Source organism: Helianthus annuus, chromosome 7 (genome assembly GCF_002127325.2).
Source record: "Helianthus annuus cultivar XRQ/B chromosome 7, HanXRQr2.0-SUNRISE, whole genome shotgun sequence".
NCBI classification, from domain to species: Eukaryota; Viridiplantae; Streptophyta; class Magnoliopsida; order Asterales; family Asteraceae; genus Helianthus; species Helianthus annuus.
In genome coordinates this window covers 21,049,375-21,121,463 of record NC_035439.2, presented here as the reverse complement: position 1 = coordinate 21,121,463, position 72,089 = coordinate 21,049,375, and the positions used below count along the sequence as shown (strand labels likewise).

The 72,089-nt window shown below is 36.5% G+C and overlaps 1 protein-coding gene and 1 long non-coding RNA gene across 39 annotated transcripts; both read left to right on the top strand.

The window, feature by feature from the left end:
• The first annotated feature begins 6,912 nt into the window (after window positions 1-6,912).
• LOC110868084 (NAC domain-containing protein 43) lies at window positions 6,913-8,864 on the top strand. Its single transcript, XM_022117170.2, has 3 exons — window positions 6,913-7,170; window positions 7,266-7,543; window positions 7,994-8,864. The coding sequence occupies exons 1-3, from the start codon at window positions 6,924-6,926 to the stop codon at window positions 8,654-8,656; spliced, it is 1,188 nt and encodes a 395-aa protein (XP_021972862.2). The 5' UTR covers window positions 6,913-6,923; the 3' UTR covers window positions 8,657-8,864.
• A 27,510-nt stretch (window positions 8,865-36,374) lies between these two features.
• On the top strand, window positions 36,375-56,690 carry LOC110868086. 38 transcript variants are annotated; one of them, XR_004862017.1, is made up of 17 exons: window positions 36,383-36,626; window positions 37,260-37,354; window positions 38,078-38,169; window positions 38,267-38,422; window positions 38,651-38,793; window positions 38,897-39,123; window positions 39,266-39,386; window positions 39,567-39,875; window positions 39,959-40,021; window positions 40,122-40,205; window positions 40,301-40,347; window positions 41,868-42,848; window positions 43,216-43,324; window positions 44,373-44,534; window positions 44,627-44,690; window positions 55,539-55,628; window positions 55,827-56,690. It is a non-coding gene; the product is annotated as an uncharacterized LOC110868086 (long non-coding RNA). The 38 variants fall into 38 exon arrangements; XR_004862022.1 differs by adding an exon at window positions 41,439-41,562 and having other exon boundaries at window positions 36,386-36,626; window positions 39,266-39,487; window positions 39,567-40,021; window positions 41,868-42,010; XR_004862004.1 differs by adding an exon at window positions 41,439-41,562 and having other exon boundaries at window positions 36,388-36,626; window positions 39,567-40,021; window positions 41,868-42,010.
• The last annotated feature ends 15,399 nt before the right edge of the window (window positions 56,691-72,089 follow it).

Here is a 72,089-nt window from a genome sequence, read left to right as displayed (position 1 = left end):
CTGTCAATCAGTCTTTAAGAAAATACGTTAGTTTACACTGGTAAATACAATTAACTGACTCTTTTGAAAACACTTATGAAAATAGATTTAAGTGCACAAAGCACAAATCATTTATAACTTGGGACAATTATTTAAAGATAATCTTGTGTACAGATTTACATGTTTGTCATACAATTGGGACCGGTTGGAAGGCGGTCGTGATTAACCGACTCACCACTTATAGAACCCACAAAGGAGTTATTCCCAACATGTCGGTTTATATTTTAGCATTTGCATCTGTAAGGTGTATGCCTACACCCCGTGCATAGGTCGTGGCCATTTTCAAATGAAATGAGCCGAGGATATCCAGAACTCAGTCGAATTAACCCCCAATGTTTATATTATCAAACAAGACAGATTAAAACGGGTTATGTAAATTTGTTAATCACAATCCGATTAAATGATTTCATACCCGACCAAGTGGTATTATTATAATACCATATCCCAAGCCCTAATAAGGGAAAATAAGTTAAAAGTATTTACCTGAGCTAATATGAAAGGTAACTCAGCAGTATAATCCTAAAGATTTACGATGGTACCTTCTACTGGATGCTACTTAATCTGTATAGAAGCTTTAATAACCTATTAGGATGCTAATGAGTCTTTAGTTAAGTCAAAGACTTAGACCGGCTAGCTAGATAAAAACTTTACGGTTCTAAACGCTAGATTAAGCGGAGACCGGAATAGAATGTGGTTTAGATCCGACAAGCTTGGATACTTGTATAATATGGGTAAGCTAATCACATTCTGGAATTTCAGGATTTAATGATAAGGTTAAACCCGTTTCGGCTATTTTACGTAAACTAGTCACAAAAACCGATCCGAACGCATAAACGCGTAATGGGTAACCAAATGAATTATATACAGGTCTTAAATGTTATTATGCTTAAAATATGTTAATACATTAGTAGGATGTTAACATATATGCCCAAAATGTATTTAAAACCAATTTAAGTCCCGTAAGGGCATTTTGGTAATTTTAATGCTTATTTAAAAGAGATTTTATGACAAACTGAAGTTCTGGTCTTTTGTAATCAGTAAAAATATTTAATTTATTTCATTACATCAGTAACATATTACATATGTGTGAGGTTTTCCATTTATGGCCAAACTATGCCTCGAAAGGGCATTTTGGTCATTTCACATAAGCTTATAAGGGCATTTTTGGAAACCTAAGTTCATAACGTATACCTACAGTAATAATATTTAAATTTGTTTAAAAATTCAGTAGGTAACAAGTCTTAGATGTTAAATATGGTTTTAAACCATACTATGCACCTAATTAGTGTAAAACTCGCTAATTGACGATAATCAAGATGTTTATACAAATCTGAGATTTTGATCAGTTTTAAATGCTCAAAATAATTTATTTAATATTATGAAATCAGTAGGAAAAGGTTTGGCATTCAAATTATTTGTTAATCTCATTTTATACCTAAAAAGGGTATTATCGTCATTAACCGAATTACACAAGAACTCTATGTTTTAAACAGATTATAATCTGACCAAATATCTTAAAATTCCTTAAAAATAATATCTTAACAGTAGGTAATGAGTTTTGGTTCAAAATCCAAGTTTAAACATGCATTATGCAAGATATCACAAATTAATTAATAAAAAGCTTCTAATTACGATATCGAGCATAACTTCTTTTTGGAATCAAGAACTGATGTCAAATTTTCAGGACAAGTTTAAATATCAGTAGCAAAGGTTTTTGTCCTCTCACATTTCTAAAAATCTCATTTATGTGTCAAAAGGGCATTTACAGCATTTATAAGCATATTAACAAACAAATGCATATAAATCAAACTACTAAGTACCAAGCAATATAACTACAGGGGGTTATACTACTGAATAATGTGGTCCTAATGGAAGCTTAAAACATGGGAGAATTAAGCTTAAACGGGTCAGAACTGAAAATCAAAGCAAAAGTCAAGCTTTTGCGACTTTCGGTTATAAACTGACCTTAGACTGATAATTGCCGGGTTAGGACTGATTAAACATGTTCTAATACTAATTACCAAGTCATTAGAATGTTAACATATAATTTAGAACCTCTGTTTTATTAATTTAAATCATTTTTAAACTTTCTGTCTAGTTTGACCCGACAATTAACTAGTCAAACAAAATAATTAAGAGGTGCCCTTTTAAGGGTTAATCACCTACCTTAATATGGTTCCATAATCACTTTCATTTCGGTCAGTGGCTAGACCATTTGTGATTAAACCGAAATTCAAAGATAAATTACGATATGCTTGACTTTTCGGTTTTAAGCTAATTAAAAGGACTAAGCAGGGATTAAAACTCTTACTAATGGTCCTTGCTATCTTTTCTACCCTTGAAAGTCTTCTCCTAATGCTTGCTAACTCCAGAAATGCCCAGATCTCAAGCTGCACCTGGCCATAGCAGACTGTCAAAACAGTGCCATCGCGTCGCGCGACGGCAGATGGACTTCATGGTCGTGCAGTGCGACCTCCCTGGTTATCAGCCAACAAGTTTCATTCTTGACAATTTCAGTCCCTGCACCTTTTTAAGCCTTATAACTTTCATTTTAAACACCTTTGGCCCTTGAAGTTAGATTGTAGAGGTTCAAGGGAGTATAACCAAACTCCGTTAGGCCCGGTTTCGTTAATTGATCACCGAAAACATAAGTTTCGCCTTGTTGACACTTTAAACCCTAATTCTTGGGAATTTGCATAAACAACGTATAACTATCTCGAAACCTCGTGAAATTTATACCACTTATTCTTGAGAGTATATTTGAATATTTCGAAGCTTCGGGTTTGTTAAAAGGTCACTCAGATGTAAGAATTAATATGTTGACACGTTTAACCCCTGTAGTTTTATAATCTTCCGATTATTTTCACAAACGGCTTCTTATATCCAATTAATCACTCGTTTAAGAATATATATTCTTCACGTATGGTCATTCAGAGGCTCAATTTTGGCATGTTGACACTTTTAGTCCCTTCGCATACATATTTTCACCATTTGTCAACTTTAGTCCTTCAAACTCAATCTTTTACATATTTAGAGTTTAGGACACGTGTCCTTATATTATTAGACACGTTTTTACATGGTGTTACAATATCACCTTTCCACTGTCGTGGAAACTGCTAGGTGTTCACACATCTTTGCTTCACAACACTAAGCTTGATCCCACCTCCTCCCACGCCACAATTGCAACATATCTACGCCATGGCTCAAGGCTACGTTGGACCATCCGTCCCCTTTCCACTCGCCACACAATGGCGTACCTACTCTATGCACCGTGGGCGGTCGCCATCTACGCCATGACTCAAGGCTACGTTGGACCATCCGTCCCCTTTCCACTCGCCACACAATGGCGTACCTACTCTATGCACCGTGGGCGGTCGCCATCGTAAAATAAAGTTCGTGTAAATTTTAGGCAGAAATCGCAATCGCCACCATCAAAAGTTCAATTAAACTCTCGATTGCCTCTCGAGAAATAAATTTTGTTTCTGCCACTGACACTACACCCGACACTCTTGCCAGTCCCATTAATTATGATCTTTACAATATTATTAGCTGAATATTGTTCTTTACTTATTTAGTTGTGCAACTGTAGTGTATTTTCCTTCTACACAATTCAATATTTTCATGACATCTCTGCTTGGACTTTTCTTATTCAACTAAATAATAAATATCATAGTTCGGAAAAGGAAAAATAATTACGACGAGATTGTACTATAAAAGTCTGTATTCATGTCAAAGGAAGTAGGCAGAAATTTTGGATGACTGATTGGATCTATGTGATATGCGGAATTCATGGATTAAACGTTTAGAGAACTGAAAGCAACTCAGTAGTCGTTCTATAATGGTGCATATATACTATATATGACTCATACGTGTGGATCAAGTGTATAGAAAACGACCATGCATGTATGTCAAATGAGTAGTTCTACTCATACGCTAAAGAGGCTTTTAAGTTGATCTGTCAATGTGTACTGCTACTTTGGCGGTGAGTATATTAAATGAGTGTATCTATAATGTGTGTGTATAGTGCTTATAGGTTAAAAATAGAATGTTTACACCGGCTGTGCCATAAAGCAATGGCTATAAGCCTATAATGTTTCTGATATCTTAGGGATTTTAGAGTTATTAAGAAGTTAATCATGTACATATGTCGATTGAACTAATTGTATCATGGTTAAAAAAAATAAAACATGTCGAAGTTATACATAGCTAACCTAAAACTTTGTGGAGCCTTATTTCTTACATGGACCAACTAAATAGAAGGAAACATACAAGTAAAATACTTAAAAGGGCATAACTTGGGTTATGAATTGACTTAACGGGCCTATAAGTAGCCTACACAAATGTGTCGACGAGCCTGATCATTTGGCCAACGCGGTTTTGGCATAGATGTGAAATCCGAGCTCGACAAATAAAGGTTCAATTTCTTCACAGATGATTTTCCCCAAAAACTGACGATTTTTTATTTTTCTTATTTAGTCTAAAACACGTTAATCACTAATTAACATAATTTACGGTTTTTTTAAGGTTTTACTATTAATATTTAATTGTCATTTTATAATTTGAAAATTGGCAACATGTGTCAGGTTTAGGAGCTATAAAAAGACAACTTATGTAATTATTTGATTTTTTTAACGACGAATTTTATTAATCTTATGAGTTGTCAGCTGTGAGATTTGAACTTGTACCCTCCAAACCTTAGGTGCTTTTAGAGGTTTTGCGTCTGCCGTTTGGGCCACTTATCAATTTCCTTTTCGAATTTCTCTCGGTTTAATTTGTTGTTTCGCTCTGCGTTATCAAGTGCTAGTAACCTAAAGCTGTCATAACTCAGAAACCATGTTTATGTAGCCAAGTATTTGCTACCATTAATTATAAAGCTTGAAACTGTACATTTCAGCCGACTCGCCAAATTAGAACAAAGGAGCTGCAACCTTTGTATTTGAAAATAATCTTTTATTGACTAGTATATAAAGTATAATAAAGTATGTGTATACCTAATGTTAAACCTATGACTGTGAAACATCTGCTTATTCATAAATTGTTCCAAAAAGGTGTAATATCTACCTAATATTGACGTGATATTGGTGTAATAACATATTCCAGATTATTCATTCGTGGCAGTGGTTGCTGTAAACAGATGGTCAATCGTCATGGCCAAGGTTTGACCATGGTTGTGTTGCACGAGTAAAATGAGAGAGAAAGATATTGAAGATAGCGGTGGTTTCAAATGTGGTTTTCAAAGAGATATTAAGGTCGAGTGTCGTAATTACGATGGAGGCATGCCTCCCGCTGCATTAGCCAATGGACCCACCGGTTGGGACCCTCCTTGGTTTGTCCTAACACCACCCTCTATCTCCCTTTGGTGTTTAGGTAGTTAGTTGTTTTCAAAGTTGAAGACCCTACACTAAAAGTAGCAAACACAATGCACACAAGTCCAAATCTGGTACCTCAATATATCTTACCCTACTCTCATACCCCTCTGTTGTAATTTATTTCATATATGTTCTGGTTAGTGTGTCTAGACTACGAACGTAAAGCAGTAAATAAAATGGTATCATTAATGATTGGTATTTTCGTATCGGGAGATTTATTACTATTTTAGTTTTACTCACATCAATATTTTATAACAAATAGATAGTTGCAAGTAAACCAATATAGTTGCAAGTAAGCAATTACCTAAATTAGTATTCAAGTAATTATATTGACGCACTGCGGAAGCATGAAAATTATAGAGATAGAATTGTTCAGAAAAATGTTGTATTATCGAATGTTTGATTAGTTACAACTTACATGAGTGTCTTTTAGTTGAAATTATTATTTGTCTTAAATACCAAAACTAAGGACGCAAAGAAACTCGTAACCTAAGACAATCAGGTATTGATGCGTTTTAGACTTAAACAAAAAAACGTGCTTAGTTAGCTAACACATCAAAAAAACACTTATTTTTAAAAACATAAAAAAAACATCCATTAAGAAAACCTAAAAACATTACTATACCACCACCACATTTTTTTGAACAACTCATAGCTTTGTCTAAAGTGTATTTTATTCAAAACAACTATACTACACATAAAACTATCCGTTTGTTCTAGTTCTTGACCAAGAACTACCCTCCAAATGCATGTGTCAAAAACAACCTTCATCATATGAAAACGTCCAATGTAGGGTTTGAAGTCCTTGGCTTATTGGGCTTAATGATGAGTTAACATTGGAAGACTGAGGTGCCATTTTCTATTAGAGATTGAAGCCCCGTTTCGGTTTTTTGTTCCCCAAGTTAATTCACCTACTTATGCATTGTATTTTTTGTATCATGCTTAAGGGGGGACGGGGCGTCCCGTGATAGCCCCTCCACCACACGTGGAAGACAATTCAACACCGCCGCCACCCCTCTTGATCACGCGTGAACTATATAACGCGTTGAATCTATCACGCGTTGTTTGTGTTTGTGTGGTGAGTTGTTTTTCAATGGAGATGAGTGTGTGGTGAGTGATGGACATTTCTACTAAAATCTATCACTAGTGATGGAATAATTTTTGATGACATGACGGAACTTAATTGGAAGTTGTGAGTGATGAGTGAGTGATGAGTGATGGACGACCCTACCCCCAAATAAATATCTAATTGCAACTTGTGGACTTAGGATTCACATCGAATCCGAACCACATAAAATTGTCGTGTTATACTTGCTTAGATTGTTTATGCATTGTATGATCAGTCGGCTAACTCTTTATGATCATTTAATCATATGTGAGATCATTATATATGTGTTAGGGGCCCTTGGGTTGGTCATGCCATCATGTACACCAAAAGGTTAAATGAGTTGAGTTTGCTTGGGCCCGTCTCACTTAACTTCCCATATAAATAATCATGTCCTTGCAACTATTTTTATGCACACCTCCCCTATCTTTTCTTATAATCATTCTCTTCTTTTCACTCTCTTCATGTCTGAAGAGGAAATGAGTTTGTCTGTAAATGTTAATGGTCAGTCTAAAGTGCCTCCAGGGTTTCGGTTTCACCCCACCGAAGAAGAGCTTCTTCACTATTACTTGAGGAAGAAAGTGGCCTATGAAAAGATCGATCTTGATGTTATTCGAGATGTTGATCTTAACAAACTTGAACCTTGGGATATTCAAGGTTTGTAGATGTACTTTTTGTTCATGTTTCATGTGTTTATTATTAAAATTAAAGATTTGCATAAGCTTACATGATAAGCATTTGGGTATTCGCAGAGAAGTGCAAAATAGGATCAACTCCTCAAAATGATTGGTATTTCTTTAGTCATAAAGATAAGAAGTACCCAACCGGTACTAGAACAAATCGTGCAACCGCTGTGGGTTTTTGGAAAGCCACCGGGCGGGATAAGGTCATCTACAGTAGCGTAACCCGAATCGGTATGAGGAAGACACTTGTTTTCTACAAAGGGAGGGCACCTCATGGCCAAAAATCTGACTGGATAATGCATGAATATAGGCTTGATGATAATACAATCACCAACCAAGAGGCATGTGTAAGTTTCTCTAATTTTCCAATAATAAATTATATTCTTGTGATTAAATTTGCTTGAACATGAAGCTTTCTGTTTGGTGGAAACTTACTCAATTTACATCAAATCACATGCGAACTAGTTTCACGGAATAAAGTTTACTGGTTTGAATTAAAGTTTTGACTTATAAACCCAACAAAACATCAAGAATCATGATATGATCTACATAGAATTTAAGAATATAAAGGGTCCCATGTATAGTATCGGTGTCATGTGATACAGAAAAACATCTTTTATGTACTACATAGTGTCAAATACTAATGTTTATGTGTCATTTGTGTCTAGATAATTTAGTAATACGGATTTACTTAACATTCTCAAAACATCAACAGTCAATAATTACTGTTCATCCATGACTTCATGCTTACGAAGTACTACCAAAACATTTTATTGATAAAGTGTTTTCTAACTCAGGGTCCTAACTTTTGTGATTCAACTCAAGAAGACGGGTGGGTGGTATGCCGTGTTTTCAAGAAGAAAAACTACCATAAGGCGCTAGAGAGCCCGCAGAGATCGCTCTCGTGCTCCATGGATTCAAGAACACAGTTGCCATCGTTAAATAAAGATGGTGTTCTTGATCAATTACTTGTGTACATGAATAGTAGTAGGTCTTGCAAACAAGAAATCGAGTCGTTAAACTCGAACCATAACACCATGCACCAACCTGTTAGCCCCATTAATGGCAGATATTATAACCTTCCGAGGCTCGAAAATCCCAACATGACCAACTTCGATCAAGGATTAACATACAAACCACATGTTAACGACTTCCTGACTGAACCATCCGATCAAACAAGGAACACTGACAATGACTCACGCGAGCGTCTTGATAATTGGGCAGATCTTGAACGGCTTGTAGCCACTCAACTCAACGGTCAAGTCGGCTATGGTGAACCGAACCAAGACTTCTATTTTCCACTTGACCATGATGAGCAAGAGTCATCTCAGTACTGTGATTCAACCACAACTGCTAGACCGAACCAAGGAGTGTACACAAGCGAGATAGATCTATGGAGCTTTGCTCGACCATCTTCATCTTCGACATCGGTGGATCCCTTATGTCACTTGTCAGTGTAATATTATACGTACGTAGAAGATATAATATAATCACGTTGCATAAACTAGAAGAAATACGAAAATAGGGGATTAGGATGGTGCATGAATTGACCAAATGTAAGGTGATTGATGGCACATGTAGCATGTGGTTGGGAAAAGACATTCTACACACATATTATATAGAAAAGGAATGAATAAGAATTAGTGAATAAAGGTAAATGTTTGTATTTACGAATTGGTGATGGATTTGTAGGGTGTACCATGTCCTCCATGCATGTCATATAATTACTTTGTCATACATCACACATCATATAATAATATTTTATTATCATCGTTTACATGTATATAATTATACATATATGAATTAGCAATGATGGGTGGAGGCGCATATATTCCTAAGTATTACTTGTAGTAATATAACGTATATACCCGCTATACTAATACTATAACTACCGCATCTCGCAAATAGCAAAATTAAATAGACAAATTTTATCGATATCCCTGAAATTAATAAAAGTGCTTCTAAAAAGACCATCAGCATAAAAATAAACATTAAATAAACAACCATAACTAAAGATATAGAAAAAGGAGATAACAATAACAAGATATAAATGGTTGATATTAACATCGTAAACAAGAAGAGATATAACATCATACAATAACATCTATACATAAATACAGAAAGTAAGTTACATGCAAATTCTATATAAAGTAAAATATAGGAAAATCTAAGCCCGTAACCTCTCTACCCTTCTCCTAAGAGTACTTAACCTTAAAGTTAAGTATGCACGAATTCTTATCCTAGACATTATCCGTTGAGAGGTGCCACTCATTCAAAATTTGCATAATCCTCTCATCGCAAGTTAACTTGGGTCTGCCTCTACTTCTACTCCCTTCCACAATGAAGGTTTCCGCTACTAAAATTGGGTTCGTCTACAGTTTCTTCACATGCTCAAACAATCTTAATCTCTCATCCTTTATCTTATCCAATGTACTAGCTATCCTTATATGTTGGAAATTTGGTGAATAGATATTTAGTAAATTTATAATTTAGTGAAATTATAAATATTATGTAAACTCTTCATGTGGTGTATTGATAACAACTCTTGAGTAGAATTTTTTTTATGGCAATTGATTAGAGATTTTATGGTAAAATTAAGTCTCTAATTATGTTGGACTTTTCACCACCCATGGCTCTTGCATACTTAGTAGGCTATATGTCTCTTTTGATGGGGTTAAAGGAAAGAAAAAATATAAGTAAAGATACAAGAAAGAGAGATGTATGCATGAAAAGTCCTTGGAGAAGATGTACATGATGATTCCTATGTTGGGAACATATAGAGATAAGTTTCTCTACGCGATTCAAATACATTTCTATTCTTAGTTTTCAAAACGTCTAACACTATGATTTTACCCAGTGTAACCTCGGGCGTGTGACCTCCGACAGTACAGATTGCTTCGGCTGTTGTACCCTGCGAGACAGACGTGTCGTCTTAGGTAGAGGCGCGAAATCTGTTTTAAGGGAAGCGTGTTGAACACGTGACTCAGCCACAACCGTCAACATTTGTTTGTTAATTTTTTATGAAATTAACGTACAAGAAGACGGTTCAAGACCTCGTTGAAGCATGTACAAAGGACTGAAAACACAACGGACTATACAAGAAGACGAGGTTAAAGCTTTTGTTGAAGACAATAGTTTGAATCAATTTATTACATATGTTTTACTATACGTTATATTCATAAGGATTTTTACACGGTACATGTACTATAATTTCCCAAATATGTAAATAGAGTATTTTTACTATTTTTATTTATATAATCGGTTTTAAAATGGTGACCCATGTCCTACATTATATGGTCCCTAAAAACCTCAATTCTTATCCGCTCTAGCTTTGTGCGCCCACGTATCTACCATAGCATCCTTATTGTTGCTACCTCCATCTTGTGTATTTGTATATTCTTGATGAATAACAATCTGTCTCATATAGCATCAGAAGTCTAACGGCAACCCTATAAAATACTGCATGCAATTAAAATACACTAAAATACTAAATGATTTCCGACAACGGGCCCTCAAACTTTTTTTTCCAAAAAAAACGGGTTTTTGACGACTTTCCAATAGGATAGCTCGTTTCGAACAACTGAAAGAGTTGTACAATGTATTTGTACCTTGAATGTAATTTCTGAGACGGTTATATAATCGTCTTTCTTTCAGTATTCTACTATTTTTTATTATAATTTATGCTCTGTGATTAGAACGAAACAATTATTAATTCTTAAAAAAAAATATAAGTACGATACGCGGTTCTCCAATTATCAATATATAATTATTTCCAAAAGTTATATGTGTGTGATTAATGGTTGATTTAATGACATGGGGTTGGTCCAACAGAAAAGGTTACACCATCAAAAGTAGTATAAAAAAGTTGAATGAAAAGTTGAGTACCTATTTTTTTCCAATTGAAAATGCATATACCACTAAAAAAATCAAATTATCCCCTCAGGCCAGTAATTATGTGTGTGAAAAACATATATGTTTTCTATCTAAGCATGATTAGATTTCTGTTAGACAACTAACCCACCACACCCAACTCCACTACGACGTACTTATTAATCATCGCTTTTGTCACGGGTTCCCGTAATTTTTTACTGTCACACGTTAAGTTAAACAATGTATATGTTAGATATTTGGTGATTTTTTACGAATGCGTTGCTTTATAATTACAAGATGACAACTAGGAATATTTTTTGTCTTTGAAATATGAGGTAGATGCCATCTCTTAAAAGACTTAAATAGTGATTTTAGGGTTTTGAACCTTGCAACATGCAACAATTAAACGAGAGTTTTATTTGTCATTTTGTCGTTGAAGTCATTATCTCATATACCAACCTTCGTTTTATTGAAATCTCTTGTGAGTTAAAGTACTAACTTCTACTTCACATGATTTTATTTTCTTCAACTATTGAGACTCATTGTAATTCCAGAAAAAAGTTTGCCTCTTTTAATATTCTAAATCATTTAACAAACTTTGGTTATGTACCAATAACCTATTAATTGTACCTGTTAATTCAGTGCAAGTATGACAGACATGACTTACAAATTCTAGTTGTACAGTACATCTTCTCTAACCTCATCTGCATCTCTGACTTCCACAGTCTTCTCAGCAATTTACTTATTTTCTTCCACTTCAGTAGCTGCTTTAACAATCTTCATAGCTGAAATCTCAGCACAAATGCTTGTCCAATTGACTTAATACTTGAGCTGATGCTTCTTACAGAAGCATGATCGCTTGTACTATGTCCTGAAGAACTCTAATAACATTTTTTTTAAAGTTTCCCACAGCTCTCTAGATGTAGCACACCTCCTAAAGGTGTGTTTGATCCCATCAGGAAGAGACATTTTTATTGTTGCTAAAGCTTGCTTTTTTGCATCAAGCATCCGTTTTTCAGATTCTGTCATCTTTCCATACGAAATCACCTTAATTCTCCCTTCATTTTTTCGTGTAGAAGAAATGTCACCATCAATCATACAACTCCACATTCTAGTATCTTCATTTTTAGGAAAGCCCTCAAAACTTTCTCTTCATTTAGTATATTGTGAGACTTCGATCAGCTGTGGCGGATTATTAACAATCCCAGCCTCATGTTCCAGTTTACCCATTCTAAACACGCAACTAAAAAGTATCAAATGGATTTTGGTAAACTTGATTCAAAATCCAAATCAAACCTTTCAACAGGCCCTTTCATAATATAATATTTAAAACCCCTAAAACGATAAAAAAATGTCCGAAAAATGTAATCGCCAAATTATACGGACAAAATCGCCTCATTACTACAAACAAAAAAATGCGTTGCAACTGAGCAAAGTGCTGAACTCTTGAAATTCGAAACAAGGTTATAAATCCTGAACAACTGAAAGTTACAAACCCTAAATGGTATGAACCCTAAACACTTAAATTCAGAATGAAGTTATAAACCTTGAACACGTAAATTCGGAATGACCTTATAAACCCTGAACACTTAAATTCAGAACTTATATTTCATGAACAACTTAAAATCGGTATAGTCCTGAACCACTTAAATTTGTAACTTGTAGTCTTGAACAACTTAAATTCAGAACATGTAGTCATGAACAACTTAACATCGGATCGGTAGTTCGGAATGGTGGATTCAGGTATTTTGGAACACTAGAAATTTCGGAACTAGGACTTCAGAAATAGGTAATTCAGAACAAGGGTAGTTCGGAACTAGTGTTACTCCAGAACTAGCTAAACTTCAGACTAAGGTTTATAATTCAGAACCCTTAGTATAGAAGTAACTCGGCATAAAGTTAATACTTCGGAATATTCTTATAATTGGGAACTACAAAATATTCAGAACTTTTGAGAAAGCTCGGAACGCTTAAGTAGTCCGGATTATGTCTTTCCGAGCACAACTTCAGAACTCCTAAAATTTGTGTTAGCTTGGTTAGCTTTAATATTATGAACTACACAATACAAAGATTCACCTACAAATTTTAGGAAACCCTAGAACAAAACTATAACTCCTCCGACGGCTGAAAACTTCCAATAGATCTGAAAATACTTGTTTTTTCTACAAAATCAATCTCGAACCATAGAATGAAGAGCCGATTGCTCTTATACCAATTGTAGCCCCCCTTAACTGTGGATCGATAAGGAGATTGACAATCAAATAAGGGTGTGGAACCCCCTTAGTAGATCTAGCGAATATAGAAACAAGTTTGTAAGATGAAGAACACGAACAATCACTTTCAAATTGCCTTATATTGATTACCGGACTAGAATGTTCACAATCAATTTAGGACCAACAAGAAATCTCTCAGCCACTTTCTGCAGAGTTCTCTCACACTAACTCTCTATAACTCACTCTAAGAATGTCTCACAATGTTTACAACCACTTTCTGTGTAATCCAACCACTAACACAAACCCTAATGTATAATGTCTGTTTATATATTACACACACATGCAGAGCTGACTAGGCTAGGACCACATTACAATTAATAAAACTCAGAACAACATTAAAGACCATAACTCGGAACTAAACAATTTTATAATCTGGACTATCTTGGATAACTCAGAATCTTGAAACTTTGACCAACTTGTTTCAATAACTTGAAACATACGGTCTTCAGTACTTCTTGGATCAACTTAGAAGTTGTCACATAAAATGCAGACTAGGCCAAGACCACTTTTTTTCTTTGGAAGCTTGGTGCAGTTCCTTGCCAAGTACCCTGGCTCATGACAGTTGAAGCATCGAATTTTGGACTTGTCAATTCCCACCTTTCGTTCTCTAGAATTAGTATAGTTGTTCTTTCCAGTTCTCTTCACAAAGTTCTTGGCTTTGAAAGTTGCCATAGCCATTTACCATGTAATATTTCTTCTACATCACCTGGATGCATCTGATCCAAATCAGACATGACAAAGTTGGGAGGAGTAAGATCACCTGCAATAAAGGAATTCAAACAATTTATAACAAATGCTGCAATTTCAAGATTCTCCTTTGGTCTGTTATGAGAAAAATGCTATGAATTCATTCTTGACACTTGAGGCTGCAGCAGCGTTGAATGATGACGAAACAGGTGTTGTTGGATAGATCACATTTGCTGATGCTAGTTCTGGTGCGGCTTTAGCTGATGTCGAACTTTTGAACATCTGGAATCCAGCTTGTGACACGAGTGCATCATTATTGGAAGCATAGGGTGTGGTAGTAAAACCTGCAACAAACAAACTATTTTTATGATTTGTTTCCCACTACTTTTCATCTAATTCACAAGCCTTGGTGTGAGAGATCATTTCAGACAGCCTCCATTGAGCAAGATCCTTAGTTTTCTGATCATAGTCACATGATGATCCCAGGTCTTCGGTAAAGCATTTAGAAGTTTTCTGTTCACCGGACCGTTCGAAAGTGGTAATTCAGCAATTGTCATCTGAGTGATTAAGTTCACGAACCTCTGAATCTGGTTGTCTACTGTCTCTCCATAAATGTGATTGAAATTATTTAAGTTTTGACTCAACAAATTTCGTCTGCTTTCCTTCATATCTTCATTTCCTTCAAACACATCATGCAGCGACTCCCACAACTCTTTTGCAGATTTTACAGTTCTAAAACCAATAGCAATATCAGGGCCCAATGCCATAGCTAAGTATGATAGTGCCTTGTCATCCTCTTCAACAATAGCAAAATCTTCATCAGTGTATAAATCAAATGGCTTTTTAATCTTAATTCCAGGAGCGTCTTCTCTTTCAAAAGTAATTTCTTTTGGACCGCGCATGATACTTCTCCAAATTTTAGCATCCTTTACCTTGACATGTTGCTCAAAACGCCACTTCCATTCGGGAAAATCTACTCCATCAAGCAGTCTAGGAACTCTAGTGGTAGTTCCTATGATGGAATCAAGTTCTTGATGTTTTTTCACAGCGACCAAGTTTGGGTCAACGGTCAAATTGGTAGAGTTCATTATTAATGAATTTCTTAATCTTTTAAGTCCAAGGATTAACAAATCAGTGTCCCTTTCGAGTCTCTTTTCGAGTCGAGATCAGTAGTCAAATACAACTCAGAAGAGATTGTTTCGAGTCAAAATCAGTAACACCAGTCGGAATCAATAGAAACAACTTTCTCAGTTGTATTCACACTTGAGATCTCAAGATTTCGAGTGATTATAACCAGCAACAACTTCAGTCGGAACCACTTGATTGCGAGTAAATAAGACCAATATGAATCTCATTCGCAACCACTTGATTATGAGTCAATTAACACTAGTAGAAAACTAAGTCGTAACCTCCAATAGAAATCTTTAAATTTCGAGTCGAAATCACAGTAGCAATCTTCTTCAGTCGAAATCACCAATAGCAATCACGAGTCGGAACCTTTTTGAAGCTTCAAGAACTCGAGACCTGCAAAACAACTTTGTTAGAGATAATATCGAGATCCTGATAAATCAGGATTTCAAAATTCAAAAGATTTCGAGAAATTTTCTGAAAAAATCTTCAACAATTCTATGGGATTCTCGCAAACACTTTATGTGAAATCACCAAACCAAATCAACTCCAATTTCTTGAATAATATAATGAACAGATGATAACCGCAGATGAACAGGACTCGAAATCTTCAAAATTTAACCCAGAACAGTACACGAAATCTCCAAAACACACCAACAAACCAATAACAACAGCTGATAACTTCAATCAGTAACCTTTTTTCAGCCGTTTTCTTGAATCTGATGATATCAACCGAGCCTAGAAGTAGGCTCTTGCCTCTGATACCAATTGTAAGTCCCATGACAGGATCTTTCAATGATATCAAACAAGAGTTTTGTATTCGTGCAGAAACCAAACACAAAACTGTTTCAAGAACAGTAAACACAACGAGATGTGAATGAAAAGCTTATCTTGCATCCACTAAGAAGATGTCGAATACAAGATGTCAAGTGTGTTTCGGCAGGCTCTAAACTTCTCACAAGCTGATTAACCCCAAAATGTTACAAGGATTGTCTATATATATGAAACTAACCGGGCCTAAAGCCCCTAACTAGCCCAGCTGAAACCTATCTACTAACCCACTATATCGACCCAAAATAAACCAACTAATTACATAACACGCCCAACCCAATTAACTACTTAACCCATTATGCATAAACCTTCAGGTTCCCTTCAGGTTCCAACACTAAAACATAATTAATAAGTTATTAATGCAAAAAGTGGCATGTCCCTCTTTTGGAGGCAATGCTACCCTCGGACATATTGGTCTGAGTCAGCATGGATACAGTCCCACAAGACCGGTTTAAAGTTTTAATAGTAGTTAATTTGTAAGGGATTACAAAACGTTCTTACTTCCCAGGATTTGATGTTATCTACCTCAAGGGAAGTCCTACTAAACTTGAATCAGGTCCTCGCAGGATCTATACATTGAACGAGGCAACAACTTTAACTAACTACCCTTATAACCCCCTTCCAGGAAGATAACGCGCTTTATATAGACCGTAAAGATACGAATGAGTGAATCAACAAAACATGAAGAAATGACTAAGTAAATTTCACCTTCAGTATAAAAAACTAGTTATTAAAGTCATTAATACAAACCCAAATTAGAAGTTACCAAAGCTAGGAAATCAAAAGTAATACATAAATGATTTTGTCTTCGCCAAGTGATGTAAGAGATTAGCCAAGCATGGCCTTTGTTTGACAAAAACTCTTACAATGGATCTTGGATCCTGAGAATACACACACTCTCTAAGGATGGATGATGGATGAAAGTGGCGGATGGTGGTGGTATTGTGGTGGTGGAGTGGTGGCAAGAGTGAGAGAAGTGGTTTGCCAAGCGATGGTTTGCAAATGAGCCAAACACTTCCTTTTAAAGCTGAAAATAGTAGCTTCGCACGGCCCCGTGCTTGGTTGGCATGGCCCCATGTCCTTCCCTTCTCTGTCTTCATTTAATGCTGGTGTCAGTTCTTCTGCACACATGGCCCCGTGTGTCAACGGCACGGCCCCGTGTCTTCTATACTTGTTGTACGAACCGAGATTTGTGAATCTAAGAATTGGCCACGGCTCGTGCTTAGGGGACACGGCCCTGTATCCCTTGTCTTTTTTTTGTTTGTCTATATTCTCTGAGAATCTTGAGTAGGGGCACGACCCATGCCCCGTGCTTGGTTGGCACGGCCTCGTGTCCTTCCCTTCTCTGTCTTCATTTAATGTTGTGTCAAATCTTCTGCACACACGGCCCAGTGTGTTAACGATACGGCCCCGTGTCTTCTGTACTTGTTGTACGAACTGAGATTTGTGAATCTGAGAGTTGACCACGACCTGTGCTTAGGGGACACGACCCTGTGTGCCTTGTCTTTTTTTGTTTGTCTATATTCTATGGGAATCTTGAGTAGGGGCACGGCCCATGCCCGGCTGGCACGGCCCCGTGCTTAGGTTTTGGTCTTGTTATTTTGTTTTTGGGGTGAAGCTTGGACGATCAGTATAGCATGCCAACTTCTTTTCTTTGTATTTATGCTAGTTTTTTACGTTAATTTGTTCCTTTTGTCTGTTTAAGCTCTTTTAATCCAGAAAATCAAAAGTAAACAAAGAAACACACTTTTTCCAACATTAGTACTAAAAAGGGTTGTTTTTATACCTCATTTGATATGATTTATATGTTGTATTTTGTGCATATCATCTACCATCGGCTCAACATAATGGTTGAGCCTACAAAGGAGGAGATGATCTTTCCTATTGGACTTATCATCCCATGATGAGAACTACTCGGGGAGCCAACCGGCTAGGATGTTGACTTGCCACCACTCCCGTGTGTAAGTGCAGTTCCTGCCGGGTAACTGTCGCTTATCAGTTCTGGTCAACCAAAGCAGAAGTCCAAGTTAAAGTCAACCATAACGAAGAATTCAAGACCACATGAAGACCATGCATTGATCAAGGGGGAGTTGTTAATGCACTTTGGGTGAAAAGTGCATGCCTTCCAATTGTTAGGGTCTTTATTTTACATGTCTTGAAAGTTAGTCCAAGGTTTATCCTTGGACAACTTGTCCAAGTTTTAGGAGAACTTTTGTCTGAGTTTTATGTTTAGGGCAAAAATCAGAGTTTTTGGTGTAGAATTGGTTTGTCCGAGGTTTAGTCCCTAGCCTATATATATGTGTGTATTGTGTAGATTAGGGCAACTCTTGTAGCTTGGTGCACCTCTCCCACTCATTCAGCCTCCTGGTGTGAATTCTAGAGAGAGAGAGACTATGTGTTAGTGAGAGAAAGCTAGGGTTTAGATCTTGGTGATCTAAACCAGCTTGTAGATGATGTATACTCCTTTGGTTTGTGTAATATGTGATGACTGATTCATCAATAAAGAGATTCATCTTCTACATATTTCTATCTTATTCTTCATATTTTGTTCTTCATGTCTTGAATCAAGTGCAATGTTTGATGTTCGTCATCGATCCGGTGCTTTCACAGTGGTATCAGAGCATGGTTACCGATTCGGAATGGTCTAACCGCCATCCGAATCATCATTGCTCTTGATTTGATGTTTGTTTCCGCCAACATCTTGAAGACTTGAAGATTTTGCAGAAAAGTTGAAGAAAATGAAGCTGTTCGTGGTTGTTTTGTTCTCCAAGTTGTTGCAGATGTGAGGTTTGATCCAAAAATTGCTCTGTCCGAGTTTTTTTTTTAGTGTTAAACTTGTCTGAGTTTTAAAACTCTGTGTTTGTTGTTTCCGGGGTTTTGGTGAACTAGTGTGAAGTCACACTAGGGAGAAAGTCCGGAGACTTGTTTCGGATCTTCACCATGTCCGAGTTTTATACCTTTCTTCTGTCCGAGCCTTGAAGGTTTTCAACTGGGTCCGAGTTTTTTAAATATCTATCTCTTTACTGTTCCGAGTTTCTTTCAATCTCCTAACAGTTCGAATTTTAGTTGTGAAAGCATGATTGTCCGAGTTTCTTTGTCTTTTTATTTAGGTCAGAGTTTTTAATATGTCCGAGTTTTTGCTTCCTTTTTAGTTGAAGTCTGAGTTTCAACTGATCTAGAGTCCGAGTCTCAAAGTATGTCCGAGTTTTACAAGTGTTCAGCTTGAAATTTCAACTGTTCCGAGTATTGAGGTCAAACAACTGTTCCGAGTATTGAGGTCAAACAACTGTTCCGAGTTTCAAAAATAAATTGTCAAATCACTCCGAGTTTCAAAGTTAATCTTTTCAAACTTAACACTGCTGAGATTGTCCGAGTTCTTATGTTGGTCCGAGTTTTAACCCTTTGACTCCTGTCAGACTTTTAACCTCTGTATATGGTCCGAGTTTTAACAGCTCAACAAGTGTATAATGTTACGAGTTTTACACAGTCAAGTCAGAGTTTGTAAGACAGTCAATGGTCCGAGGTTCTGAATCCGTTTGACTCTGATTCTTAACAGTAAGACAGTTTGACAGTTTCTGAATTTTTTTTAAAACCTGTTTCAACGTGAGTCCGAACTTTATTGTGAATTTCAGTGTTCGAGTTTCAGTAAAAGCAGAGAGTCCGAGTTTAACCAGAGGTTCCGAGTTTTTTTCTTGGTATTCCGACTTTTATACTGTCCGGTAACCATATTGGTCCGACTTTTACTCCCACTCTCTGAGTTTTATACTCTGAGTTTTATACTCTCTGAGTTAATTGGTAACCATCCAGTTTTATACCCTCTCTGAGTTTTATACTCTGAGTTTTATACTCTCTGAGTTAATTGGTAACCATCCAGTTTTATACCCTCTCTGAGTTTTATACTCTCTGAGTTAATTGGTCCGACTTTTATACTCTCTGAGTTAATTGGTCCGTTTATCAAATCCCAATGTTTCTTTTCTTTTCACACATCAACCGACCATGTTTTATTTCCTTGGGCCAAATTCCAATAGTTGTGTAAATGCCCATTCAGAATATTATTGTTCAACATCTAGCTTTAATTGTCTGTTAATGGATATGTTGGCCTAATGATCATGTGTCAATATGTTTTGTTAAATGTTGTTGACCATCGATTTGTCAGTCCAACACATTTTGAAGGTCCAATGAAAGTTGTAGGTTAAGTAAATTGAACGGCCAAATAGAATTCAAGACTACATGTGTTTTGTTTGCATGTGTTGTGTGCGGTCCAATTAAAGTCCAGCTTTCTTAGTCCCTTGTGTCCGAGTTTTACTTGATCTTGACCTAGTCCGAGGTTTCCATAGTCTGAGCTTTGAAACCATGTTGTAGCGATGTCATTATACAGACCAGGGACTGTTGTGTCGGCCAATGATTATAGGTCTACAGTGGTTTGTAGTGAACAAGGGTGATGACTGGTTATTGTTACGATTGTTCGTACTCCTTGGTGAGTTTAAGAATAATTGGAATGTGTTCTCCGTTCGTCAGAGATGTGGTACGGGTTTTTGTCATTTGATGGTTCTTTGTGGGATTCGTGGCGGCGAAGTGAGGGGGTGAAGAGAATAAGACTTGCTTGGATTTTTGTATAGTTTACAAAGAAAAAGGGGGAGTAAAAATTTTGAAATTCCTGTTTTGTTTGTAAACGAAAAGCTCGTGGTGCTACATCGAAACAAGTTCATGTTTACTATCTTTGAGATTAACTTAGTGTTAATCTTACCGGTGGCGAAGTGTTTATAACATGAAGCAAGTTAGAGCTAGTGTATGATTGAGGTTTGTCAAGTTTGTTCGAGGTTTAATCAAGTGTTAACGTGATGAAGCAAATTGTTCATTTGGCAACTAGTTGAAGGTCAAGCCTTTATCGTATGCCGGTTAGAGTAGAGAAGATTAGTCTTCTTGGTACCTCTTCCAAGTTGGTGACTGATCGGATTCTCGAAATAAGGGTTCTTACATTGAGGGGGAGATCAGAGACGAAAGTCAACGGGTAATTGGTGGATTTTGTGAAGATACGAGATTGGATCTTGAAGATTCGAGATGAAATGATTTCAGACACTCGGTTGAAGACTCTGATCAAGATGGTGGATGTACTTTTACAAAGTTCAGTTTGTTATTAACTTATCGAACTGAGCTTCATGTCTTTGTGAAGTTTGAAGTGTTCAAGGTTGGGCATTAGAAATCCAATGTTTCTTTCTGCTACCGGTTAGGTTTGAAGACTAATGTATCGAGCGATATTCCTACATGTGGTTGTAGGTCGGTTCGCGTTAATTTGATTCGGGAGTAGTTTGAGGGGGAGGATCTACAGTATTTGATGTTGGATTCTTCGGGTTTCACAAAGCGGCCTTAAGTGATCGTCAGCAATTCTTTAATTAGAAGGGTTGAAGATCGCTGTGCTCTACCTAAAAGATCAAGTCTCAGCCAAAGTTGAAAGCTGACATGATATCTTCAGTTAAAGGGGAGTCTCTAAGTGTAGTATCCGGTGATTGAAGATTATCGAGGCCACACAGAACTGATGCAACAGTTAAGGGGGAGACTGTAAGTGCAGTTCCTGCCGGGTAACTGTCGCTTATCAGTTCTGGTCAACCAAAGCAGAAGTCCAAGTTAAAGTCAACCATAACGAAGAATTCAAGACCACATGAAGACCATGCATTGATCAAGGGGGAGTTGTTAATGCACTTTGGGTGAAAAGTGCATGCCTTCCAATTGTTAGGGTCTTTATTGTACATGTCTTGAAAGTTAGTCCAAGGTTTATCCTTGGACAACTTGTCCAAGTTTTAGGAGAACTTTTGTCTGAGTTTTATGTTTAGGGCAAAAGTCAGAGTTTTTGGTGTAGAATTGGTTTGTCCGAGGTTTAGTCCCTACCCTATATATATGTGTATATTGTGTAGATTAGGGCAACTCTTGTAGCTTGGTGCACCTCTCCCACTCGTTCAGCCTCCTGGTGTGAATTCTAGAGAGAGAGAGAGACTATGTGTTAGTGAGAGAAAGCTAGGGTTTAGATCTTGGTGATCTAAACCAGCTTGTAGATGATGTATACTCCTTTGGTTTGTGTAATCTGTGATGACTGATTCATCAATAAAGAGATTCATCTTCTACATATTTCTATCTTGTTCTTCATATTTTGTTCTTCATGTCTTGAATCAAGTGCAATGTTTGATTGTGAATCTGAGAATTGGCCACGGCTCGTGCTTAGGGGACACGGCCCTGTATCCCTTGTCTTTTTTTTGTTTGTCTATATTCTCTGGGAATCTTGAGTAGGGGCACGACCCATGCCCCGTGCTTGGTTGGCACGGCCTCGTGTCCTTCCCTTCTCTGTCTTCATTTAATGTTGTGTCAAATCTTCTGCACACACGGCCCCGTGTGTTAACGATACGGCCCCGTGTCTTCTGTACTTGTTGTACGAACCAAGATTTGTGAATCTGAGAGTTGACCACGACCCGTGCTTAGGGGACACGACCCTGTGTCCCTTGTCTTTTTTTGTTTGTCTATATTCTATGGGAATCTTGAGTAGGGGCACGGCCCATGGCCGGCTGGCACGGCCCCGTGCTTAGGTTTTGGTCTTGTTATTTTGTTTTTGGGGTGAAGCTTGGACGATCAGTATAGCATGCCAACTTCTTTTCTTTGTATTTATGCTAGTTTTTTACGTTAATTTGTTCCTTTTGTCTGTTTAAGCTCTTTTAATCCAGAAAATCAAAAGTAAACAAAGAAACACACTTTTTCCAACATTAGTACTAAATAGGGTTGTTTTTATACCTCATTTGATATGATTTATATGTTGTATTTTGTGCATATCATCTACCATCGGCTCAACATAATGGTTGAGCCTACAAAGGAGGAGATGATCTTTCCTATTGGACTTATCATCCCATGATGAGAACTACTTGGGGAGCCAACCGGGTGGGATGTTGACTTGCCACCACTCCCGTGTGAGATCCCGCCTGTTCCCCACCTCCACCTCTTCAAGAAGCCGAAGTTAAAGCCGTGATAGAAACCGAAGTGGAGCCCGAGCCTATTCTTGTGGTGAACCTTGAGGAGGAAGATAAGGGGAAAGACCTGTACTTACGCCATCCACGCGAGATGGTTACTGATGATTTTGAATTCGAGTTTATTAGGATTTATAACCCGAATGCTTTAGTTAATATAACTAAATAAAACATCGTGTGACCTTTATGTTTTATATATTCTTGTCTATTTCGCTTATTTATGTTTTTATTTGATAAATAACTAGGTTTAAAGAACTTCGCCACGTTGCGGCGAATTTCTTTTGTTATTTAATTTGTGTTTACATGTGTTTTAAAATCACTACGAGCGTGTTGCGAACGGAACTGCTGACAAGAATAAAAAGAAAATGTAGAAAAAAACACTAAAAGAAAACCGAAAGAAAATCAACCAAAAAAGTTGTATGGTAACGATGTTGTTCGTATGAAACCCGTGGTCAGAGATGAGCAAATTTTTTTGGGTACTGATACCAAATTTGCCGAACCGAAAGATCTTAATTACCAATTCGGTACCAACTTTTGGCGTTCCTGGTACCGGTTAACTACCGGTTTTTTACCTTCATATACTGGTACCGTAACCGTTATTTTCGGTATCAATACCGATTATGTATCGGTTGGCACCGAGCTCATCCCTACCCCTGAAACTAAAAAAAGAAAAAATTAGAAGTTGAAGAAAATCAACAAAAAAAGTTGTACGATACCGTTTTCGTACGGTAACCGTGATTAGGGATGAGCAAATGGTATCGGGTAGCAGCACTGAATTTCCCGAACCAAAAGATTTCCAATATCAATTCGGCACCAACTTTTTGCGTTTTCTGTATTAGTGTTGGTTTTTATCTTCATGTACTGATACCGAACAGGACCGTACCGGTATTTTCGATACCAGTACTGGTTCGATACCGTTGGACACTAAGCTTATCCCAACCCCTGATATTAAAAAAAAGATTAAAGTTAAAAACTAAAGAAAATAACTATTATTATGATATTAAAATAATAAAAGGATTAAAAAAACTATATATTATTATAATATGACAATCACTATTCATTTCAATTCCTTTATTAATATATAGTAATATATAGTAATAATAATAGTAATAATAGTAATAGTAATGTGGGTTTTGAAAAGACTAATAATGATTATGGTGATTGAAAGATGGGCTAATAATGATAATCAAGGTGACGACCTTGCACGCGCCTTATGAGCACCCACCTCCCGAGATTTCTTTGACTCCAGAAAGATAGTTCTTGTTCTTCTTCCTCCATACACTTTTTATCCGCATTATCTTACAATAAAAAATAACATTGATTAAGCACATTGGGGACAATGTGCATTTTAATTGTGGAAGGGAAACATGGGTAAAAATAAAAAACTTGAATCTTTTGCACGTTTATAAACCAAGTCGTTTACAAAAACTCTTGGAAATAAGAGCCCAAAAATATTTAAACCTTTTATTTTTACCCCATTTGTAGCAAAAATATAGCCTTTAAAAAAATAAAACGCTTTTTCATGATTGCTATCTATGAACACCTAAAATTTGGGTGTACGTTAAAATCAATATTATAGAGTTTTGCTTGTGGAAGCAAATATTCATGTGTAGGGATATTTGACATGCGTATAAATGTACATGTTTTTCGTGTCAAAATAAACCGACTTTTTATTTGTTTTATTGAAAATATATTTGAAATAGGCTTAATTTAGTTAATTTTTATTTCCAAGAGAAGACAAACCCAAACAGAACAAACAAAGAAATTATGGGCAAAAAACAGAAGTTCTACTGAAAAGAAGTCCAGGCAAACCACATGCCCCAAGCTTAAAGACAATAACATCTTCTGAAGATTGTTTTCAAAGTCTAGCCAATAAGAAGGCGAGACATGCCTCGGGCCATGAAGGCATGTGTAGTGCTTCAACCACAGGATGACAAAACCTTATCCCTGGAAGATTTTGAAGATTCAATGGGTCCCACAAAGCTGAGCATGAGTCGTGTCCGGGAGACACGCACCATTCCTGGCTCCCAACCTTTTAGCTGGTCATAATGACTAGGCACAGGCGGTGCCTCACCTCCAACAGCTATAAATAAGGGTGTTGGCCTCCCAATCATTTGCTTGGTTCTTTCCTTTCTCCTACAACACACTCTTCTTCTACCAACTTTCTAATCATCGAATCATTAATAATAGTAAGAATAATCACTAACTGTAATCGACCTTGTGATTAATATCATCTTTTCAAGTTTTGGTTAAAAGAACTTTGAAGCCATGCTTGACTATGGATCTTGTGGTTGTTTGGCAGGTGCTATGGATTAGCAAGAAGGGTGTGTGTATATATTAATGACTTTAAGCACTTACTATCATATTGAAAGTGAATTTTCTGAATACTTAAAAACAAACTAATAACCTTGTGTTGCCGATAGTGCGGAACATTCATATTTTCTATGTCTATGTAGAGTCAAACATGTTAATTACTTGAAAGAGGGATAGAGGTTTTGGTATGGGACTTTAGGTTAGGGAGAGTCTTGCCAACTCTTGGAGATAAGATCAAGACGTCAATGACTTGGCTTATATTATCGTTACTACTCTTAGGGAAATAACACCAAAGGAAGAGGTCCATAGTGATAGGTCGTATAAACCCCTGACGGAATTTTCTTACTTGATACGAAACCATAATGGTATATAATTTCCCGGCTATTTTGACAATATTTTTGTTGTTTGATCCAACCTTGTGGGGCATTTCCTTGTTGATTCAAAGCAATATGCTTAAATGTTAGAGGGTCCCTAAGAAAGAACTCCAAAAATTTATGGCATTAACGAGATCTTGTAGTTGATAGTAACCTTTAGTTAACGAAGCACTAAGAGGTAAAAATTATCCCAAACATTCATTTTCTTATCATTGGTTTTATTTAATGAACCACAAACTTAACGTTCACTTTTGGATTGACTAGACGTTGGCGACAAATCGGTACTAAAAGTTGTTTTATCCTTGGACGGCCTCGGTATCTTACCATCACTATATAACAACAATGATGGGTGCACTTTCCCAACGTGAAGTGTAGAGTGATAGTATCTAATCATGTTTTCTAAATATTAATATTTGAACCAGTGTATAAATCAGCTAAAAAATATACCACTTTTTATATACACCCTACCACACGTCATTCACTATGACAAATTCAAAATTAACACTCGATTCAAAATCTCCAAATCTTGTTGATTCAACTTATCAACTGCTTCTAATCCATATTTATAAGGATTAAATAGATCTAGAGTGTATAATATAAATCAATTTCAACTTAAAACTTCAAATTTTAGGGTTTTGGCCCATTACACATACAAAATTTAAAGTGATGAACTCAAAAAAGTAAATTCAAAACTATATAAAAATATATATACTAATCCATTTTTTTAAGAAACATGTGCAAGAGGATCATATCAATATTCAGATATGTCAAAAACACAGCATTGTTTAGTTTGATAATATACTAGATAACAGTTCAAGATGATCATTGGTATTGTCGTCCATTTAAACTCAAGCATCAAATTTTATGCATTGCCTATTTTATATCAATTAGTTAATGTTATAACTAACTAACTAGTTGTTCCCACAAACACAACATACTCCCGTATCAAGGCATGCGCAAGAATTACATCTTATAGCTGAGTATATTACTTTCATTCGTAATTGGACTAGTGCGAGACTTCAATATCTCATGTTAGTACTACTATATAGAAAAAAGAGATCGAAGTCTGACTTTTAGGATGATACCATTACGGTATCATTTTTGCATAAATTTCATATCCTTGGATATTGATTTCCCTTAATTGGAACATATATACCATTCGGTAAATTAGTCTTGGCAGAAAAGAAATCCATGCTAGGTCACTTGACGATGCATATTGCTAAAGTATCATTGAAGTTATAGTTATCACCACCGTGTAGACAAAAGCATGACTATGATACTCTGGTTGAAAAGCAAAACAAAGACCTAGTATCTCAGAATCTTGGCAATCTTTCAAACAAACTTACGGTACTGAGAATATATGCCAATGAGATGTTCACACACTTAATTATCAGTTTATTATCTTTATATCACTTATGCAAGCTTTTAAGTAATGTTGAGCTTACCGACACATCACATAATGAATATGCTAATCTAATCAGCAATTTAAGTTCAAATGTGATACACAATCCGTTGATGTACTACCATTTTCATTTTTTTGGCTTCATGAACTCATTTTTGAATTTTCAGATGCTTTTGAAATTATCACATTTTTCAATGTTTTTAGATTTTTCTAATATCCTCCCCCTAAATGTAAAAAGTAAAAAAAAGGAAAACATCTTTTTGAATTAAAAAATAGAAACATAAAGAGTTAATTGCCAGAATCGTCCCTGAGGTTTGGGTAGGTTTGCCATTTCATCTAAAATGGCACTTTTGTACCAAACTGCCCCCAACGTTTGTAGCTTTTTGCCATTTTCATCCAAATCATTAACTTAGTTTATTTTTTCTGTTAAGTTGAGGATATTTGGATGAAACTGGCAATATATAAAACCACAGGGACGATTTTGGCGATTTACTCAAACTCTTTTAAATTTCTTTTATTTAATTAATTTTGTTACATATATAATAAAAAAGAATATACATGCAATTTTTATATGAAAAAAATAATAGCTTTGTCACATAATTTTTATAAATTTTCATCCAATCACTAACTAAGTTAAATTTTCTATTAAGGCAAGGATGTTTATAAACTAAGAAAGAAATTAATTTCTAATTTTTTATATAGATCAGTTTTATTAAAATAAAATCTACTTAAACCTATAAATTTTATAAAACTAAAATGTTGGTGACCTTATTGAAAAAGGTCAAATAAAAAAAAACTTATCATATGTAACAAGTTTGTAATTTATCTTCTACTCTTTTAAATTCGCTCCTAAGGAAGAACAGAAGCCAGTGCCCCACCCCCTCTATTAAACAACGTATCGTTACCAAACCTTAAAATTACCCACCAAATTGTAATTATAATGCTATGAACCAAAAGTTTCTTTACTCAAGCCACTCAGAATAAGTATTAGTTAGTTACCCTCATAATCTTAATTAAATAAATATTTTATTTCTACCAACGTATTTCTTAGGTGCTCAACACATTTAAAAAATATGTAACGTTTTACAATTTTTTTCTATCTCTACACCTGATAAATACTAAAAGTTGTAATCGATTGTTATGTGTTGCACACCAATGACGTTTTCTCTTTATAAAACTGATTTATATAAAGAATCTGTAAATTAATTTCTGTCTTAATTTATAAAATTTAAAACATCCTTCACCTTAACAGAAAAAATAAACTGAGTTAGTGATTTGGATGAAAATTTATAAAAATTATGTGACAAAACCTAAGCAGTCAATAGCGGTGCTATAGCGGTTAGCGGACCTCAGGGTGTGTAGCGGTCCAAATAGCGGTGGCCTATAGCGGTTCCGCTATTAGTGGCGCTAAATACCGCTATTTGGCCGCTATTTGTCGTTATTTGGAAACATATATAGCGGTTATAGCTTCAGCTCATTAAAAACCTATATGCTTGGTCCTTAGTTGCTAGGTAATAATAGAGAAGAAATGGTGGCTAATAGAAGTTGCTGAATCGAACATTCGAACCTTACATGCTGATCGAACCTTACCTTCCCTGCTGTAACCGAAACAGAGCATCCATCATCATCATGTGAATGTGGATGTGATCGTTCCTCTTGCAGCAGTGAAGAAGAGATGGGGAGTGGGAAAACGCCGTATAATGAAAGTGAGGATGTTTAGGGTTATTTAAGTTTGGGTATTTTAACATATAACCCCGTCCATCTTCATTAGTTTATCTTTAGTCCTCATATTTGTGAATTTATATATATATTTTTCAGATATATATATATATATACATAAATTATGCATGGTATAAAAATTACTGCTATATCACCGCTATGCCACCGCTATAAACTATATATCATATAGTGGACCTTGACTGCTATCCGCTATTTTACCGCATTAACTGCATACGACAAAACTATTAATTTTTTTTTCTAAAAATTCCATGTATATTCTTTTTTATTATATATGTAACAAAAATAATTAAATACAAGAAATTAAAAAGGGTTTGATTAAATTGCCAAAATCGTCCCTGTGGTTTTATATTTGGCAGTTTCATCCAAATATCCTCAACTTAACAGAAAAATAAACTAAGTTAGTGGTTTGGATGAAAATGGCAAAAAGTTTCAAACGTTGGGGGCAATTTGGTACAAAAGAGTCATTTTGGACGAAAATGGCAAACGTGCCCAAACCTCAGGGACGATTTTGGCAATTAACTCAACATAAATAAAAACTACTCTCCGATGCGGTTTATTTTGAGTCAGGTAATTTTATCCCATTTAACTCAAGAAGATATTCAAATCATTTTAAATCGAAAGCTTTGGTGAATAAATCAGCTATTTGAAAATCTATGTGTATTTTCACTAAATCAATCAATTTATTTTTATAGCAATCATGTATCGAATATCTATATGCTTGGTCTTTGAATGTTGTATTAGGTTTTCTGTTATGGAAATGGCAACAGTATTATTAAATGTAAATTGTAAGAAGTTTTAAACCATAATCCTGCAATAGTTACTAGATCAACAACACATGTGAGTAGCAGCTCGACGTGGCTACATACTCGTCTTTAGAAGTTGATGTGGCGATGGTGGTTAGCAAACGGTTTCAAAAGAGTTGACATCCAACCGTTGACTTCTAGCCGGTTTCCAAAGAAAGCAAATGGATTTGAAGTTGATTTTACAACCACCGTAAGCCATCATAATCCAAATCCATATATGCACTTAACTCGAAGTTATCATCCTTAGGATACCACAGTCCAAGTGTTGGATGATCCTTGAGGTAACGAAATGAATTTGATTTTGTTGAATTTTTTGACAATTACGAGTATTTGGTTTCTAATGATCAATCACTAGTGATTGTTTTGTACATCTCATATTTTGAAAATTGATTATCGTTAACACGACATCCTAGCATGTAACCTATTTAGTTACGGATCATTAGGTTAACGTGACCGGATTCCTTTGCCTTTTAATTATCCTTCTTGACAAGTATTATAATTTGTCTATGTAATTTCCTAATTGTCATATCAAATTGAGTTGTATATTTTTCACAAAACCTAAATCTCGAGGTGATCATATTTCTCAAAAATATTTGCAAAATCCAATTTTAATTTGTTGCAGTAATTGATTTTTAAAGTCAACAGTTAATTTATATGTTTATCAAAATGAATCAAGTTCGGTGTTCTATAACCAATTCAAAAGATATCCAAGAGTAGTTTAATTGATAAATTTAATTGTGCTTCAACACCAATCTCAAACATTTTATGGTTCGACATCCTACTTACTTTAAAGTGAATAGGTCAGACTCTTTTATTTTTGACACCGACCACTAGAAAATGAAAGTAAAGGTATATTAGAAGGGTTGGTGGTTATGGTAGCAATTTTTTACTAGGAAAATGTTTTGAAGGAGTAGCTAGGTAAAGAAAATTTTAAGAATGCATACAGTTGAAAGAAGAATGCAATAAAAATAGGGAATGATGATATTAAATAGATAAGGATATAAGGTTTTTAAGGCCAAATCCAAAGCACAATTACAACTACATCCATTAGATTGTGAACAATCTTATGCATGAAGTTGTAACTGACCCTTCACATTAGCATCATGTCACTCACTTTTAATCCATCATTCAAAACCAGTGCCTTAAGGGTGATTGATGACTCAACCCATGCCCCCCTCCCCACACCCTTCAGTTATAAAGTTAAAATATTTTTTATATAATAGAAAATTAATACTATTCTTCAAATAAAATAAACTAAAGTTGTTATATAACATTTAATTAATATCGTCTATTTAGTACCAAAAGTTATAAAATGCTAGTTTATTAGTGTAGAAAAGTAGTTTCGTTAGATAAAAGTAGAAATCTAGCTGTAATCTTTCCGGCATTTGCGCATGAACCATCACAAGGAGAATTAAAGTGCAATTGCCTCGCCTGGCTAGGAAATTGGGCGTGAATTGTCGGCTTATGAAACTTGGGCGTTGATTCATGAGCAAGGTTTTATTGATTTATGATGCTTTCATTTTTTATTGGTCCGTATCATGTCAATATTATCATTTTTATTAACTTCCAACTTCTACATTTGTAAACAAACTGGAACATGCTATTTAGTTTCTGGCACTTGAATTGTAGCTCACAATTGTATTTTGTTTTCTTTGCAACCAACTTGACCTATTATTACTTTTCATTAATTCTAATTTCTTGATTCTATTCATTGGTTGTTTTGTAGATTGTTTTGTAGATTGAAAAGTTGAACTTAGTTATTAAGGAGCTCGTTAAGGAAAAAGACGAAGAAAAAGAAAGGTTCAATGGAATTATTACGGGGTTGTTGGCTGAAAAAGAAAAAGATAAGGTAGATAAAGATGCTATGCTTGATAGGATGTCACAAATTGATGCTATGTTAACAGCTGGAGTTCGAAGATAGGCTATAAACACTTAGTTTTGAATGTTTAGATGTTTATCTTATTAGGATAATTTTAGTTATTTTATGTTTTAGTTGGTATTTATTATATGCTTTTGAAAACGATATGTTTTATATAATTTTTGGATTTTATTAGACTTTTTTATATTATTTTATAGTTTTATTGATATGTAATTTTGATGAAAATAGCAGGGAGAAAAAAAAATCTGAATTAAAAACCAATATTCCAAACCAAACCAATATTCCTGTAATCAGTAAATGGTAGCAAATAAACGGTAGCAAATGGTTGCAAATCGTGTAAAAATGGTGGCTAAATGGTGGCAATATCGGTGGCTAAATGGTATCAAAACTCGCAAATTGTGTAAAAAATTGTGGCTAAATGGTGGCAATATCGGTGGCTAAATGGTATCAAAACGTGGCTAAATGGTGGCAATATCAGTGGCTAAATGGTATGAAAACACGTCACAACTCGGTGGCAAACTTGGTGGCAAACAAGGCGAGCGTAGCAAACATGAAACGGTGGCAAATAATTTTGACCAATTTTGTGGTGGTAAAAATAAGGTAGCAAAATATAAAAATGGTGGCTATTTGGTGGCATTAGGGCAATTGACACGGGTGTTTTTGTCACCGTATTTTCGGTGGCAAAATGGTGACAACAAGGATATTGCTATCAATTTGTAACCAAAACTTACATGACAAAAACCATGTTTTCTAGTAGTGGAACTCTTGAGGAGAAACCACTGAACAACGGTGAAGTTAGATGTTGAACATGTCGCTACGACTTAATGGTGCTTTTATGAAAGGTCCATATACAGGTGAGACAGAGTTTGCCATAAAAACAACTTGTTTTCCCCTCCCATAAAACACAGGTGTAATGATTTAACTCTAAAAGTAAACGAGGTTTGCCATCAAGGACGAACCCTTTTTATAAAAAGAAAGAGTTAATTATTGTTTTCGTCCCTATGGTTTGTCAAAAATCAATATTTCAGTCAATTAGTTTAAAAATTGCAATTTCAGTCCCTGTGGTTTCACTTTCGTAACCATTTCAGTCCCTGTAGTTTCACTTTCGTAACCATGTCAATCCATTTATTCTGTTAGTACATGGACTAAAATGGTTATGAGATGGACTGAAATGGTTATGAAAGTAAAACCACAGGGATTGAAATCACAATTTTTAAACTAATGTACTGAAATAGTGATTTTTGACAAACCACAGGGACGAAAACAGTAATTAACTCAAAAAGAAATCATAAAGAACACTCAATATTATTTCTAAGAGTAAATTACATTTTTGGCCCCTGTGGTTATATCACTTTTACTATATTAGCCCAAAATAAGATTTTTTAACATCTGTGCCCCCATAGTCTTTATAACTAACTATTTTTGCCCTTGAGACTAACTCCATCCCTTACCCTGGTTAATTATTTGTCACATGCAAGTCACATGATGGGTATTTTTGTAATTTCTCATCCCCTTTAAATCTAACCCAGATCTTCAAGAATATCATCATCTTCAACCATCATCATCCCCAGATCTTCAATTAAATCTAACCCAGATCTTCATCATCTTCAACCATCATCATCATCATCCCCACATAAACTTCAAACACAAATCAAAACCCTACAACACGCAACTAATCCAGCAATAACCAACTAACAACAGCCCAAAACCCAACACAAATCACTAGATTACACACCTCTGAAACCCTAATTACAAACCTAACACATTACAACTCACCTTTATCATACTAGCACATTCACATCAACACAAAAAGTACCTATCTCACAAATCAAGCCCTAACTTCACAAAATCAACTCAAAGATTCAAGATTCAAGAAACAGAAACCCTGACCTCAATTCTTGATGACCCAACACAGAAACCCTAACCTCAATTCTTGATGACCCAGCACATTCCGGGCTCCGGCGAGGTGAGTGTGACGACAAAAAGGAGAAAAATTAGATTTCCTCTTTTGGTGGGTTAAAGAAAAGCAAAAAGAATCCTTTTTTATAAAATTTTCTGGTCATAAAGAGACCCCATGACACAAACAATTACTGGAACTGAGCCACCGTCACCGCCGGTCACCGGTGGTCCTCCACCAATAGTACTATTTGACATATGTCGTCGGTTGCTGTTGTTGTTCACTGATCGGTTAGGGGCGAAATCATCAGTTGTTGTTGTTGTTCACTGACCGGTTGTGGAATTTGTTTAGGGGATGATGATGATGGGTTATTGTTCATTAAAGATCCGTGTTTGAAGTTTATGTGGGGATGATGATGATGGTTGAAGATGATGATGTTTGTTTTTGAATTGAAGACCTGAGTTATATTTAAAGGGGATCAGAAATTACAAAAATACCCATAATGTGACTTGCATGTGACAAATAATTAACCAGGGTAAGGGATGGAGTTAGTCTCAAGGGCCAAAATAGTTAGTTATAGAGACCATGAGGGCATAGATGTTAAAAAAATCATTTTGGACTAATATAGTAAAAATGATATAACCATAGGGTCAAAAACATAATTTACTCTATTTTTAAACATTAAATCTGAAACTTATAACTTCATATAACCTAAAGGACGTTTTCTATATTATAATTACTAGGTTAAAACCCCGTGTATTACACGGGTTGAATAAATGTAATTTTATATATTAAATAACAAAACTTATATCTTTATGAACCTTGTATATTGTACGGGTTAAATAAATGTGATTTTATATATCAAATAATAAAAAAGTTATATCTTTAAAACCATGTGTATTACACAGATTAAATAAATGTAATTTTGTATACTAAATACTAAAAACGTTGTATCTTTAAAAAAACCTGTGTATAATCAGGTTGAAAAATCTACCAAATAATAAAAAAATTATATCCTAAATAAATGTAATTTTGTATATTAAATACTAAAAATGTCGTATCTTTAAAAAAAACTCGTGTATAGTCGGGTTGAAAAATTTACCAAATAATAAAAAAAAGAGTTAATTACATAGTTAGTCCCTGTGGTTTGCATAAAGTAACATACTTAGGTACTAATAGTTTAAAATCACATTCTATGGTATTAACTTTTCATTTTGTAACGTTTGAAGGTATTAACGTTATTTGTAGGTTTAAAATCACATTCTATTAGTACCTAAGTATGTTATTTTGTGCAAACCACAGGGACTAACTATGTTAATACCCTAGAAGTTAATACCCCCAAACGTTACAAAATGAAAAGTTAATACCCTAGAAGGTGATTTTAAACTATTAGTACCTAAGTATGTTATTTTGTGCAAACCACAGGGACTAACTACGTAATTAACTCTAAAAAAATTATATCCTTAAAAACCTCGTGTTTTACTCGAGTTGAATAAACATAATTTTGTATACCAAATAATAAAAAAAATTATGTTTTTAAATAATTAGGATAACATTTAATATTAATTTATTATTTATATATTTAATATAAGATAAGTAGATATGAGAGGTATTTGTTTTAAAAATATATTAAATTAACAATTTAAATTTCAGGATAATATTTTATTAAAGTATGATAAGATTTAATATTAATTTATTATTTATTTATTTAGATAAATATAAATTTAAGGATACCTCTAATGAATGACACGTATACAAAAATTGGTTTCTTTTATTATAGTAGTTAGATATTAGATTTTAATGGACATACAACTTTAGATAATAATAATAATTTTTTTAGATTTCGCTATTATTCATTTGATTTATTAAAACATGTTAAACTATGTTATCATCTAAATTTGGAAAAGTAAAATTTGACTTTAAAGCAAAACATATATTTTGCTTATTTTTATAAACGTGACAAAAAATCAAAGAAAAGAAAAAAGCGTGTAATGAATTTCTAGAGTTTGAAGGAAAGTAGTAAGAAGGGTATTTAACGGACTTTGATTGAATTCATTTTAGCGGTAATGGAACCGTTTTGTCGAACTCTACGATTTATGTCTTAGGTTTTTGCTTATAGATTTTTAGCTTGTGGATTTTTGAATTTTTGTTTTCAGATCCTTGTGTCTTTTTATTTTGTATTGTGTTTTTTTATTTTCGTCATTTTGTCTTTCCTTTTTTTTCTATCAATTGTGTCTTTTTTTAGTCGGCATTGTTTATACCCTTCCTATGTTTATGAGACTCTGAAAAATAATTCAACCCCTATTTTAAAACCTTAAAAAACCTTTAAAACGATGGATTTAATTTGGACTCTTTTAAAGAACAAAAACAAAGGAAAAAAATCATATCTGAATATATCCATATATGTATACACGTATCCAATTATATATAAATATATGAATCTAAATCTTTATTTTACATATGGTTATATTTTTTTAAATGCAATATATTTTGGGTTCTATGTTTCTAAACTTTTATTTACATGAAATAATAATAATGATAATAACAATAATAATATAATGCCTTGTCATAAAATACATGTCTGTACATATGTATTTAGGTACATATTCGCCTCTCTATGTATCTAATCTAACTTATAATAAAATATTTCAATTAATATGACATGACATTTTATAAAAAAATTATTAAACATATAATCTATAATATTATTAAACATATAAATATCTGCTTCTTTTATATAAATTCTAAAAGATTATTAATATATAATCTATAATATTATTAAACATATAAATATCTACTTCTATTTTATAAATTCTAAAAGATATTTGCTAGAACTTCAACCAACCAAACACACATAAACGTGATATCTATCTATTATACTAAATGAATTCTCTTAAGCCACAAGATTTATTCTTAGCCAATCATTTTGATGATGTGGCATTGCTCTAAAGGCTGAGAATTCATCACTAGGCGGCAATTACATTTCCTTTAATCTCCTTTCTTTGAGATTTCTTTTCAAAACGTATTCATTCAATGTCATTGAATACACCAAAACCTTTCACCGCCTTCTCTCTTCAATTATTACGAATACCTAAATTTTTCCATATTTCAATGGATTTTCTCATTCAAGCTACATATATAGATTTCACTTCTGCATCTTCTTCATCTGCGTCGTCCTTTTCTTCAATCTATTTCGGATTTTCTTTGTTCATCCATCTCGAAATCTGTAAGTTTAGATTGTTAAATTCTTTGTTTAATCATTCTTTATTTTTTCCGAATTTGATTTGCTTTTTGAAATAGTATTTTTCTGTTGTAGAAACCCTAACTCCGATTGTCATTGTAGATCTGTTGTTTATGTTTATTTACTTTATGTTTTTTTGTATAGATTTTGATGCTTAATAATAGCCCTAAACCGATTGTAAACGAAATCCTAAACCTGATTGTTATGTAGAAACCCTAAGTCCGTTTGAAATTCCAGATCTGATGTTTATGTTTATTAACATTGTTTTTTTGTTATTGAATTCGATGTTTACTCATATTCCTAAATCCGATTGTATTGTTGACTCGAACACTAGAGTTTTTTTTGTCTTTCGTTAATTAGCGTCTTTTGATTTGTATTTAGTTTGCTAGGGTTCTTAATATCTAAATACAATACTTGAATATATTGTATTGATTTATTGATTGACTCGAACACTACAGTTTTTTTTTTCGGAAAATATTTTGTTAATCGGTGTCTTCCAATTTGGAGTTAGTTTGATAAGGTTTCAATTATTTGAATATGACTTGATGTTACTATATTGATGGATTGGAACTTTTGATTGGAAAATACTTCGTTAATCAGTGTGTTTTAATTTGCAAGGAATCAGTTGGAAGATGGGGATAGGGTTGAGCATCTTCGACTTCAAGCGAATATGGAACTACCCACAAACCGAATATGGAATTAAACCTTCAGAGGTAAGGATGTCATATCATTGGCCACACAGTTTTCTCATTCTGGCTGACAGTGGTTACAGTGGTGTTAGGGTTTTGGTCTAACCTATCAAACTTGGTCCACACGGTGAAAGCTGGTCTAACTGGGTCAACTCAGTAAAGTAAACATGGTCAACTTTGGTCAATATATCCAAGGAACTAGATATGAATTACTATGTATTGGGGACTTTGATAATATATTGGCCTATAATATTCCTATTTAAAAAAGATGTATAATCACAAATTTGATTGTAATAAACTGCTTTAAATCATTTATGTAGCTTTTCTGATGAAAACAACCATGTTTACTGACCTGAATTAGTGAAAGTTATGCTCATCTAAACTCTATAAAGTGGATATGCTCACTTTTCTTATCATCATGGTTACCTTTTGATTTTAGAGAAGGGCATCCTGATTATTTTCAATCATGTTAAATGCTTAATTGATTAAGATATGATAAAATAAGAATATACATTTTGTAGAGTTATGGCCGTTTACATTTAGGATCAAATCAAGGTGGTGATAGTTTAACATTGGCCAATGCACTTGAAAATTCACTAACTTCTGTGCCAGTGAAGCTTTCTTTAGCATATGTAAAATGTGTATTTGAACATATATTCTTCAAGAAAACATGCCAAAATTATTTGATTTGACCCGTTACCCACTCTAACTGAGGCTCATTATTGATTCATATACATTTTATTTCAGGTATATTAGAGTATTGGACAACTATTCTAGGTCATCCCACCAGGGAGCAGATACAAACTTTTTGAATTTACATTGTCATGGAAACGTCTAAGGTATGATTTTTTTCTTTAAAAAAGAAATATGATTTTACTATACGTGTCTTGCTTTGCCAAGATATAGTACTCATGGTAGTGCTGGACACTATATCAGATGGCTTGAGTTATGAAGGGTTTAATCTGGTGCAGAAGAGATCGACCAGCTCAGCTCATGCTGTAGTTGGAGGCCGGAGGTTACGATGGGTTTAACCTGGTGCAGAGGATCCGGGAGGGATTCGCTTGATTTAAAAAGAAGAAATATGAGTACCAGGTTATACCTTTAATAGCACTGATATAATGACTCCTCATTTATGCACATAATCCACTCCATTTTCTATAATGGGCTGACTGTACTGTCACTTTTTTATTTCTAATTGGAATCATGATGCCGTGATTATTGATTCTGTTTTATACACGCACATATAGTTGATCGGAATTGTTAGATTATGTTTAACCAAATGGCTTGATTGATGCTCTTTCCGTTCAATTTCAATTTCAGGAGAAACAACTATTGAATTTGCTGAGAGGAACAAACATAAATTACATAAAGATGTATCTAAAATAGTTTAGGGTGACAATATGCGACAACGGAAGGCAGTTGGAGGCTACTTTTTCTTCCGATGACTCGACGAGTGACGTAATGTATATGCTACTCTCTTACTCTATTTTGTTCCTCTCCTGTTTAGTAGTGATATACTAAGTAGGTTTTCTATGTATAAACTGCTCTATTTTGTTCGCCTGGCAGTGGTGCCGAATCCACAGGAAAAGAAGGCCAAAACAATCGCGGATTTAAGATAAGATGAGTATAATTACATGGTTGCTGTAGAGACAATATCAATTGAAAAAAGCTGGTTACATTGAAGTCTGGTGCAGAATGGAAAGGGAGGCTAGAACTTTCAACTTGACGCTTATAATTGAGAAACATAGGCTGATCGATATTATGAACTATATCGATATTATGAACTATATCTGGTAAGTCTCCGGTGACATGTGTTATTAATATTATTGTTATTGTTAATATTATTATTATTATTATTATTATTATTATTATTATTATTATTATTATTATTATTATTATTATTCATCTCGGGCATTGTGTTTGTGAATATTTCAGAGTCAATGTGAATGCCCTCTTGGTTGAGGAATTAAGTGTTCCCGAGCACCTTCGCTTCAAAAAACTGGTTGATGGAATGGAAGTACCAACAGAATTAGATTTTCATTTAATTACTTCTCACGTAAGTTTCTTTACACCGCCATCTCTCTCTTCTTTCCCTCATGAGCGGCTTCCTACACACGCTTTTCATCGTATCATTCAAAAACCTCAATTATAATATAGGTGAGATGATTCGCGATTTCATACATCTGCAATTTTATTCTAAACACTACTTATCATGTTATTTTCGTTTCTCAAACAGGTCAGTGTACTCGGTTGGATGTTTATGAGGAAAATTAGGGCATGGGACCAAAACCGATGGAAAAAACCAAGATTGATAGAACAGTTGTAGGCATTGAACTTGCAGCCCATGGTGATTGCAGGTGGTGCATGGCATGAAGGTGTGATTGGAACTGATAGCAGGGTGGTAGCATATTTAGATTCAGTTCTCCATTAGCTACATTAACCACCAACGGGTCTCAGGAAAATACACATGCTGCATCTACTGTAGTTACACAGGCGGTCCCATTCAAGTTTGCAGCATCAATACTTTAATAAGTCACCAGCGGAGGTAACGGTTCTGAGCTCCTGAAATGAATCGATTCCATCAGTCTATTTCATCTTCGTCTATTCTATTCTGATGACCTCCTGCAGCAATGACCGACGAACTAGACAGCCGCATCAGGCGGCGGCTTTTTTTAACACGTGGGTCTTCCGGTACGTTGCACTTTACTCTCTCTTTTATCTCTTAATCACTTTCTCTCACTCTTTCTATTGCGTCGTTCTTTCCCTATTCTGACTCCTTTCTCAATTCAAGGCTTTTAAGGGTGGTACCAAAGTGATTTAAGGGTTGTTGCGCATGTGAGAATCGTTCTTTGAAGACGCTGAAATCGGTGGAGAGGTAAGTGGAGTCTGTTTATTCTAATGATGTTAATCATTTTCAAAGGATGTCCCAATTTGAACTTAGGATTTGCAAATTTGTTGCTGTATTACCAGACAACTGATTGCAAATGACAAGTTTGGTACCACCATTTCGATGTAAGGTATGATTTCGAACATTTGTTACTAAACACTACAAGCGTAAATGTTGTTCCTGTGATTGAACCCTAACAGGTTCTAAAATCCAATTATTTTTTCAAGATTTTAATCTCATCAAATGTGGTTAATTATAATCAGCTGAATTTCGATTCAGGATACATCTCATCAATTATGTTTAACTAGATTCCTTTTTGGGTTGGAGAATAAATAGTAAGGTGTTAAGCATCTAGATTTAAATTACGGGGTAGAGGTAAGGTTGTCTATATCTCACCCTCCTCAGACGCTACCTAGCTTTGCTATATGTGGGATTTACTGAGTATGATGATGATGATGATGTATAGTTAATAACTAATGGGTAAAATTTGTAGTTGTGAAATAGATACTTTGATGGCGATTGTTTATACTTACTTCTCTGTAGTCAAACTGCCTTAATTCCTAGGCGCCCAAGTTCGGCTCTGCTCAACACCTTAGCCAAACCGCCTTGAGTGCATCTACGCGAACAGGAGCAGTGAACTAGCTTGAACTGGAAAACACCGCTCTGAGCCCATTTGTAATAGCTCAAAATGATCTGAACCAACCTAAATTAGCCTAAAACAAGTCTATAATAGCCTAAATTAGCCTATAAATGGACTGGATAACACGTGCTTTTTGCTTGCTTCGGGCCTTGCTTTTTAAGCGCCTAGGTGACTTGATTACCCTATGTGTCTTCAGTGCGGCTTAAGCTTTTGACTACCTAGATTTACTTAGCATAAGTCTCTACACATATAAATGAAAAAGTTGCTAATTATTTATTTTGCGGGCATCATTTATGCCACTGAGCGGAAACCAAGATATGATCATGGTTTCCGTTGCCGTTTTCAATCTTTGAATTTTGTTTTTTTTTTACATTATACACCAATTTTTCCGGACATTATCCTCATGGACGACCTCCCGTGTCGAGGAACCGTGCTTCAACGGGTCTGGGTGTTTGGTTTTTTCGACTCTATATGAGTCCCTCCTATCCTTACAAAGATTATTCAACAAACACACATTTATTTCGTGTAACAGTTCAAAATTTTATGTTAATTGTTCCCTAAATGTCTTTGTCAAATGCTAGGTGTATAAAGACATAAATGTGGTAACTTGGCTGGTTAAACGAGCCGAAATGGATGGTTGTAAGGCGATTGTCCTCACTGTAGATACCCGAGACTTGGCTGAAGGGAATCTAATATCAATACCATGTATATTATTAAAGCTTTTATTAGCCAATTATCATATCAAAACCATAACATACAAGCATTTAAATAGGGTCGGCAGAAAAACTAAAATAGTTGAACGATTACTGGTTATGCTTTGAATATAAATAACTGAATTAGCCAAACGGAAATCACTCATACACTACAAAGTTTGATATAATTTCAGTTTTTCTTACGGTTGAATTCACTTGGCATGACTTTGATGAAGAAAGATTGGTGGTGATTGGAATTTTGTTAAGTGGTTAGCTTCAGTTATTTGTTAACTTAGTTTAACTATTCGTCTCTTGCAGCATGATATCTGTTGCTGATCTTAATGACAAATGGGCAGCGAATACAGGCCCTGGGTGGAAGGAATAGTAGGTAAAAGAATGTTCATCCATCCTCAAATAATAAATGAGTCAGTTTCAGATTTTTCACTGTGATTCCACATCAGGTTTGTCTATCATAATTCTTATATAGTGGTCACTACTTTTTAGAGGTAGCCAAATTAGCGCGTTAGATAATGGGTCGAAATGGGTAATTTTAGTACCAGTACAACCCGGTGCGTCTGGTTTGTCCCACAAGTTCAGTTTTATAATTGGTAATGCGTTAGTTATGATTGCCACAATAATAATAATCCAAGTATCCGAATGTAAACAATTTATAAGTTATATTAATATACTTTTACTACCATGAAGAGGAAAAAAAATGTTTGATGAGTTAATTTACTTAATTCGCAATACATATATTCTATTAGCTGTAGCAATTCATAAACTACGACATTATTTTTACCAATAAAATGTGAGTTCGCCATTTGTTTTATTTTTAAGATGTATATAGAAAAACGTACAAGTGGACTCACCACTTCACCAGCGATACTAAGCCTTACATCCACGGTCAATTAATACATTTTTATTAATGGATTTGTATAATCTTTTTTAATATGTGAGGGATGAGTAAAGATTCGGAAAAGTTCGCGGGAGAGTTGTTTGATTCACTTTCCCACGTCAGAATATCACTGGCGACGTGATAAACAAAGCATAATTAAAGAAGTTTTTATGCTATGGAGCGAGTACATAGTTACATTGTACTCGTGACTATGATATAACATTGATTGTAATTTTTGTAAACTTTATGTTAAAAATCAATGTAACTATGTACTTTTTTTTGCTTTGTTAACCGTTAGGTATCTTGTTTTAAAACATAAGCGGTTTGTATGAAAAGACTAAAATAGGTTCATTGCGTTGTAATTTGCAAGGCCCTGGCCGCATCGTGACAGGCTTTACATCTAGGTATTTTTATTTTAGTTATTTTTGGTAAAAAGTTAATAAGAAAATATAAGTAAATTAATCTTTGGTAATTTTTAAAAAATATATAAAAGAGACAACAAAAAGGTTAAGGGGGAAGGGCCACTTGCACTTCCTATTCTAACGTCCTCTAATTTTTACCCGTCATATCACTCAATTCATCCATTGTCCTAAACTAACTAATTTGGTGGCATCATTATCCTAAAACATGAACATCCACCATTTTACATCTCTCTCTCTCTTCCATCATTTTATATTTAGTTGCACGTTATAAACTTCACAAAATTTAGAGTTATCAGGCAACATACTTTCATATATAATGGCTTAGACTACTTCTTCAACTTCGGCCCAGATTTTTAGGTTTCGAGTAATCAGAAGTTGCCATCAGTGTATCTTCTCGACAATATTGTGAAGACATTGGGCGGGATTGCATTAAACACTTTTCGACCAAACTCCTCGAGGTAAGATCTTTAATCATGCAATTTTTATGTGACGATGCATGAATTATGTTGATATTTATATAGTTTCGTTCTATATGTTTTCTGTAACGCGTATAGACAGGTTGATTCTACACATCATTTCGGGACTTGGAAAGGAGTGTTTCCTCCTCAAACGCTTCAATCACAAGAGAAAGAACTTGGTTTACAATCAGTCGGGAAGTCGGGAACATGTCAACGTTAACTTCAATCAAAAGCTTCATTTTAATTTAATATTTACTTAAGTAATTGGGTGTTTCTTTCGTTTAAAAGTTTATGTCAATACTGTTAAATAATATAATTTACTTTGATATCATCCGTGTAACACACGGGTTCTTTGACGTAGAATTGGGATAACACACTTATTTTGATATTTAAAACTCATCTTAAAGATTATGTAGTTTGATATTTAGTATAATGTTTTTTTTAAGATAGTGATGGTACCAAATTAGAGACTGGCATATGTGTAGGCTACTGGTACCTGCGTTGAATATGAGGTTGAACTAGGGATGAGCAAATGGTATTGGGTGCCAGTTCAGAACCGGTACCAAATTTCTTGAACGACTTGATTTCCGGTACCGAATCGGTATCGATATTTAGCGTTTTCGGTACTGGTTTGGTGTGGTACTGGTATTTGCCGGTTTTTACCTTCAAATACCGGTGCGTTCCGGTACCGAACCATAGCGTACCGGATATTTTCGATACTGGTACCCATTTTTTGGAATTTTCAGTACTGGTTGGGTGACTTATGCTAGAAACCTATGAGAATAAAATTATTTAAACAAATTGCACTCCCGTACGAAAAAAATGGGTGCTTTGCGCCACTGTTTTAGACCCTATCTCCTCGGTGCGCCTCACGCTTTTTAAATCTAAGGATGTCAATTAGCAATGATTGCAAGGTTGAATTTTGATTTCATTACTAAGCTGCACATGTAATGCTTGATGCTAGAACATGAATTTTCTATTGTATAGACATTTGTTTTATATTTTTGTTTCCTTTTGATGGTTTATTGTTTTATAATTGTGAAAATAGGAAGAAAAGGCAAGAGTTGTTATCATTTACTGAATTGACTGACGATATGGTGTTAACTGTTGAAGAAAATGTCAAAAGAGATCTTAAAAGCTCAACGAATTCGGATTGTGAAAGTCCCATTGAGAAGTCATCAATTTGAGCATGTGGGTCTACTTACTTCTGGTACATGCTCAATTTGAGGATGCAATAATCAGTTATCATTAGTTAGTGCATAAGGTCTACTTATGGTACATTAAATGTTTCTTTGACATCAGGAGTGGCGATTAAGCTTTTCTTAGACTATTCTTAGAGGCCACCTGCATAATGGTCTCACACAAGGTATGTAAACTGTAAAGGATATATTTATCTTCCATACATTTTACTTATTGCTATGACTACCCAAAGTAATTAGACCCTATGCACTAGATATATCGCTTAATGTAGTTGCTTATGATGATAAATGGACAATATACGTGTTTTATGTTTATTATATGATCAGTTGAAACCATGCAGGAAAGTATAGATGTGATTAGAGGTGCATAAAATCGGGTACCCTATTCCTAGGTATTGTAATGCTTATTTTTAGGTACGGGAAAAACTCGGAAACCAGGTCTTTTTTTGGGTTTTTCTTCGGGTACTTTTTGGATATAGATGGGGTTTTTAAGGGGCTGGGTTGCACATATATGTGGATTTTGGGTATTCAATAAACCTATGTACGGGTATTCACAAAACGGGTACGGGTATTCACTATAACCGGGTTTAGGTTATTTTTCGGGTTTTGTAGCTGAAGGTCATAGCCTATGACCCTATGGGTAGGGTCGGGTTTGGGTATTTTTTTTTGTTCGGGTTTTTTGTGCACAACAGGAAATGTTATGTGAAAATTGCAGGTGGTTTTGAATGTAGTACTTGATTCAACGAAATCATTCAATTTTGTGTTTTACAATGTTCATCTCTATGGGTATTATGTTTATAAGCGTTGAAATCTTTTTTCAGTTATGAGCTTAAATCGGTATTAGATATTGTTGACATAAAAACCTTTAACAAAATACCAATTTTTTTTACGTTGAATCTGGAATTGCGTTTTCAGTTTCTCCTAGACACTTTCATTCGGTTGCTTGCACTTATTTGAGCATTCAAAGTGGTAGGTTGTATGTAAGCTTGAAGCTGGTAAGTAATGTCACACCCCCAAGATCCACCTGCGGAGTATCACCGCTTGAGAGCGTGGCTGACCAGGATCAAGCCACCAATCATATAGAACAATATATATAGTAAAAGTAGTTGCCATTAAACCAAACCAAATCCATATGAAAGGTGTTCCAAAAACATAAGTAAGTTATCACTGTTTAGCGGAAGCGTATAAATAAAACCCATCATATATAAGTATCAAATGTCATATGTGTTTAACAAGACAATCACGATCCAAGCCCACAACGACCAGCTCCTCCCTGTGCAAGCTCCATGTATCTAACGACCTGCAAGGCATGTAACAGAGGATCAACAACTAGTTGAGCGAGTTCACAGAAAGTAAATGCATAATAGTAAGTTCGTTTGAAACATGTGGCTCTACTGGGCCGATAGTACGTTCTATTGGTGGGGGCTTCCCATGTTGTATATCCACTAGACTATTCGTAACCATAAGTATCCTTCACAACCGAGGATAGTAGTAAATATAAATACACGTAGGTTTTACGTGAGTATCCTTCACAACCGAGGATAGTATAAGTATCCTTCACAACCGAGGATAGTAATATGTATGAGTATCCTTCTCAACCGAGGATAGTAGTATGTATAAGTATCCTTCACAACCGAGGATAGTAGTATGTATAAGTATCCTTCACAACCGAGGACGATGGTATGGTAGTCTAGTAATAGTGTCAGTACGAATCTATTCAACCTTATTCCTTTAAAACCCATTCCCAAGCCCCGGGAATCCCATGCCTTAGTAAGGGTGTGAACTCACCTTGGTTTGCTCGGTATGCTAAGTAAGTGCTCAAAGTAGATCAATCACGTCCTAAAGTATGCACGTACACAATCAGTTTATATTCACTAATTCCATGTAAGCATATACAATCACAGTATTGTTGGACTAGCAATCACAAATAACATAAGACACATATTCAAGTTCACAATAGTCATGCATATCAGCTAACAGTAGTTAATAACTCCAGTTAATTTTTAACAGAATTAAACCAGTTTACTGTGCAGGTTTCCCCATTGGCGAAACGCCCCCCTGTTTCGCTGTGACCCCACCTCCGACGAAACACTTCTGTTCTGTCAAGTTTGTTTCGTCGCAATGGGTCTTGGCGAAACACCTTTGTTTCGCCGATATTTCTGTTTTGTCTCAACACAACATCAACAATACTAATCTTGAAGTAACCGATTGGCATTCAGTGTTAATGGACCGTTTCAATAGCCCATGCCCTTCATTGGGCCGCGCATTCCCCCAATCGGATATGCTCTTGGAATTTTCTTAAACTCACAACATATCCTGCCACTCACTTTGTTCTTAAAACATGTGCACCTCTAAATCAAATTCTCTAAGCCGCAGGTTTGAGGTTGACAAAAGTCATCATGCCACACCTTGGAACCAATCACTATGCACCTCACCTTGGAACCAATCACTATGCACCTCACCTTGGAACCAATCACAATGCATTGGCTCACATCATCAAGTATTATCAAAAGCTACCAATAATGGGTGACAAATGTTGATGGTTTTCATGTTGTCATTGGACCAAGTAGTGGTTGTATATTTAGTCAAAGATGCTACCAAGTAACCTTGTTTTAACATATATTTTAACCAAAAGTTGGCTGTTACCCTCCTAAATCCCAAAATCTCGATTTCATAAGTGAACCACCACTTCAACATTTGCTATACATGACAACTAATAGGATGACTTCATGGTTGACTAGCATCTACACATGGCCACATGTATTCAATTTTATTTGACCGATAATGCAATCAGTCATTCACTAGTTAACAAAATCATCATCACACAAAACAAATCAAAACCATATGCTTTTCATCATTACTTTTATCACTTCAATGGCCAACAATTTCCACTCACCTCAAGAGGTGATTGGACCAATTAGTTTGATTGGTTTGACTAATTGTTAGGTTGAAATATGAAGCACATGCAAACAGTAGGTTAGGTACCATCTAAGATCTCATGTGCACATTAACAAATCATGTGTAACACTTATCCATTTCATGGCAAGCCATTATTTAACGCACGAGATTTAATCATGCACAACCCTACTTTTTCTAACATATGCATAGCAATTCCCTAACATCAACATCAGATTTGTAAGCGTTCGGTCAACATCAACTATCGTTTTATATCGGATCCATTAACGATTCTATTAGCATGTGACCCTAAGCATTAATTAAGATGCAAGAACTAACACGTAACTTTCTCACATTTACACAACATACAAGGCAACTTCGCTAATCAGGAATACGCATAAATAAGATCAACAAATAAGAATTTCAATAAGTATGAAACCACTAACCAAAGAGCTCAACTATAGAAGATGATCGTATGAGATCCGTTGCCGTCGCTGGTTTAGGGAAACATAGGGTTTACAATGTGTTAAGTATTGAAACACATGTTTTACGCATACCTAGAGGAAGCTGGGTCAAACTTAATTACAATGGGAGATTGGGTCGGGGAGGAGAACTGGGCCGAAGCCCTCTTCGGCAAAAGTTCCCTTGGCGAAACCCATATTTCGTCGGGTTAGGGGTGATGACTAAACAGCTCATATAACGACACTCTACTCACAATTATTATGTCGGGTCCTTAAGCACTTACTGGACCGAGATCTGATATGGATATCGAATAATGGGCTTCATTAACTCTCAGCACCTGGGCTGCAAATGAAATATTAAAAGCTGAACCCAACTTCACGTGATATGCTGACATTTGATTTATGCAACATGTGATCTGGTGAGCCGCACATGCCTGATGTATCTAGACATTAACTGTTGTTCAATTGTTTGGGCCGACTAGCATAGAGTGATTCTATTAATTAGTGGCCTAATGAATGTTTAGTGGTGACAGGTATTCTCGTGGCCCAATCGATTTTTTTTTTTTCAACTTAATAATAACAAGAGAACAAGATATCGGCCCAATAAAATGAACCGATAATCAATGTCGTCGGCTAAGATTGTCACGTGATATATTAGTATCTCATCTTTAATATTCAGCGTACAGTTACAAGTCAAACAATCAAGGAATTATACAGTCAACGTGCAATAAATGCGAATAAGGAAATCTTGAAAACTCGAGTTGTCACATTATCCCCAACTTAAAAGAAATTTCGTCCCGAAATTTGGTACGCACTCACTGAGGAAGCTAGATAAGCTGTATTGTTCACTGGTTTTCCTGGGGTGTCACATCATCCCCCCGTTGATTTGGAATTTCGTCCCGAAATTCAGTAGTAGTAGCTTCAGCCTCAGTAGTGGTTGCACTGGTTCCGAATAACTGGGGGTACTTTTCTGTCATCTGGTCTTCGCGTTCCCAGGTGTACTCTGGGCCACGTTTGGAGTTCCAACGAACTCGGACAGGAGGGATTCTCTTGTGCTTGAGGACCTTAGCATCCCTTCAACTGGTTCCTCAACGAACTGCAACCGCTCGTCGATAGTGAGTTCCTTAAAAGGAATTGTGAGGGTCTCATCTGACAGGCACTTCTTCAGATTCGACACGTGGAATACGTTGTGAACTGCACCGAGTTCAGCTGGTCGGTTTAGTCTGTAGGCTACTTGGCCTATTCTTTAAGTGATTTCGAACGGTCCAACATACCGTGGATTGAGTTTGCCTCTTTTACCAAAACTAACCACACCCTTCCAGGGTGAAACTTTGAGTAAAACCCGGTCCCCGACCTGAAATTCCAATGGCTTCCTACGCTTATCTGCGTAGCTTTTCTGGCGATCGCGAGCTGTCGCCATGCGTTGTCGTATCTGTGCAATTCGTTCAGTAGCGTCAACTATCATTTCTAGGCCTGCAATCTAACTATCCCTCACCTCTGCCCAACCGAGAGGTGACCGGCATTTACGTCCGTACAATGCCTCGAATGGAGCGGCTTGAATGCTGGTGCGATAGCTGTTATTGTATGAGAACTCCACCAAAGGGAGGTGCTTTTCCCAGCCGTTGCCGAAATCGATAACACATGCCCGAAGTATGTCTTCAAGAGTTTGGATTGTTCGCTCAGACTGCCCATCCGTCTGAGGATGTTACGCTGTGCTCATGTCTAACCGTGAGCCGAAAGATTTGTGCATTGCTTGCCCTAGTTCCGACGTGAATCGTGCATCCCGATCCGAAATGATGGAGGTGGGCACCCCGTGCCTCGAAACAACTTCTTTAAGATAGATGTCTGCGAGAGTGGAGAACTTATCCGTTTCCTTTATAGCCAGGAAGTGCGCAGACTTGGTGAGTCGGTCTACGATCACCCAAATAGTATCATTCCCACGCTGGGAGTATCTTTTCGACTGAGGGCATCAGCCACGACATTGACTTTGCCTGGATGGTACTTGATGGCACATTCGTAATCGTTCAGGAGTTCAACCCATCGACGTTGAAGCATGTTCAATTCCTTCTGCTTGAAGATATGCTCGAGACTCCTGTGATCGGTGTAAATTGTGCACTTGGTACCGTACAGGTAGTGTCGCCATATCTTAAGCGCGAAAACAACAGCTCCCAGCTCTAAATCATGCGTCGTGTACTTCCGTTCATGAACTTCGAGTTGTCGCGAAGCGTAGGCAATGACTTTATCCCGTTGCATCAGTAAGCAACCAAGCCCCTTCTGTGTCAGTAGTGTAAGCGGCTGAGCAATCTTTGAAAAGTCCTTGATGATCCATCTGTAATATCCCGCCAAACCCAAGAATTGGCGTATCTCCATTGGTGTACGTGGTGCAGGCCAGTTTCTGATCGAATCTACCTTGGATGGATCAACATGGATCCCATCCTTGTTTATTACGCTGCCTAGAAAGTGAACTTCACGAAGCCAGAAGTCACATTTCGAAAATTTTGCATATAGCTGCTCCTTTCGAAGGAGTTCCAAAATAAGTCGTAGGTGTTGTTCGTGTTCCTCCTGACTCTTGGAGTAGGTCAGAATGTCGTCGATGAAAGCGATGACGAACTTGTCTAGATAGGGTTTGCACACCCTGTTCATAAGATCCATGGAAACTGCAGGTGCGTTCGTAAGCCCGAATGGTATGACAAGAAACTCGTAATGGCCACAGCAAGTTCTGAATGCTGTCTTGGAGACGTCCTCATCCCGGACTCTCAGCTGATGCTACCCTGACCTTAAATCAATCTTGAAATAGTAACTCGACCCTTGCAACTGGGCGAATAAGTCGTCAATGCGTGGAAGAGGATAACGGTTCTTCACTGTGACCTTGTTCAGTTCACGGAAATCAATTTCACATCCCGGAGGTGCCATCCTCCTTTTTCACTAATAATTGGTATCCAATAGTTCTTGTAACTCCCCAAGGCGAAGAGATAGGTCGGATAAATCCCTTATCCAAGATTTCTTGTAGCTGCGTCGATAGTTCTTCCGATTCTGGTGGAGCTAAGCGATACGGTGCTCGAGCTATGGGTGCTGCTCCTGGAGCGAGCTCGATTTGAAATTCGTCCTGACGATGAGGCGGTAGACCAGGTAAATCTTTAGAAAACACCTGAGGAAAGTCGCGTACAACTGGATGGTCTTCCAACTTCTTTTCTTTTGCTGATGCGTCAGTAACGAGAGCCAAAATTGCGGTGTGGCCCTTCCGCAAACATTTCTGAGACTTCAAGAAAGAGGTGATGCCAACCACAGCACCACTCCTGTCGCTTTGAATTTCGAGAGGTTCTTGACCAGAACGAGAAATGCGAACAACCTTTTCTTTGCATAGGATTTCTGCTTGCTGTTGTTGCTGGCGATTCTGATTTGCAGGCCGTGGGCTCCTGAATCCTTAGCTTCATCGCCCATCTTGAAACACCTCTGGCAACGTCCCTCGTTGCACTAACCACCGTGGTGTCTGTTGCATTCGTTTCACATTGGGTGAATTCCCCGATATCCACCCTGCCCCTGACCACCAGAAGTTGGCTGACTCGGCTCTGGTGATCACTATTCTTGCGCTGCTGCTGTGCTTGAGACTGGACGGTAGCGGAACCCTTGCTGGAATACCCATCCCATTTCCGCTTGTTGTCACTAGGAGTAGCGGGAGTAGCAGAAGTGGTAGCGGTAGTAATAGCGCTGATACAACTAGGCAACATGTTCTTCTCCACTGCCCGATTCGTGAGGCGATGAGCAAGACACCGAATGTCTTGGATATTGTCGAGGTTAGCCGATGTAGCATGGCTCTGAATCTCTGGGGCTAGACCCTTGAGGTACAATTCGATACGCTTGCTTGGAGGGTCCACCATGGTTGGACACAAGTTGACCAGTTCGTTCGACCGTTTCGTGTAAGTTTCAATTTATGACCCCGCCAGTTTCAAGTTGACCAGTGCGTTCTGACCCGTTGCGCGAGAAAGATAGGTCAAGGTTAAGCGCGAGAGTTGGGTCACGAGAGTAGGATCTAACATCCTAGGATAGGTCTGGAATAGCAGGTTATACCTCCTGCTTGTGCGGCTGCAAGCGCCGCAGAAACTTGGTCGTTAATAAGAGCCGTCAACTGGGCTTGAGTCATGTTAACACATCCAAACATGATCGAACAGTAAAGGTAGCATAAGTATGAATGGTTCGCGAGTAGTGCGATGACAGAAAAGTGTAGGCACATAGGTGTTCTTAAGCAGTAACAAGTAGTGAGCAAAGTAATGTAAGCATACTACGAGCAAAGTTCTATGCAATTCTAGCATGTAGGCAATAAACACAAACCTTATTACCTAGGATGTTGAGTCTTGCACGCGGAGCGAAGCGTCGTTGTGGATCGTTGAGAGCACTGTTCTGGTTATAGTCTGGTTTTAATAAAAACGTTTTCCCCATATTAAAACCAAGTTCTCTATAACCAATGGCTCTGATACCAATCTGTCACACCCCCAAGATCCACCTGCGGAGTATCACCGCTTGAGAGCGTGGCTGACCAGGATCAAGCCACCAATCATATAGAACAATATATATAGTAAAAGTAGTTGCCATTAAACCAAACCAAATCCATATGAAAGGTGTTCCAAAAACATAAGTAAGTTATCACTGTGTAGCGGAAGCGTATAAATAAAACCCATCATATATAAGTATCAAATGTCATATGTGTTTAACAAGACAATCACGATCCAAGCCCACAACGACCAGCTCCTCCCTGTGCAAGCTCCATGTATCTAACGACCTGCAAGGCATGTAACAGAGGATCAACAACTAGTTGAGCGAGTTCACAGAAAGTAAATGCATAATAGTAAGTTCGTTTGAAACATGTGGCTCTACTGGGCCGATAGTACGTTCTATTGGTGGGGGCTTCCCATGTTGTATATCCACTAGACTATTCGTAACCATAAGTATCCTTCACAACCGAGGATAGTAGTAAATATAAATACACGTAGGTTTTACGTGAGTATCCTTCACAACCGAGGATAGTATAAGTATCCTTCACAACCGAGGATAGTAATATGTATGAGTATCCTTCTCAACCGAGGATAGTAGTATGTATAAGTATCCTTCACAACCGAGGATAGTAGTATGTATAAGTATCCTTCACAACCGAGGACGATGGTATGGTAGTCTAGTAATAGTGTCAGTACGAATCTATTCAACCTTATTCCTTTAAAACCCATTCCCAAGCCCCGGGAATCCCATGCCTTAGTAAGGGTGTGAACTCACCTTGGTTTGCTCGGTATGCTAAGTAAGTGCTCAAAGTAGATCAATCACGTCCTAAAGTATGCACGTACACAATCAGTTTATATTCACTAATTCCATGTAAGCATATACAATCACAGTATTGTTGGACTAGCAATCACAAATAACATAAGACACATATTCAAGTTCACAATAGTCATGCATATCGGCTAACAGTAGTTAATAACTCCAGTTAATTTTTAACAGAATTAAACCAGTTTACTGTGCAGGTTTCCCCATTGGCGAAACGCCCCCCTGTTTCGCTGTGACCCCACCTCCGACGAAACACTTCTGTTCTGTCAAGTTTGTTTCGTCGCAATGGGTCTTGGCGAAACACCTTTGTTTCGCCGATATTTCTGTTTTGTCTCAACACAACATCAACAATACTAATCTTGAAGTAACCGATTGGCATTCAGTGTTAATGGACCGTTTCAATAGCCCATGCCCTTCATTGGGCCGCGCATTCCCCCAATCGGATATGCTCTTGGAATTTTCTTAAACTCACAACATATCCTGCCACTCACTTTGTTCTTAAAACATGTGCACCTCTAAATCAAATTCTCTAAGCCGCAGGTTTGAGGTTGACAAAAGTCATCATGCCACACCTTGGAACCAATCACTATGCACCTCACCTTGGAACCAATCACTATGCACCTCACCTTGGAACCAATCACAATGCATTGGCTCACATCATCAAGTATTATCAAAAGCTACCAATAATGGGTGACAAATGTTGATGGTTTTCATGTTGTCATTGGACCAAGTAGTGGTTGTATATTTAGTCAAAGATGCTACCAAGTAACCTTGTTTTAACATATATTTTAACCAAAAGTTGGCTGTTACCCTCCTAAATCCCAAAATCTCGATTTCATAAGTGAACCACCACTTCAACATTTGCTATACATGACAACTAATAGGATGACTTCATGGTTGACTAGCATCTACACATGGCCACATGTATTCAATTTTATTTGACCGATAATGCAATCAGTCATTCACTAGTTAACAAAATCATCATCACACAAAACAAATCAAAACCATATGCTTTTCATCATTACTTTTATCACTTCAATGGCCAACAATTTCCACTCACCTCAAGAGGTGATTGGACCAATTAGTTTGATTGGTTTGACTAATTGTTAGGTTGAAATATGAAGCACATGCAAACAGTAGGTTAGGTACCATCTAAGATCTCATGTGCACATTAACAAATCATGTGTAACACTTATCCATTTCATGGCAAGCCATTATTTAACGCACGAGATTTAATCATGCACAACCCTACTTTTTCTAACATATGCATAGCAATTCCCTAACATCAACATCAGATTTGTAAGCGTTCGGTCAACATCAACTATCGTTTTATATCGGATCCATTAACGATTCTATTAGCATGTGACCCTAAGCATTAATTAAGATGCAAGAACTAACACGTAACTTTCTCACATTTACACAACATACAAGGCAACTTCGCTAATCAGGAATACGCATAAATAAGATCAACAAATAAGAATTTCAATAAGTATGAAACCACTAACCAAAGAGCTCAACTATAGAAGATGATCGTATGAGATCCGTTGCCGTCGCTGGTTTAGGGAAACATAGGGTTTACAATGTGTTAAGTATTGAAACACATGTTTTACGCATACCTAGAGGAAGCTGGGTCAAACTTAATTACAATGGGAGATTGGGTCGGGGAGGAGAACTGGGCCGAAGCCCTCTTCGGCAAAAGTTCCCTTGGCGAAACCCATATTTCGTCGGGTTAGGGGTGATGACTAAACAGCTCATATAACGACACTCTACTCACAATTATTATGTCGGGTCCTTAAGCACTGACTGGACCGAGATCTGATATGGATATCGAATAATGGGCTTCATTAACTCTCAGCACCTGGGCTGCAAATGAAATATTAAAAGCTGAACCCAACTTCACGTGATATGCTGACATTTGATTTATGCAACATGTGATCTGGTGAGCCGCACATGCCTGATGTATCTAGACATTAACTGTTGTTCAATTGTTTGGGCCGACTAGCATAGAGTGATTCTATTAATTAGTGGCCTAATGAATGTTTAGTGGTGACAGGTATTCTCGTGGCCCAATCGATTTTTTTTTTTTTCAACTTAATAATAACAAGAGAACAAGATATCGGCCCAATAAAATGAACCGATAATCAATGTCGTCGGCTAAGATTGTCACGTGATATATTAGTATCTCATCTTTAATATTCAGCGTACAGTTACAAGTCAAACAATCAAGGAATTATACAGTCAACGTGCAATAAATGCGAATAAGGAAATCTTGAAAACTCGAGTTGTCACAAGTAAAATCTTTCCTTGGTATATGGTGTTTTAATATAATCTACATGTTTTTTTAAGGTACTTTTTTTTTTAAAATGATGAATGATGCTGACTCTATGCCAGCGGATGTTGGTACGGAACTGACAAAGGACTAAGAACTTTAAAAAGGTAATATCTCGCTTTAATTTGTCATGTAGCAGTGCAATCCATTTTTAAGGACTCTAAAAATGTTGACCAACAACATTAATTCAATAAGGTCTGTACTATTTTATGAAAATTATGATCAAACAAGTGTTACTTATATCAACCATTATATGTAAACTTTTGTTTTTTGTTGTTACTGATTGTATTAATATGTGTTTGTAGCCCATGATATACACAGTGGCGAAGCTTGACCAAAAGTTTCGAGGGGGCGTAAAGTGATGGGACCTAAATTTTTTTCCTATCGTTATGTTTCGGGTCGGGTCGGCTGTTCGATTCAGGTCAGGCCAAATAATAATAGGTCGGATAAAAAATCGGACCATATACACTTCTAACCGAAACATTGGGGTGGGCGGGTGCACACTCGGGCATCCATTATACTTCACCCCTAGATATACATGACTACATGTTTACAGAAAGGAAGATAGATACTAAATATTTCAGATTGGCGTAGAGTTGGGATTATATGAAACATCTAAAGAAATATCAGTTGTTTCTTAGACTCACTCGATACTACATTTGGTTGAGAAAATATATTATATAAAACGGTGTGTGATTTTTCATATTTATTTGTTAATGAGAAGCTACTTTGTGTTAAAGGGTAGGGGATGTTAAAATATGTTAATAACCGTAACTTGGGAACCAGTTGTGAGTATAGTAACATCTACATTTATGTGTAATTTATTAATTTCATAGATCTATAAGAAATTTATTTTCCTTATTAATTTACAATCTGTAATTGGGACCGATATAGCAACCCGTCTTCTTTCATGGTCAATTGTACGTTACTTTATCATAGATAAAAACACGAGATGGAGTCAAACTACAAATACTTGACAACGACGGAAAACCTACAGATAAAACAACTAATGTGGTTTTTAAGGAGATTTTCAACGAATTGTGATCGTTGCATATTCATGTATTTCAATTTGTCGTGGTAATCTTAGAAATTCGTTTGTGTTTTAACGTGTATTTAATCATAACATTTATGTAAACGATGATGATGATAAGATATTATCTTTTAGCAAATATTGGTAGTTGCACATATATACCTCGATTAAACTTGATCCCTTCTGATAAAAAGATTCCTTTTGCTTTTCAAATGAGGCAATTTTCACTGGTCGTATGTTTTGCAATGACGATCAACAAAAGTCAAGGTCAGTCTCTTTCAAGAGTTGGTTTGTACCTCAAAAAACCTGTCTTCTCTCATGGTCAATTGTATGTTGCTTTATCAAGGGTGAAAACAAGAAATGGGGTCAAAATACTCATACTTGACAACAACGGAAAAGCTACATATAAAACAACTAATGTGGGGTATAAAGAGATTTTCAACGAATTGTGATATATGCATATTGATGGTTAATAATAAGATTTTACATGATCCGTTTCAATACGTGTATATATTCATAACATTTTATGTAAACAACAATGATGAAGCGATATTATCTTTAATCAACCCGTGTAATACACGGGTCCTTAGGCTAGTATGTACAATATTTTTATAAATAAAAGTCTTATTCCGATGCATATATGGCCAAACACTCACAAAGTCTTTTTAGAATTTCGATTGGCTTTTTTTAGTTTTAGTTTTTAATTATCTATAATTCAATTTCATTCATACTTGTAAACTTTATAAATGGGCTAAAGACTCAATCTTATTTTAATATTATTAGTTTTTTTACTCATTTGTAACATAGTAAATTAACCATTAACTATTCGTTATAGCCAATGATCTCTAGGTCAAGTGGTGGAGGGCTTGTATTTCTCTTGAGAGATGCAGGTTCGACTCTCACTTGATGCAGAGTGAGGCACTGGTGGGCAATGATAGAAGACCCAGGGAAACCTGGGTTGGATCCTTGAGCCAAACGGGTTTTACCGGTAATTTCACTGTCGTGCCTATGGGCGGGTAGGTTACCGGGTTTTCCCCGGAATTGGTGGTGGACTCGGGTTACTCTCGGAGTACTCCGTTTGTCCAGTGGGTGCCCCGAGAGTGCTCGAGATTGAGTTTGTTGGCCGTTCAAAAAAACTATTCGTTATAGATTAACCATTAACTTGGATCACAATTTAATATAACTAGTTATTAATTAAATCAACATAAAATCCTTAATGAGAATAATAAATCTAATTCATGACGTAACAATAAAATTATTTTCTTTACTTTAAATAAATATTATATTTAGAATATACACAAAAATAAAAATAATATTATTTATATACATTATTATATATAATGTAATACATAATTTCAGTTGTCATATGAAGAATATATATGTTTATATGTGTGTGTATTGCATATCTTTTAGTATTCAACCCATATAGTACACGGAAGTTAGTTGTGTAAATTGTCATATGATAATAAAAGTATGTCATTTATATAAAGTTTTTTTACAAGTTATATAACAATATCGTTTATATTATACAACCACGTATAATACACGGACCCATAACCTAGTTATGTATATACTATCCTCTCGGTGCTCTCTCCAATCATCATCACGAGAGAATTATGAAGTCATTAAACCCAATCAATGTGTCAAGAATAGAAATCCATAGTTGATAAGATCTAAAAGCTCTTCCTCATTAATTATTTACCGAATAATCACTATATATAAAAAGGACATAAGCGGAAAAAAAAAATTGAATGATGAACAAATACTAAAGATTTGTCGGTAGATGCATCAATCAATCAATTGAAAGAAGAAATACATGACTTACGTGCTTCTTCGTTAATAAAGTTTTAGTCTATAATTAAAGTTGTTTGATAAGAATATTTGAAAACACTTTGTTCGACGTTAGTTGAAGAATTAAGGTTAGAAAATGACTGTTCTTCTTCCAAACAAATGACTATAGTGGACAACACTAGTCTTGATCTTAATTATAACATGAGAGCTACCACTTATCTTCTTCAGTCTTCACTCCATCACCCAACCTATTTAACAATCATTCACATCTAGGTTGTTTGTGTTCTAGCTAGCGATGTCACTTCATCTCTATCATGCTACTTACTTTGGTCCCATTGGAAAAGATCATATGGTTGCTATGACTTCTAATCTAAACACAAAAAGCAGTTGCGTTCAATATTAGAATATGATTCGGAAAACTCAAAATACAATTCTAACGGAGTTCGAATTTCCTGTTTCGAAATCCATTTTCTATTATTCGAATTCGATTCAAACCGAAACTAAGATTCAATTTATATATACTAGGTTAGAACTCCGTGTTTTACACGGGTTTAATAAATATAATTTTATATACTAAATAAAAAACAATATATTTTTAAAAATCTCATTTATTACCCGTGTTAAGTAAATGTGATTTTATATATTAAATAATTAAAAAGTTATATATTTAAGAACCTTGTTTATTGTGCGGGTTGAATAAATGTAATTTTATATACCGAAAAAGAAAAAAATTATATTTTTTAAAAAAAAATCTTGTTTATTCATGGGTGGAAGAAATGTAATTTTATATGCTAAATAATAAAAAAGTTATATTTAAAAAGAACTTTATGTATTGTACGGATTGAATAAATCTAATTTTATATAGCAAATAATAAAAAAAATGTTATATCTTTAAAAACACTGAGTACTACATGGGTTTATCTACCGTTAAAAAAAATCTTTCTAAATCAAAATGGATTTTTTTTATAATTTTTTAAATTAGGTTAATACTATTTTAAATTTTTGGTTTGATTAATAATTTGTTTAATATAATTTCTCATAGTTAACAATCATAACATTAACAATAAATAATATGATGTTTATCTACTCTTAGGTGAAACAATGCTTTTTAGTTTAGATAAAACTTTACGATTTGAAGTTAAGTTTATGCCAATAATTTAGAGTTGATAAGATTTGTATTAATTTAGTTAATGTTTAATAATTTAAAATAAATAATTATTATCTACATTTAAAGATGGTCTAGAATAATGACAAGTGTCCCTCCATTGGTTTCTTTTATTATATAGTACTAGCGGTAAGACCCGTGTGCAAACACATGTCGTTTCTTAGAAAACCATGCATAACAAATATAAATGATGAATATGGTTATATTTATATAGACTTATAAATAAATAAGTCAGTCGGTAAATACTTAAAGTTTAGAGTATAAAAAATACAAAAATATACAATTTATAAATCTTTTGTAAACGAAATAACATTTGCATTCAAACATGTTCTTTCAACCTCCACAAAACACTATTTTAACCCAACAGTGGTTCTAAACCACCGTTTTAACCCAACAACAGTTTTAACCATAGTTTTCTCCACAACTACATTTAACCCAACCGTGGTTTCAAACATCTGTTTTCATCCATCTGTTGACCAAAGTCAACAGATGCATCAACTACTGTTTTATTTTCAAACATCTGTTCACAACAACAGAGCTTTCATCATTTAAACTCTCAAACCTAAATATTCATTTAATTAATTTAAATAACAAATATCGTTAATAATTTTAACACAACTAATTATATAAAATATGAAAGTGTCAAACAGAGGTAACTATATAATAAACAAACTTCAAAACAGCACACAGCATTCAATAAAATACAGCATAATAATTTCTAACAATGGGCGAAACAATAGTCTCGATAAATAAAGCTCATTTCGGATCACTGTAGTTGTCAACATGTTGGAGGTATTTCAAAAGTTCATTGCTCAAATCAACTTCAACCATATCTCCCCAAATTCAACTTCAACCTTAAATACTTAAAGTTTACAGTATAAAAAATACAAAAATATACAATTTATTAATCTTTTGTAAACAAAATAACATTTGGATTCAAGTATGTTCCTTCTCTAAAAAACAATATTTTAACCCAACAATCGTTTCAATCACCTTCAACCTCCACAAAACACTATTTTAATCCAACAGTGGTTTTAAACCACCGTTTTAAGCAAACAACAGTTTCAACCACAGTTTTTTCCACAACACTCTGCTTGATCCCAACAGTAGTTCGAAACATCTGTTTTCATCCATCTGTTGACCAAAGTCAACAGATGTATCAACCACTGTTTTATTTTCAAACATCTGTTCACATTAACAGAGCTTTGATCATTTAAAACAGACCTTTGCCAATATTACAAGCTTTTACACTCTCAAACCTAAATATTCATTTAGTTAATTTAAATAACAAACATGGTTAATAATTTTAACACAACTAATTATATAAAAACTACAAGTGTCAAACAGAGGTAACTATATAATAAACAAAGTTCAAAACAGGAAACAACATTCAGTAAAATACATCATACTAATTTCTAATCAATGGGCGAAACAATAGTCTCGATAAATAAAACTCCTTTCGGATCACTGTAGTTGTCAACATGTTGGAGGTATTTCAAAACTTCATTGCTCAAATCAAATTCAACCTTATCTCCCCAACTTCAACTTCAACCTTAAATACTTAAAGTTTAGAGTATAAAAGAATACAAAAATATACAATTTATTAATCTTTTGTAAACAAAATAACATTTGCATTCAAACATGTTCCTTCTCTAAAAAAAACAATATTTTAACCCAACAGTCGTTTTAATCCCCTTCAACCTCCACAAAGCACTATTTTAACCAAACAGCGGTTTCAACCACAGTTTTCTCCACAACACTCTGCTTTATCCCAACAGTAGTTCGAAACATCTGTTTTTCAATCATCTGTTGACCAAAGTCAACAGATGTATCAACCACTGTTTTATTTTCAAACATCTGTTCACAATAACAGAGCTTTGATAATTTAAACATACCTTTGCCAATATTACAAGCTTTTACACTCTCAAACCTAAATATTCATTTAGTTAATTTAAATAACAAACATGGTTAATAATTTTAACACAACTAATTATATAAAAACTACAAGTGTCAAACAGAGGTAACTATGTAACAAACAAAGTTCAAAACAACAAACAACATTCAATAAAATACAGGATACTAATTCTTAATCAACGGGTGAAATAGCATACAAAGTTCATCCATCTGTTGACCAAAGTCAACAGATGTATCAACCACTGTTTTATTTTCAAAAATCTGTTCAAAATAATAGAGCTTTGATCATTTAAATAGACCTTTGTGAATATTACAAGCTTTTACACTCTCAAACTTAAACATGCATTTATGTGACAACCCTCAAAATCCCATGTATTCCATACAATTTATTAATGATAATTAAAGTGCTTGATAACTGTGTGGAATTACTTAACTGCTTTCTGATTACTGTGGTATACTTACATGTACTTGTTAACATACTAATAGCGCACAGAAAAGTCATTAAATAGTCTGTTATGCTCTCCTGAGTGTTGAAGATTAAAAACGTTACAAAAATATATATGTATGACACTTTACGGATTAATTAAGCACTTTAACAGAACAGTGTCAAACCGAACAACCGGACTTTACCCGGAACATAAAAATATTGCCAAGCACATTGTTTTTACTTTTCCGAGCTAGTTAGGGACCCCGAACACCCAAACACACCTTATATTATATAACACACTTATGGCACTAACTAGACACTTAAAACCTAACTAATTCACTAACCATCTAGTTGGAACTCAACCAACCCCCCCCCCCCACCCAAATCGGTTAGAGACAAGAAGTACACTCCATGATTTTTTCTAAATTATTTATTTGATTCTTGTCTAGCCACTTGAAACATATTACCCTTTGGTCATCCACATGTTGGAAGATATTATTAGTAACCACAAGTCCACCCATTTCCTACACACTTCTCACAACTCAACACACCTCACTCTCTCTTCTTTTCCTCTTGATCGGCCGCCACCCTCCTCCACCATAGCTCTACCATCAAGTTTGGTTCTAGCCATTTTACAAGCATACAAAGGTGTTAGAAGGTGCACAACGAAGCTTAGTGCTCTCGGAAGTGGAAGGACCTTCTCTATTCGCTTTTAACCACCACTTTTCTACACTCGAACTCCCCTAGCCTTGAGCTAGTGGTAAGAACTTAGATCCGTTCATTCTTCATGATATTTAAGTGGTTAATAGTTGTTTGATGATGAAAATCTATGAAACACTAAAGAACTTGCACTAAAGTCTTGAACATATGGAATAAAAGATGGATAAAGAGAAGATATGTGTGTAAATCATGTAGATCTTGTGTTGTTATGATTCTTGTTGATTTTCTGATGATTTTGCTGCTTAATATTGATGTTTGATGTTATTGTGATCACTAAACATGTTAACGGAATTAATCGAACACAAATTAGAGAGTTAAAAGCTGAAACAGAAAGCTGTTTAGTTTTTACAGCCAACTTCAGTTGGCTGTAACAGGACCATAACTTAACGAAAATTGTATTTTCTGAAGTCTAGCTTTATGTACTATGAAATACCGTTCTAATGGCACCGGAATCGTAATTTTTGGACTTCGTTTACTATTTTTAAAGTGTCATTCCGTAACAGCAGCTAGAGCTGCATTTTTCTGCTGAAAATATACGTTCTGTTTTCTGTCGTAACTTGAGTTCTGTGTAGAGTTAGATCATGAAACTGGTACTGTAGATGGATACTGAAGTCGTAGTAATTGTCCCACTAGAATTTCATCAATCCGACTTACAATGAATTTTTAGTGAATTATTCTGTGGGCTGCAGGCAGAAAATAATGAATCTGATTTCAGTCTGGAAAATGATTTTTAGTAAAATATTGGTGATGAATTAGATCCCGATATTTTTACACAATAATATTTGGGTAGTTTAGCATCTTTTATAAAAAGTTGGGAATTTTTGAAATAAGATAACTATTTTATTAAAATTCTCGAAAACAGCCCAGTTTCGGATAATTAAGTTGAAACGACATAAGTAGTGATTTGCGTGTCTAAATGTCGAATATGTTATCTGTGAATGATCTAACATGTTATGTGTCGATAAAAGTGTTATGTGCAATGTCGTATGTTTATTTGTGAATAGGAATAGATGGGGAGGTTACGTGGGCATAAACCGTTAAAGTAATGCATGTTATGTGATAGATACGTGTAGGAACTTTGTGCTCTATTTGAAAACCACTAAATGACTAACTGGTAATCATATTAGGACATGATTGACCGACCTTGACTGTTAGCTATATTTGAGAATCTAACCGAGCAAACCGAGGTGAGTTCACACACTTTCTAAGGTATGGGATTCACGGTGGTTTGGGAATGGGTTAAAGAATTAAAACGGAATCTACATATCTTACTTAGGTAGGATATGTACGGTCATCCTCCTCAGGTAGGATGCCAGTGTTAATCCTTCGTATTCTCTTTGGAGAACTATGTACGTTCGTCCTCCTTGGGTAGGACAACAACCTTAAAACTTACTAGACAAAACTCTATCATAAGTCCCTCATTTTATATCGACTTAATCTCCGAGGCCAATGGCGAGCGGGTCATTAGTTAATAGCGCTATTAGGTTTAACAAACCTCACACCGTGCCAGTCGGACGGGCGTGTACTAATGGACTATGGCAAACCATCAGTGATAATAGACACTGATGTAGGGCACAACTTACTTGCATAGTAGTCGATATCATACGGTCTAGTAGTTCACATGGGGAAGCCCCCACTAATCATGGACAGGGTATGGGTAATAAAGAATGAACTGGTTAAATTTTCTTTCAACTACGGGGTAACCCCCCCGACAATTACGCCAACGAAAGACAAACCACGATTTCAGAAACAACTTAAAACTAATCAACCAACCGTGAACTCACTCAACCTTGTTGTTGACTCGTTGTTACATGCCTTACAGGTCGCTAAATGCTTGGAGCTTGCACGAGGAAGGAGTCGTTGTGGAGTACGGACTGTTATGTTCCGTGCTTAATATTTAAATCCTCATGAACTGATTAAACTTACGCTTTGAACTTTAAACTTATAAACTATGGACTTATGTTTTGGACTTTACGTTTATGCTTCCGCTGTTTAATTTAAAACTTGGTTAAATAGCTTTTGGTCATCAATCGTATTGTGGTTGGCTTTATTTACTTAAATACGTTGTTCAGTATGATTGGTGGCTCGATCCTGGTCATGTCACGCCTCCAAGCGGTGGCACTCCGCATGGTGGATTTTGGGGGTGTGACAGATTGGTATCAGAGCCATTGGTTATAGTAAACTTGGTTTTAAAAAGGGAAAAGCTTTTTGGTAAAACCAGACTATAACCTGTACAGTGCTCAACAATCCACAACGACGCTTCGCTCCACGTGCAAGACTCGACACAATAGGTGGTATGATCTATGTTACATTGTCGGTTAGATAGTTTACACTGTGCATAGTTAACGTGATAATTGCTATTTGAACCTTGTGTGTTTACTCTCTCCTGTCGTCCACACTTACGCACTTTCGCGACACTTTTCTCACTTACGTTGCTTCGTGATGAAGATCATGAGCGGACGCGGAGGACGTATCAACCTAACTCAAGCCCAGCTGACGGCTTTGATCAATGAACGAGTTGCTGAGGCACTCGCAGCTGTTCCTGCAGGAGGTATAACCTGCTACTTCAACCCATCTTAGGACGTTAAGATCCTACCTTCGCAAACCAACCCTCGTGCTTAACCTTGTCTTTTATTCTCGCACCCCAGGTCAACCTGCACAGCCTCCTGTGTGCACATTCAAAACCTTCATGGATTGCCGACCTAGCACTTTCAGCGGCACAGAAGGAGCTGTAGGTCTTCTTCATTGGTTCGAGAAGCTCGAGTCTGTTTTCGAGATGTGTGAATGCCCTGAAGATCGTAGGGTGAAGTATGCTACTGGAACACTCGAAGGTGCTGCGTTAACCTGGTGAAAGGCACAGGTTCAACTGCTTGGGTTGGCAGTTGCTAATGCCACCCCGTCGAACGGTTTCAAAGAACTGATCAAAGAAGAATGCTGTAGTCGTGACGACATCCACAAGCTGGAGGTGGAATTTTTCAATCTGAAGATGACGGGATCTGAGATCGAGGCATACACGAAGAGGTCAAACGAGCTAGCCATCTTGTGTCCTACAATGGTGGACCCTCCCATCAAGCGAATCGAGCTGTACCTCAAGGGTCTTGTACCAGAGATTCAAAGCCATGTAACCTCGGTTAATCTCGGCACTATTCAGCAAATCGTCAAGTTGGCTCATCGTCTCACCGATCAGACAGTTGAGCAGAACAGGCTGCCCAAGCGTATTAGCGCTACTACTTCTGATGCTCCCAACGATATTAAGCGCAAGTGGCATGGAAATTTGGGCAAAGGTTCTGCGTCAGCTCAATCTCAGCAGCGAAAGACAGACGAGTACAGGAGCCCCAGTCAGCAGTCTTCTGGAAACCAAGGACAGGGTGGGTACAAGGGAAATCACCCTAAGTGCAATCAATGTAATCTGCACCACAGCGGCCAGTGCAACAAGGGCCGTTGTCAGAGATGTCACAAGTTGGGTCATGAAGCTAAGAATTGCAGGAGCCCACTTCCTGTAAATCAGAATCGCCAACAACAACAACAAGCTCCACAGAACCACCAGCAGCAGCATCAACTGGGCAATAAAGGATGCTTTCAGTGTGGCGCTGAAGGCCACTTTAAGAGGAACTGCCCCCAGCTGAACCAAAATCAGAACAATAACCAAAGAAACGGAAACCACAATGGAAACAACAACGGAGGCAACAACGGAGGTAACAATAATGGCAATGGCGCCCAGGGTCATGTGTTCATGACTGGTCAGGGTGAAGTAAGGAACGATCCCAACGTTGTGATGGGTAAGTTTCTTCTGGACGACTTCTTTGTTACTGTTTTATTTGATTCGGGTGCCGATACTAGTTATGTGTCCATAAAGGTTAGTCAGATGCTTAAGCGTACTCCAACGCTTCTGAACACCAAACACACGGTAGAAATAGCAAATGGTAAAAGTCTTGAAGCCACACACATAGTTAAGGGCTGTAACCTCGTCCTAGCTGGTCAGACCTTCTCCATCGATCTTATTCCTATCACTCTGGGTAGTTTTGACGTTGTCATTGGGATGGATTGGTTATCTCAACACCAAGCGGAGATTATTTGCAAGGATAAAATCGTCTGTATCCCTCGTTCTGGTGAAGAACCCCTCATGATTCGGGGTGACAAGAGTGGTGCTGTTGTAGGCATCATCTCTTTCCTTAAGGCCCAGAAATGCTTACGAAAGGGCTACACCGCTATCCTAGCCCTCGTTTCTGATTCATCCGCGGAAGGAAAGAAGATAGAAGACATTCCTATTGTACGCGACTTTCCTGAGGTATTCTCTGAGGAATTACCTGGTCTTCCGCCTCATCGCCAAGTTGAATTTCAAATCGAGCTAGCTCCTAGAGCAGCGCCCATAGCTTGAGCGCCTTATCGTCTAGCTCCATCGGAACTTGAAGAACTGTCCACGCAACTACAAGAACTCTTGGAAAAGGGTTTCATACGTCCTAGCTCTTCGCCCTAGGGAGCTCCAGTCTTGTTTGTGAAGAAGAAAGACGGTACTTTCAGGATGTGTATTGACTACCGTGAGCTCAACAAGGTGACTGTGAAGAATCGCTATCATCTTCCACGCATTGACGATTTGTTCGACCAGTTGCAAGGGTCGAGTTATTACTCTAAGATTGATTTGAGATCGGGATACCATCAGCTGAGAGTCCGAGAGGAGGACGTCTCCAAAACAGCATTCTAAACTCGTTACGGCCATTACGAGTTTCTGGTTATGCCTTTTGGATTAACGAATGCACCTGCAGTCTTCGTGGACCCATGAACCGAGTGTGCAAGCCTTACCTGGATAAATTTGTCATACTCTTCATCGACGACATCCTGATCTATTCTAAGAGTCAGGAGGAACACGAGCAACACCTGAGGCTTATTCTGGAACTACTTCGTAAAGAGCAGTTGTATGCCAAGTTTTTGAAATGTGACTTCTAGCTTCGCGAAGTCCACTTTCTAGGCCACGTAGTAAACAAGGATGGGATTCATGTAGATCCATCCAAGGTTGACTCGATCAAGAACTGGCCTGCACCCCGCACACCAATAGAAATCCGCCAATTCTTGGGTTTGGCAGGATATTACAGAAGGTTTATCAAAGATTTCTCCAAGATTGCGCAACCTCTCACTTCACTGACTCAGAAAGGTGTCACCTATCGTTGGGGTGATGCCCAGGAGTCCGCATTTCAGCACCTAAAAGATAGACTTTGTAGCACACCTATCCTCTCATTGCCCGAAGGCACAGGAGATTTTGTGGTTTATTGTGACGCTTCCATCTAAGGACTTGGTTGCGTGTTGATGCAACGTGACAAGGTCATTGCCTACGCATCGCGCCAACTTAAAGTTCACGAAAGGAACTACACTACGGACGACTTAGAATTGGGAGCAGTTGTTTTCGCGCTTAAGATATGGAGACATTACCTGTACGGTACCAAGTGCACCATTTACACCGATCACAGGAGTCTCGAGCATATCTTCAAGCAAAAGGAGTTAAACATGCGTCAACGCCGATGGGTCGAACTCTTGAACGATTATGAATGCGCTATCAAATATCACCCGGGCAAAGCCAATGTGGTGGCCGACGCCCTCAGTCGAAAGGATACTATACCCAGGCGTGTACGTGCGTTACAGCTTACCATCCAATCTAACCTTCCCGCTCAGATTCGCGATGCTCAGGTTGAAGCATTGAAGGCAGAGAACATCAGAGCTGAGTCCTTACGAGGATCAAGGCAACGACTAGAACAAAATAAAAACGGTGCCTACTATGTTAACGGACGCATCTGGGTTCCACTGTATGGAGACCTACGCGAGCTTGTGATGGATGAAGCGCATAAGTCTCGTTACTCAGTACATCCTGGTTCGGATAAGATGTACCATGATCTCAAGACTACATACTGGTGGCCTGGTATGAAAGCCAGCATAGCAACCTACGTCAGCAAATGCTTGACTTGTGCTAAGGTCAAGGTCGAATACCAGAAACCATCAGGCCCACTTCAACAACCAGAGATACCTAAATGGAAATGGGAGAAAATTTCCATGGATTTCGTTACTGGCCTGCCCAGATCTCAATGCGGAAACGATACCATTTGGGTGATCGTGGATCGACTGACCAAGTCTGCACATTTTCTGGCCATCAAGGAAACGGATAAGTTTTCTACTCTAGCAGACATCTACCTAAAAGAAGTGCTATCAAGGCACAGAGTGCCAACCTCCATCATTTCTGATCGTGACGCGCGTTTTACCTCTGAACTGTAGCAAGCTATGCACAAGTCTTTTGGCTCACGTTTAGATATGAGCACCGCTTACCACCCACAGACGGATGGGCAATCTGAACGCACCATCCAAACCCTTGAAGACATGCTTAGGGCATGTGTAATCGACTTTGGTAATGGCTGGGAGAAGCACCTCCCGCTAGTGGAGTTTTCGTATAACAACAGCTACCACACCAGCATCCAGGCCGCTCCATTCGAGGCATTGTATGGACGGAAGTGCCGATCACCTCTTTGTTGGGCAGAAGTTGGTGACAGCCAAATCACTGGCCCAGAACTCGTAGTAGATACAACCGAGAAAATTGCTCAGATACGACAACGAATGGCGGCAGCTCGTGACCGTCAGAAAAGCTATGCTGATAAGAGAAGAAAGCCACTCGAGTTCCAGGTTGGGGATCGAGTGCTACTCAAAGTCTCACCTTGGAAAGGTGTGGTTCGTTTTGGCAAACGAGGCAAGCTCAATCCACGTTATGTCGGACCATTCGAAATCATTGAGAAAATCGGCAAAGTGGCCTACAGGTTGAATCTACCTAAAGAACTCAGCGGAGTTCACAACGTATTCCACATGTCAAATCAAAAGAAGTGTCTGTCAGACGAGACCCTCATAGCTCCTCTCAAGGAGCTCACTATCGACGACCAGCTGCGATTCGTCGAGGAACCAGTAGAGATTACGGATCAAGATGTTAAGATTCTCAAGCACACCAGAATACCTCTCGTCCGAGTTCGTTGGAATTCCCGTCGTGGCCCAGAGTATACCTGGGAACGAGAAGACCAAATGAAACTCAAGTATCCCCAGCTGTTTAAGAAAAATGCAACCACTACTGAGACTGAAGCTACTACAGAATTTCGGGACAAAATTCCAAATCAATGGGGGGATGATGTGACACCCCAGGAAAACCAGGAAAACAACGCAACTTAACTAGCTTCCTCAGTAACCACGCGCTAAATTTCGGGACGAAATTTTCTTAACAGGGGGAGAATGTGACGACCCTCAAAATTCCATGTATTCCGTACAATTTATTAATGATAATTAAAGTGCTTGATAACTGTGTGGAATTACTTAACTGCTTTCTGATTACTGTGGTATACTTACATGTACTTGTTAACATACTAATAGCGCACAGAAAAGTCATTAAATAGTCTGTTATGCTCTCCTGAGTGTTGAAAATTAAAAACGTTACAAAAATATATATGTATGAGACTTTACGGATTAATTAAGCACTTTAACAGAACAGTGTCAAACCGAACAACCGGAATTTACCCGGAACATAAAAATATTGCCAAGCACATTGTTTTTACTTTTCCGAGCTAGTTAGGGACCCCGAACACCCTAACACACCTTATATTATATAACACACTTATGGCACTAACTAGACACTTAAAACCTAACTAATTCACTAACCATCTAGTTGGAACTCAACCAAACCAACCCCCCCCCCCCAAAATCGGTTAGAGACAAGAAGTACACTCCATGATTTTTTCTAAATTGTTTATTTGATTCTTGTCTAGCCACTTGAAACATATTACCCTTTGGTCATCCACATGTTGGAAGATATTATAAGTAACCACAAGTCCACCCATTTCCTACACACTTCTCACAACTCAACACACCTCACTCTCTCTTCTTTTCCTCTTGATCGGCCGCCACCCTCCTCCACCATAGCTCCACCATCAAGTTTGGTTCTAGCCATTTTACAAGCATACAAAGGTGTTAGAAGGTGCACAACGAAGCTCAGTGCTCTCGGAAGTGGAAGGACCTTCTCTATTCGCTTTTAACCACCACTTTTCTACACTCGAACTCCCTAGCCTTGAGCTTGTGGTAAGAACTTAGATCCGTTCATTCTTCATGATATTTAAGTGGTTAATAGTTGTTTGATGATGAAAATCTATGAAACACTAAATAACTTGCACTAAAGTCTAGAACATATGGAATAAAAGATGGATAAAGAGAAGATATGTGTGTAAATCATGTAGCTTGTGTTGTTATGATTCTTGTTGATTTTCTGATGATTTTTCTGGTTAATATTGATGTTTGATGTTATTGTGATCACTAAACATGTTAACGGAATTAATCGAACACAATTTAGAGAGTTAAAAGCTGAAACAGAAAGCTGTTTGGTTTTTACAGCCAACTTCAGTTGGCTGTAACAGGACCATAACTTAACGAAAATTGTATTTTCTAAAGTCTAGCTTTATGTACTATGAAATACGGTTATAATGGCACTGGAATCGTAATTTTTGGACTTCGTTTACTATTTTTAAAGTGTCATTCCGTAACAGCAGCTAGAGCTGCATTTTTCTGCTGAAAATATACGTTCTGTTTTCTGTCGTAACTTGAGTTCTGTGTAGAGTTAGATCATCAATCTAGTACTGTAGATGGATACTGATGTCGTAGTAATTGTCCCACTGGAATTTCGTCAATCCGACTTACAATAAATTTTTAGTGAATTATTCCGTGGGCTGCAGGCAGAAAATAATGAATCTGATTTCAGTCCGGAAAATGATTTTTAGTAAAATATTGGTGTTGAATTAGATCCCGATATTTTTACACAATAATATTGGGGTCGTTTAGCATCTTCCGTATAAAGTTGGGAATTTTTGAAATAAGATAACTATTTTATTAAAATGCTCGAAAACAGCCCAGTTTCGGATAATTAAGTTGAAACGACATAAGAAGTGATTTGCGTGTCTAAATGTCGAATATGTTATCTGTGAATGATCTAACATGTTATGTGTCGATAAAAGTGTTATGTGCAATGTCGTATGTTTATTTGTGAATGGGAATAGATGGGGAGGTTACATGGGCATAAACCGTTAAAGTAATGCATGTTATGTGATAGATACGTGTAGGAACTTTGTGCTCTATTTGAAAACAACTAAATGACTAACTGGTAATCATATTAGGACGTGATTGCCCGACCTTGACTGTTAGCTATATTTGAGAATCTAACTGAGCAAACCGAGGTGAGTTCACACACTTTCTAAGGCATGGGATTCCCGGTGGTTTGGGAATGGGTTAAAGAATTAAAACGGAACCTACATATCTTACTTAGGTAGGATATGTATGGCCATCCTCCTCGGGTAGGATGCCAGTATTAATCCTGCGTATTCTCTTTGGAGAACTACGTACGTTCGTCGTCCTTGGGTAGGCCAACAACCTTAAAACTTACTAGACAAAACTCTATCATAAGTCCCTCATTTTATATCGACTTAATCGCCGAGGCCAATGTCGAGCGGGTCATTAGTTAA

Bases quoted from the DNA above. Each gene is read 5' to 3' on its own strand.
- LOC110868084 (XM_022117170.2), top strand. From the start codon at position 6,924: ATGCACACCTCCCCTATCTTTTCTTATAATCATTCTCTTCTTTTCACT. The intron at 7,171-7,265 runs GTTTGTAGATGT...GGGTATTCGCAG, and splicing joins TGAACCTTGGGATATTCAAG to AGAAGTGCAAAATAGGATCA. The intron at 7,544-7,993 runs GTAAGTTTCTCT...TTTCTAACTCAG, and splicing joins TCACCAACCAAGAGGCATGT to GGTCCTAACTTTTGTGATTC.